The sequence below is a fragment of the Brachionichthys hirsutus genome, chromosome 3, assembly GCF_040956055.1.
Source record: "Brachionichthys hirsutus isolate HB-005 chromosome 3, CSIRO-AGI_Bhir_v1, whole genome shotgun sequence".
In the NCBI taxonomy this organism is placed as follows: domain Eukaryota; kingdom Metazoa; phylum Chordata; class Actinopteri; order Lophiiformes; family Brachionichthyidae; genus Brachionichthys; species Brachionichthys hirsutus.
This window is the reverse complement of record NC_090899.1, coordinates 3,694,077-3,766,165: the sequence shown is the minus strand read 5'-3', so window position 1 is coordinate 3,766,165 and position 72,089 is coordinate 3,694,077. Positions and strand designations below refer to the sequence as shown.

At 44.6% G+C, this 72,089-nt stretch overlaps 3 protein-coding genes across 3 annotated transcripts; 1 reads left to right on the top strand and 2 right to left on the bottom strand.

Annotated features, from left to right (window-relative positions):
• Positions 1–11,990: 11,990 nt before the first annotated feature.
• Positions 11,991–15,734, bottom strand: rps19 (ribosomal protein S19). The gene is made up of 6 exons (XM_068759347.1): positions 15,689–15,734; positions 14,923–14,993; positions 14,569–14,669; positions 13,898–14,081; positions 13,067–13,121; positions 11,991–12,043 (listed from the first exon to the last, which is right to left on the bottom strand). The coding sequence occupies exons 2-6, from the start codon at positions 14,991–14,993 to the stop codon at positions 12,014–12,016; spliced, it is 441 nt and encodes a 146-aa protein (XP_068615448.1). The 5' UTR covers positions 15,689–15,734; the 3' UTR covers positions 11,991–12,013.
• A 2,044-nt stretch (positions 15,735–17,778) lies between these two features.
• On the top strand, positions 17,779–19,943 carry LOC137914076 (adenosine receptor A1-like). The gene is made up of 2 exons (XM_068757700.1): positions 17,779–18,146; positions 19,109–19,943. Exons 1-2 carry the CDS (start codon positions 17,779–17,781, stop codon positions 19,941–19,943), a joined length of 1,203 nt encoding a protein of 400 aa, XP_068613801.1.
• A 4,052-nt stretch (positions 19,944–23,995) lies between these two features.
• On the bottom strand, positions 23,996–52,187 carry cadm4 (cell adhesion molecule 4). The gene is made up of 9 exons (XM_068759294.1): positions 52,094–52,187; positions 45,364–45,510; positions 39,994–40,281; positions 37,613–37,774; positions 36,248–36,338; positions 32,548–32,720; positions 27,345–27,455; positions 25,282–25,410; positions 23,996–24,122 (listed from the first exon to the last, which is right to left on the bottom strand). The coding sequence occupies exons 1-9, from the start codon at positions 52,185–52,187 to the stop codon at positions 24,013–24,015; spliced, it is 1,305 nt and encodes a 434-aa protein (XP_068615395.1). The 3' UTR covers positions 23,996–24,012.
• Positions 52,188–72,089: the final 19,902 nt, after the last annotated feature.

Sequence of the window (72,089 nt, the reverse complement as noted above, 5' to 3'; positions counted from 1 at the left end):
GATTTTTCAAACTTATATAATGACTTCCTCTGCAGCCAGCAGCAGCTTTTAGCCTGGAAACCGACTGATGTGTGGGTCCCACTGTGAGCGATCACCAAAATTAGCACAATTCATCCATAGGGAGATGTTACTGTTCAAAAACGTGGGACCTCTGAAGCAGTTCTGGAAACTTCTGGGCATCGCAAAAGTTATTATGAAACCTTATCTGGGAATAACCATATTAAACAAATAAATAAATATGGCGATACTTTCAGTAGATGTTGAGATTTCTCTGGCTACGAGAAAGGTTTGATTTGTTAGTGCTGCTATAGAGCAATTACAAATTTACTCTCTATGAACCGCAAATGTCATCTCAGGCCATCCAAGACTTGTTTCATTCAGAAGAATCGACCACGGACAAGAAGCGTCGACCCTGAAGCCATGATTCTACTGGCTTATCATCAAACAACTCCACGGCTGCTAGAAGACTGTGAGGATAATAATGCATCAAAAACCACTACCCTGGAAATGTTTTTACATTATTAAGGTTCAGAAATGTAATTGAGCAGCTATGCGACACTTGTTCCTTACAGGCACGATGTCACACCTTGCAAAATATAAATCAAACACTCCCTTTGAGACACACACACACACACACACAAACACACCCAACAACCTAAGCTACCTAACAGGGAGAATAGTTGACACGTCAGCCTAAAGCAAAGGGATAAAGAGAAACGGAGCCATGGAGGCACTACAAAGGGAACAGAGATGTGCAATGAAAGAATAATGAAGAGAACAGATTAGAAGTGAAGGAGGAGGCGGCTATTTTAATTCCAGAGTCAGGGGATGGGTAACATATAGCCCCCGGGAATGACTGCATAGCATCGGCCCAGAAGAGAGGAGAAAAGTGGGTGAGACAGAAAGCGAAGGGAGTTGTGATCTTGTGCGACTTCTCACATCTGTCCCGGCGTCGTAAAGAATGAAATGATATGCCGAAGATCCATCCATCCTCCTCCCAGGGATCCTTTGATCTATTCCTTTGCCTCCTCTCCTTCTCGGTCTGTCTTCCATCTTTGTCCATTCTAATCACTTCATGCATCTTTATTGCCCTCTTCCACACCCGCTCCAGCTCCCATTCCTTCTTTTTTCCCCTTGGCCTCTCTTCCTGTTGGCCGAGTTGCAGAAGATCCCAGCTGTTTTCCAGGCATTGACAAAGCGCAGGGGGGGGGGGGGGGGTGAGTCACGTCGCAGAATTTGGGCAGTGATGAAGTGATCCGATGGGAATTTGACACCACTGTATGATATGATGATAACTCATATTTACTGCCAACTGACTGCGATGATGAGCCCCAGTAATGATTACTCATCTGACATCGTGTTCTGATCCGTATTCCCATTGGTTCGATGCAACATTGGCTCACTCAGCGGGGGCTCACTGTTTCCTCGGTGCCTATTTGTAGTGAGCTACTGTTTGTTTACATCCCCCCGAAGAGTTTCTGTGTCTTTTAACGTGTGTTTTTTTTTTTTTGATGATCACAGGATCCTGCCAGGCAAAACATCACCCGCTCTGACAGTAACTCCGTGGGAGGGGAAAGCCGCCATTCTGAGCCAAGATGCGGAAAGCAATGCCGAACAATGAGAGAGTCACACATCCGGCGCCGTGCCCACCGCTTCCTGAGAGGTCAAATCTGCGGGCATCCGCTGGCAGCTCAGTCTTCATCCCCAGCCCAGTTCAAATTAGAAAAGCACTCAGAGATCGCAGACCTCCGCCAACGCCTTTGAAATCTTAATATGAAACCGTTAAGCGCTCTTTCTGTGACGGCCATCAGAGCTCAAGCCTCTGGGAATCGGGCGCGCTTCTGAGCGTTCACGCTGCACAGAGTCATTCCATTTCATACCACAATAAGGAGATCATTAGCCGCGTCACTGCATCCGGGGCAAAGCTCGAATTTGCGGATTTGAGCCGACCGTCAGCGAAAGGAGAGGTGGAATGTGGGTATGATGTAATCTGTTATAAAATTCAACGATCGCTCCATGGAGAGTGAATTACGAAACTACTGAGACAAAAGATACGGTGAATATGGATGGAGACATTTTCCAACTTCAAGGCTCTAAACAAAATTCATGTACCCTAACAAACAAACAAAAATGCCTGATTCCCTCGATCCGCTCACTAATTCAGTGTCAGAGACGTTTCCAGAGCCTCGCAGAATAAGCACAGCACAAATCATTTGCTTTGTAATTCTGTTTGTCCAATTCCAATTTGTCCAGTGTTATTTGTACTGAGCCTCATGAGGACAAAAAAAAATAATCCACTGAAATGGATTTTGCATCTCTCCGAAGACAAACCAGCCGTCGTGCATATTTTATTTTTACATGTCAGTCTGAAACATTTCCCAAATCCTATTTATGACACTGGAATTATATTTGAACCTTATGTGATCAACAATCACAAGATCAACACAGCGGAAACTCAATTTTAGATAAAGTATTTTACCTATGATATTAAAACGCACGAGCGGCCATTTTTAATTACCTAAATCCCGTATTATTATCACCTAATTTCATGTCATATCAGAGGGGGGACTTTTTTTTCTTTACTTGATCTTTTAATTACAACATCCTTAACAATAAATGTTCTCTAATTCATGCAGACAGAAAACTACAAATGGAAGCTTATCTACTTAAAAAAATTAACCAATATCATTCATTAATAAGGAGCAGGATGAACAACTTAATACATTTTAAGAGAAGCCCACGTAAATGATTATATTTTTAGAGTCTTGAACCACAGTTGGCTTTTTCCTGTATCGGATGTAAAAGTAGCTTTCAGAGGAAAATTAATCAGGATTCAGCTCTTTGCCTTCAAAGCCTCCAGTGTCTCTGCCCCACACACACACACACACACACACACACACACACACACACCCCCGCTGGGCAGTGTGGACTTATCGTGCCTCCACCAACTCATCGTTGGCGTCATCTCTGCACTGAAACCCACAGGCCTTTGCGAATACATAAACAATGTTATAGAATATTTATCATACTTCAACACTGAATGGAATTGCGAGCAATTGCATTTCCCGTGTCTGCCCCAGGACTACTGATAGAGATATGAAAGCGTTTGCACCTCTTAAATGGTTAAATGTGTGGGCACATTCTTATTAGCATTTATGCTGCCATGTCCTTGGTTTCGTGATTTGACCCCCCCCCCCCCCCCCGAGCAATGTTATCCTTTAATTTGTGCTTCAGTGTGCAAGTCGTCAATTTGTCAGTTTAAAACCTCATAAAAATGCAGCGGGGAGCATCGTAGAAAACGGAGAGGTTATATTTGCTCCGACAGAAGGGTTGCATCACATGACCCAGACGGAGAACAGAAATGAAACGTACGTGCTTTTGACGGATCGAGATGATTGACGTCAGCTTAAATTGTACAAACGAGAAACTTATGGCAAAGTTGTTTCATAGTTTTATGATGCCGTAAATTTCAGGCCATATGAAGGCAGAATACGTAACCTGGCGTTGGCGATCAAGACGTCTCGTAGTCTGAGCTCAGATTACGTTGTGCCTCCGTGCCGGTGCCTGTTCTGTTTTTCCACCTGTGTTTTTGTGTGAGTGACTGCTGTAAGTGATGGACCCATCTGTGTGTGTCCAATGAAGCATGAACCGTTACATCTCTTCTGATGCCCCCCCCCCCCCCCCCCATGACAGGCGCCAGGGGCAAGGCGGTCCCTGGAGGCACACGGTCCCAGACTGTCTCTTCTTCACACAATCCGATTGATCCACTGACTGGCAAACTAATCCTAAAAAGAACCTCCAGCATCTTCTTCCTCATTCATCTCTCCATTCAAATGGTCTTCCTCCCCTCCCTTTAACATAACTCCTCTCTCGCCCATTCTCTTGCCCATAAAGGGGGCAAGTTATGACATTACAGTCACAAAGACTGTGCGGTGGGCGCCATGACACGCATTCAGACACTACGGCGGCGTGCCACCGTCATTATGCACTTTCTCTGGCTCCGCATGGGGGCATTAGGAGGGAGAGTACGGCTGTCAGAGGTGTGGGTAGTCGATGGGTCTGAAAGGACATGGAAGAACGGGAAGGGAGTCGTGGATTTCTCAGATGCTTTTGGAAAAAACAAAAGCGACCGCGTGGGTGCAAATCGGGATCAAAAGGAAGTGATTGAGGGATGGGAAAAAGAGGGAGAGGCTAATGTGTTTCACACTGCGGTGGATCGACCCGGGGGGGGGGGGGTGGAGATGGCGGGAGGAAAGGAAGGCCAGAAAGAGAACATGCCTATCAATACAAGTGAGCGCTTGGCACGACAAAAACGTATCTCAGTATCCGGCAGCCAACGGGAGGAGAGGGCTGCTCCTTCAAAGCAAGAGGAGCAAGTCGTTCGCTGAAGGATGCAAAGTACTCAAAGGCCATTAATATTAAACAGATTCACCTACCGCTGGCTGGGAACTTCTCCGTCGCGTGATTTTGAGCCGGAGATGTCCGGAAACACTCCCTAACTCAATGAGTGGATAACGACATTAAAGATTAAAGAGTCGTATGAAGTTGTCAGCGCATTTTCTCACACTTCACTGCCTCCTTGTGAGCGAGTTGCTCCTGCTGCTGAGCTCACTGGTTCAAATCAATAACTGCTACGTAGCAATGGGCAGCAGATGGGGTTTTTTGGGGTCGGGTCGGGGGGGGTGCAGAAATGGGAAACTCGAGCGACCAGGTTGCATTAGAGACCCCTGGCCCACAACAATAGAATCCGTTACTGCCCACGTTTGTGAGTGGGCTCATTTCTGCACTCGTCCTCCAGACTCATCAGCCCAATATGACTCAGCCTCCGGTGCCCTTCGCTCGGCTTTGGCTGTTGTTTCGACACTGATCTCGTGGCCATTAGTCCCCGGCATCAGGATCTGAGGGATAATTGACCGGGGCAGAGCGGACAGAGATCTCTCAGACCCTCGCACGTCATACGGCATGTGAGCAGGAAGTGAATGGAATCCAAGCTTTGTTTTTTGGTTCCCCGGCTTAGTCCAGAGAGTGAATCAGCATTTGGTCATTCTGATTAGTCAGATTTAAGGCATTCTGGGGGATTCGCAGCTTCTCAACTCTGCAGGACAGTGATTCTCCATGCGGTTTTTAGCATGGAGCCCATCATAGCTCATCTATTTGGATAACGATTTGCAATCCACATGTGGTCTCAGTGAAGGACGGATGGAACCCAATTCCCCCGTCTTTCTGGGTTATTTTATCTACATACACTTTTCAGATTGCGTTCATAGACACGCCGTTTGCTTGTATTCTTTGTGGAATCATTTGTGCCAAGTCTTGCTGTTCAGTTGACGGCCTGAGATTGTTTTTTTTCTGTCATAACTCTTGCTTGTAAGAATTCTTGCCCATCTCTTCTGCATATACTCTCTAGTAAAAGTCAACTTCTGCTCGTCTGCATGCAGAGCGCCTTGGCTCCGGCTGTGAACGAGGGATTTAAATGGAAATGGGAAGGGGAGAAACAGCAGATTAAGCTCCTGGAACGCATGTACCGCTTCCTGTCTGGCCTACCAGCTGAGTAGAACGTAACGTGGGTTGGTGGGTGGCGGGACGATGGGAGTTAACAGTGAAAATGTAGGAAGCAGGGTTACACATCATCAAATTGAGAGAAAATGTTGAAAACACAACAACTTTTGAGCAAAAGTAAAAGGGAGGAAAGAGCTGGTGGAAGATCCTGGAGGAAGTGAAACGGATGTTTCAAGTGTTCTCGCTCAGACGTGCACACACAGACGTCCATCCATCATCCAACAGCCAATCAGGTACACCCCGGATGAGACGCCAGCTCATTGCAGAAAAGACAAACAGCTATTCATTCTCACCCTCACACCGACGGAAAATTTGGTGCGACTAATTCACCGAAGCTGCATGTTTTTGGAGGCGGGAGGAAGCCGGAGAAAATGGAGGGAACCCGCCGCAGACGTGGGGAGAACGAACAAACTCTGCACAGGAAGGAATGGAACCCACAATCATTCGCTCCGAGGCAACAGCGCTACCCACTGTTCCACCTTTGCTGCGCCTTCACACACAGACACAAAAATTCAAACGGATAGGATCCTTGAGAATCATCGTAGGCGTTTCAGCTCATCAGACCTTGGTGAGCAAATGAAACATTAGACGCTGTGGCGAAGGAAGGAGTCAACATCATGTCAGGCTTCCGATAAGCATGCGAGGTTTAAACAATTACTGCTTTGTGCCGTTAAGAAAAGTGGAGAGAAACAACCACAATGGAACGGACTGGGAAATGAGCTACATTAAAGTTCTCGAGTTCAAACTACCGGTAATAGATTGAAACGGCGAACGGCGGAATTACAATCAAAATATTGAAATTAACTTCAATTTTGCACACAGTATGAAATGTCAGAGGGACCCCTGCCATCTGGGTGAATTGCTATTCATGAGATTCCTCTGTCCTGGTGCTTTAGCAGAGTTCTGTTTATTGGCCTCAGCTGGAACAGGCAGATTGGAGAGACGGACGACGGAGAATCTGTGTAATGGAAAATAGAAAAAAAAAAAATAGCACAAAAATGAAATAATGAGACTGAATAACACCTTGAGAACAATTTCTTTATCGAGACCCACAGAGGCGTGAAGGCGTGCTTTGCAGCTTGCCTATATTCTACAGGCCCAGAGGCTAGTTCACAATGTTAAACCAAACCCCGGCCTCAGCATAGCAAATTAAACGGCCCCAACAGACGATGGGTTCCTGTGATGCGCCTGGATTTCCAAGTTCTTTTGATTACAGTTTCTCTCTCACGCTCTGAATCCAACCGGTTCCAAAAATGGCTCATAAAACCAACACATTTACAAAAATAACATATGCAATACGGAAGAAAATAATGTTGCATTTTCCTAAATATTTTACTTGTAGTAGTTCCAGAAAGAAAAACACTTTATTTCCGGCAGCGACTCAGCATGGCAGAGGAGGAAGCTTTGAAAGCAGCTCAGCAGTTAATTAGATTTCTGCTAACACAACCTCGCATCTCTGTCGCACTGTTTTTGTGCGCACACATTTTGCTCGGGTGGTGGCTGCGATTTTCCATCTCGCGCACACACACACACACAATGAAGACAGTATCCCATTGACAAAAATGAAGAATAGGCAAGTCTATCTCCATCTTTTCAAGGTGCCAAGATACGCAAACAGAAGCCCAATGACAAGAGGGGCGGTTTCCCAGAGTCCAAGGACACATCTGTTTAAAAACAATTACATGCTTGGAGAGAGAGGCAACGGACCAAAATTGAAAATATAGAAATAGAAACCTGAAGATATTAAATCATCTGATTTTAATTCTCAAACAATAAATTATGTAGCAGGCATTGAAAATAAATAGTAATATGATGCGGTCAAATAAGGTCATCCTGGAATTCATCCAAGTGTAGGAGGGGAAAGAATTTGATTGAGCCAAGAAGGAAACTTCCATAACCTCTGTGACCCTGCATCACTAACACACCAACAAAAACAATGGTTTGGCTTCAGTCAAGAAAATATCAGCAAACAGCATCCGTGCTGTAGAAGCAGCCCGATCCGGCCGCCGCCACCGCATCCGGGAAGATCCACAGCTTCATTTAGTTACGGCAGAAAACTCAATTTAAGATGTCAGAAAGTCACAAGATCCTCACACTGAACCTATAAGGACGCACACGCAGGCTGTGTGTGTGTGTCGTATAGATCAATGTGGAAATTACATGAATTATCAAAGAGTAAGAAGAGTACGACAAGCCCGTTTCAATTAAACGAACACCAAATTGTATTAATAACCAGAGAAAACTTAAGTGATGCAAAATTGTGAAAGAAAAAAAACTATCTTGCAATATTAAAAAATAAATTGCATGATATCATTTAGATGAGTTGGATATAATTTATCTTGGTCATGGTAGTATTGGGTTCATTTAAGCAGGAAATTATGGCCAGCTGCAAAACCTAAGACCTAATTAAAGCAAATGACCCTCTGAAACATTTGCAGCAATTGTGTCAGCCGCAACAATCAATAAAAGAGCAATTCAATGTTCGTCTGTTGCAGAGAGACGTCCCGTTAAAGACGCGCTGACCCACCAAGACACTTCATGTTACCTACGGGCGAATCGACAGCTATAAAATATCTCCTCGTCAACAGAAACTCTGAAAATATCTTCAAGGGTTTAAAGTTATACTTAGAATATGATTCAAGAAGATTCAGGGGATTGCCTGAAAGCATCTGACATTCGAAGCAGAAGCAAAGCCCGATGCAACGGCAACGCAAGCAGACGAGGGCTTTAAGTCCCTATGAGGGATGGTAAGGGGGGGGGGGGGGGGGTAATGGGGCAGTAATGGTTCTGAGGGATAAAAGATAAAGGGTGTAGGGGGGAAAGGAATAGCAAAAGAAATGTTGAAAGAGGAAGGTCATTAGAGCGATGAACGGGGAGTCTGAGGGATTGTTTCGATTGGAGGGAGGAGGAGGAGGAGGAGGAAGGGGCACGGATTGAGTGAAGAAGGTGAAATGAATGAGGGTGAGGAGGAGGAGAAACTTCTCTAGTTTAACAGAAGCTTCTTCTAAGCTGTGATTGGGAGCCGAAGCATCCTCACACACACACACACACACACACACACACACACACACACACACACACACACACACACACACACACACGAGCCTAAAGCACCAAAGGCACAAATAAAGGGATGCATACACTTAGATTGATTTTCTGATTGTGCCGCGTCAATATGGAGAAACTCCATCTCAGGAAAGTCTCTCCAGCCAAGCGTTTACGCAAAATCCAATCCAAGGCTAAAGAGCACGAGGTTAGCGCAACAAATGTTTACAAACGGGGTAAACGTGCATGTCCTGAATCTTTAGCGTATGTCTGCTGTGCAGCACAGGAGCGAGACCCGCTGGGGCGGGAGAGCTGATCGGGAATGGATGTCTCAGAAACCGGGCCCGGAGAGAGGGGACTTCTGCTCCTCCTCTGGGAGAGGAGTCCACACACTGGCCGGTCCGTTTCTTGACACCTCGGACTTGGTGTCTCTTTGAAGCCTCTCCCCAAACACACGGGCCGGAGGAGTGTGAGGAGGAACCACAGAGCTGCAGACTCACACCTCCTCCTATCTCAGTCCGTCGCCGTGTCAACGATCACGCTGCTCGTCTGGCTGCCTCCCCTCTGTGGCCCTTTTGTTCAGCGCCGAAGAAAGCGAGGGCCGCAGCATCAAAGCGCCACCGACTTGAAAGTGGGCACGCGCAAGGATGGGCTCAACACACACACACACACACACACACTGTCAGTCAGATCAGTTGGCTTTGTAGACAGCATCTGTTCTGCCACCTGTCACCCCGCCATGACAGGTGGAAGGGTCTCAGACTCAGAGACCCACACACACTCACAAACACACACACCCACACACCTGCTGTGGGGCAGTGCTGCAGTGCTCCATGGTGCCAGGCAGGCTGATGGGTGCGTTGCCTGTTCACACCACCTGCTCCCTGGCCAAACACCAGATGAGTGAACGCACAGACAGTAGACAAATGTAAAGAGAAAAAAAAAAAAACCTACTTCAACTATACAAGAAGGTCAAACTTCATTCATTCGGAAACCCAACCCATCAATCAATCAGCCTTCGCCCCAGCGGGACGGAAAACTTTGTAAACAGTTTCTTATCGGCGAGACTCGCTGGTAAAACGCCGACCCTTTGGCCTCGACTCATTTCTATGAAAACATTCTTGCAGATGAGGGCTGAGCCTGCATCTTTTAATGACGCATGTTGTGTTTGAATTCAGACCAGGTTTATTTTCATTAACAGGGACAGAGTCTCTGTGGACGATACACCGACAAGGACGGCGACGGAAACCCGACCGCACTGCCATCGGGGCAAAAACAACGTTTTTAAATGCACATGAAAGAGATTGAGGTTGGAGTGAAAAAATTGGAAGAGAAGAAAAGAATCGCCATCCCTTTGATAAGAAAGCAATGTCATTTATGAGAATGGCTTTGTTATGCTGCAGGAAGGGTTGATATAATCGCGGCTAAGCCGGTAGTGGATTCTGTAGCAGCTCTCAGCGTTCCCAGGAAAACTCAATATGCCTAGAATTGCGACTGGGAATGCTGGGAAACTTTCTGAGGTATGTATTATCTTAGGGAAAAAAACATGCCAGAGGGCATGAAGCTGTGGGTTGACGTGTGCGTACGTGTGTGTGTGTGTTTGTGTGTGTGCGCGCGCTCTCTGGATAGCGGTTCTATTTTAAAACCTTGCGCAGCAGTCATTTCTTGGTTATCTGCTGATTCCAGCCCGAAGGTGCCGAGAGGCAGCTCTGCATCCATTCAATTCTCAATGTGATCAAGCTGATCTGCCAAGACCGAGGAGGGAGGAGCCACCGCTGCACACGCACACACACACACACACACACACACAGTACACGTGTGTTTATGTGGCAATTGTTGCACAGCAGCAATTTCTATGTTAAAGTTATCAAGCACAAAAACTGCGCAAATTTACAGAGCAAGTAAAATAGTAAACACTGGCATCAAATAAGAATGTACTGTAGGAGGAATACTTCCACCAACATGTACCTGCCTGCAGCTGAACAGGAGCTGGTGTAGCAACATGACAGACCCCCCCCCCCCCCCCCCCCCGATTGGATTCCACACATTTCTTTCTACCACTCAAGGACTTCTCTTTCTTACAAATTACAGGGTAGGAGAGAGATATCGTGAAGGTGGGGGGGGCGGGAGATGGTGTGTTCAGGAACAGCTGGTCTTAAAGAGAAAACAGGACAGGGTGTGGACAGAGATGAAGATTGACAAATGACCGCTATTTCCTGGGATATGGCGAAAGCAATCGATGAACTGTTTATGATGACTGACATGTGAAAGATCAGGCAGCCATGCGGACGGGACACAGTGCACCGCGTTGTGTTGTATACACAGATTCAGTGGGGGGGTAACACACACACACACACACAGTCCAGGGATCTGACAGGCAGTATCTGGTAAACACAGGACCCAGCAGCAGGTTTGTACATCAGCTGAGCTGTCAGCAAACAACGCGTTTTGTTTTGCATTTGAATCTAGAATTAACAGCGTTTAAAAAAAATGGCCGATGCAAAGAAACCGCACCGGTTCTCATCTGATCGGTTTGCTGCCTGAAGGCCAGTTGATAAACTGGATACAAAACAAACTGCACACAAAACCCAACTGGCCTAAACTGAAAAACTGAAACGTGGGCCGGTAGTTCATCAGCCGTGCTTTACGTTTCTGTGCTCCTGAAGCAGACACAATATGGAGGATTGCTGCATTTGATGGATTTTGCACTTCAAATTCATAAGGCAGCTTTTATTGTTCTTTGGCAGCGGGCTGATGCTATTCTGTTTTATAACCCGTTAAGGACAACAGGATTAATCATCGTCTCCCCCCCCAAAGCAATGGGTGATATTGTACAGGCTTTGGCACCCTCTACAGGATGTGAGGAGCACAGCCAAATGTAATCAGTCAGAATGGCGTCACGGCGACGGAGCTCCTCATTCGATTAGAAACGTCGACCAATCATGAAAGAAGTATTTGGTGCTATAAATACTTAAGACACTCTGCTTTGAATAACCCTTAACCCACACACACACGTGTTTTGTTTTTTTGTCCCTTGACATAATCAAGTCTCTAGGTGGCGCTGTGGCCCTGAATGCAGCAGCTGAATAACGACATCATTTGTCGCCGGAGGGTTAAACATGTGCTTGTGGAGTCCGCTGCCCTCTGAGAACAGGCTTCCTGCAGGGAGCTCCTGCTGCTCTTTAGGGTGAATCACATTCAAACCAAGCATGAATCATTCTGTGCCATAACTTTATTACCTTACCGTTTACTGTCCTGACACGGGTGGGGGATGGGCCCATTCACGCAACGCTGCTTAACAAGATGGGACAGTCTCAGCACATCACCGATGTGCTTCGGGTCATCTGGTGTGTTTACGCAAATCAAAGACAAGCACACAGTGTTCCGACTTTCTCCAAAAAAATATTTATTAAACAGTTTTCTTGTTGGCAGCGGCAACCTGTGGACAGAGGAGACAAAAAGAACTCGTGCTTATTATGTTGAACAGAAGAGCAGGTGGTTTTCTGCTTTTCAGAAGTCGTCTCGTCTTGAAATTAAAAGCACAATTACTTGGTATGGGAGGGGAGTCATTTTAATGGTTTCATTAAATGGCTGCAAATAACCAACTATTCAAACTCGTAACTCAAATAAAATTCCCCCATCTCCATAAACCATGGGTTTATTCCTCACCATATTAAGGCCCACTGCAATAATGCCTTTAAGCTGCAAATGCAGCTTAAGGGAGTAAGATGCCATCAACTGCAATCTCATCAAGGCTTGTAAACAGTTCGGAAGAGAAATTTGCAGTTGCTGCCAAAAACAATACGACTTCGATATATAGATGAAATCTGAAAAAGCTCATTCTCTTGAAAAGGCATAAGAACAAAACACAGGAGGGACCAGAGAGGAGGTCGTGGACCTGCACCAACATGATTCCTGTCAGCGTGGAGCAGCAGATAGGCGGGGCGGGGCTGGTCTGCTCATCTGCATACTGCTCATTAGCATGCGTCAACATGGAGAAAACTGCTGCCATATGGCAGAGTTGCCGAGCATGAAATTCCCTCCTCTTGTTTACCCCCTTTACCCTTGGATTATTACAGCGCTGCTGCCTCTCTACTGATTTTTGACAAGGCCCAACTGTGATTTGCTTTAGTGAAAGCAAACAACTCTGCTGGTAGCATGCAATACGAGACACCCGTCGCCAGCGGGCAAAAGTTGGCCAAGGACAAATGCTAAAGAAAGCCTTGAATGTTGAAGTGATGCGGAGGCTGTCAAGCCATCAAATCGAAGCAAGGAGCTATTTCACAACAATACAGCTGAATGTCAAATGAAAAGCTACAACATCATAGAAAAAGATACCGGACGAGATCGCAACAGATAGCAGATGTGTTTGTGGTGTTACTTCAACTTGGTCTAAAACTAGGTCTAGTTATTAGTTCAGGAGTGCGTCAGAAAGATTACTGAAAGTGGACTTCGGTCCTACCTGGCCAGCAATTCTGTCCAGGTCTCTGGTTCCCTGGGGGGTCAGTCTGCGACCACTGAGGAAGAGGAGACAGAATTAGGAGAGAGAAAGGAGGAAGACAAAACATAAACTCATAATTTCATCTGATAGTTATTATAAGGAGGGACTCAGCGATCTAGTGCCTCTGGTTGCCCAAAACTACCCCCCCCCCATGCAAACTAATATATATATAAACAAGAAAAAAGTACAAATCCTAAGAGAACTGTCTCGGGTCATTATGATTCCTTAATAGAGTCAACCTTTGGAAATATTTTGAGCACCTGCTTTTCATGAGTCACGTTACTTCTTTCCTTCCTCCAATAGAAATCATCATATGATTAATGACTCATTGCTAGGATAATCATGAAGCCATGTTTAACAATCTTGCACAGCAGCAATGTTTGTTATTATAAATGTTACTCCGCCAACTGAGATGCCCGAAGAACAGTTCCGCAGCTACTTGACATCACTTTACGACTAATAGTTTAAGGTCATTACGACAGATAGAAGCAGCAGAAGCTAACTGGACAGCCTTTACTGGAATTCTGCCTTTTATTGCTCATGATGCAGCCTGTACTCCCACAGTCCTGTTTCTCTCACCGTGGACTGCTGCTGCTTCAAGTCAGCGTAAGTGATGCAGTTAATCAAGATAAAGATCAACATATGAGAGTAACAGACCAGGACATCTTGTCTGCACGAGACAATTGATTACTTAATCCCGCTGAACAGGTTTCTTCACACAAACCGACGAACATTTCTTCCACCACAATGTAAAATCATGACCGGTTGGCTGAAATCAATAGAGGTACACACCCGTTGCTATCCTTCTCAATCATCTTGAGAAGCTCGAGGGCCTGGAGAACCTTCCGAGCTACGTTCTTGGATCCTACGCTGTAGTGGGCAGGGCACACACCATTCCTCTGGCGACTGCCGTAGATCTTTGTCATCGAGCCGACGCCGGCACGCCCACGGAGGTACAGGTGGCGAACTGTGGACGCTGTGGAAGCACAAGAGATGTGGCTGCAATCATGCAAAATCAGTGCTTTCAGGACTCCATCTGCACGGTAAAGCAGAGATGGTGGCCAGACTTTGAAATCAGAACAGGGAGCCATTAAACCGAGCTGGCGCATAACTTTAATACAACGGATTGAAATTCTTTGAGTCTAAACACTTTCTATTCACAAAGCATTCATGTGGCAGCGGTCGCAGAAGCAACCGTGCAAAATGCCATCTGCTCTTTAGCACAAATAACAACCCACAACATTAACGGATGCTGATGGAACAGACCGGGAGTTTAGTTTCCAGCCCAAAAGCACCTCGATCTGTAGGCGCTGTACAGCAGCCATGTGAAATCTACGATCTCTTCCGTGACATAAAATGCAGCCAAGAAGTCTTTGCTTCAAGCATCGCTGCTGCTCTGGACTGGGACATTACTGGTAATGCAGACACATCACAACCATTTCTAACTGAAAACAGATACTTACCAGCTCTGATGTAGAACCAGTTCTCATCACTGGGGGCCAGCTCCTTGTGCTTGCCAAGCTTCACAAGGTCCACCCAGTCAGGCACCTTCAGCTTTCCTGACCTAGGGACAGGTGTGAAGAGTGACAAGACAACAGGTTTGTGTAATTTAAGCTTAAAACCAAGAAATATTAACAATTTGAATAAAAAACAACAACTTTTAACTTGACGAAATTACAATCATGCAAGTGCATCCACTTCAAGATTAATTTTATGATCAGCAATCACCTTCAGTGAATACTGCATCTATTATACTAGCACTTATAAACGATTTATGAAAGCGGAAAGGATGATGTGCCTTTGAATATGTAGCTTACTTCTTCAGGAATGCGGCCAGGGCACGGACGAACTCCTGCTGATTGACGTCTTTCACCGTGACACCCGGCATCTAGCGGTCGAGATGACAACGTAAACAAGTTCATAGCGTTATATTCACACAAATACAAAACATTGTGCGCCCCACTTACACAGACAACCCTTAACGTTCTGTAAACAATGCTGCGCACTGTATGCCAGGTCAAGTATAGGACTGATTAAAACACGCGAGTAGCACGGTGATCTTTGCGAATGATACCGAAAACAATGACACTTTAAGCAACCCAAGCAGCGACACGCGAATCCATGGCTGCTACATGCGTGGGTTTCTAAGTTACAAGCTTTCTGGGTTTAGCTTTTTTTTAATAAGCGTTCAAATAGCATCTCTGGCTAACATGGTGACTCAGAATAAGCTCCATTCACGACCTTATCTCTTTATAATCTACCAAGCTATCATTGACGGCAGCCTTCTAGCGGCATCACTTCAGCAAGATACTACCTTTACATTTCGGCAAGAAATACACTTGAATTAGCCTAATGTGCGGCTAACATAGCTAGTAGGCCACAACGAGGTAGCATGGGGGCAGCCATTAGTAGCACAAGCGAAAGCCTTATTTATCAAATTAAAGCGTCTTATAACAAGTCGCTAAGCCAAACTAACATAATCAATAGGCCTTCATATTTCACTTGACCGCATTTTCGGCGAAAACAGTGAATAATCTCATCAATTTCATAGCATACAAGCACAGACATAAAACACCGCTTTACCTTGCTTATGCAGAGCAGAGGGAAGAGGGCTGGACGGGGTTTCCGACACACGTTTAAACGGGCAAATCCCGTAACATCACGCGAGATTGGAGCAGGTTTTTTTCCTCATCGATTCTTGTTTCGACCACATTTTAAGTATCTATCTATCTATCACACACAATCTGTGTTTGAAAATTTGTTTGACAATTTGGGGAATTGAGTAAATGTAACCGAGATGAACTTTGTAATTAGAACAAATAATAATAAATAGACCTTGTGTTTCTGTGTGTGATGTACTCATTTGGGCATATTTGTGTACTTTATTTCCATATTTCCTTGGGCAGCAGCAGTTCTTTTGCCCTTTGCTGATTTCAAATGGAAAGGGCAGCCATGATGTAACATTGACGCAGTTGATGTGTTTGCAGACACCAGAGAGAGAGAGGGTGGGGGAGAGAGAGAGATACAGAAGAAGGCAAGTGGATACGCAGATGTTTATGCATCAGGTTTATATGCTTTCAGTTGCGCCGACAGATCGGAGTGTGAGCCGAGAAGCAGAGATAAAGATCCTGGAGTGAAATATAGACAGACAAGTCATAGCGACTCGATTTTTAGTGCTTTGCATAAACGAGTCATCGCGAGGCTCCACGACAGGTAACCGCACTTTTTAGTCCTCATTTACCTCAGCGCGTCAATATCCATGTACTTCTGACTTCTCGACTCTCAGCTTTCTATCCCTGATTGTCCTAAAAGATTTGACCTCACAGTTTGGAATGTTGTTTCAAAGGGCCTAATTGATTAAATGGGATAATTAATTACACCGGCAGAGAGCAGCAACCATTTGGATTGAGAATTCACACAAGGTGGACTAAACCTCATTAATTACTCCAGTAAATCAATTTAGCCAAGGCCCTTGAAGTTTTGAGACAGGAGACAACTGTGTAAAGTATTTATTAAATGTGACAAGGAGGTTATTTCAGACAGGGACGTTTTTTTATTTTATTTTATGGGAAACTGACACACCAAATGCTCTGAAAAAGGTCAAACTAATTTGGCAGTGGCTCAGTAGGTTGGGCCTTGGGTTGAGAACCGGACAGTCACAGACGAAATCTAGTATGGGTTCTACCCTCAGATCACTGCCCAGCTGCCCTTTAGCAAGGCAGGGGCCCCTTGTACTAGGCTCCGGTGTAAATGGAATTTCGTTGTGGTGTTTGTAGTGGAATATTTCGATGACAAATAAAGCTTTCTTCTTCTAATTATGTGGCATGGACAGGTGTTATACCTCTGTGGTAAATCTGCTGCTTCAGTGAACACCCACTTCATGGTATTAGAGGACTTTTGTTGGATGAATCCCTGAAATTAGCTGCCAATCCATTCTGAATGCATTTGCTACAAAATGATTGCACTGCGGGAGTGCGCGCCCGTACGATCGACTCTCAGTGCATAAATATCGAGACCAATTTGTGTTTCTGCGAGGATGAATGTGCAAATGATACGTAGTTGGCTCCAGAGAACAGAGACACTAAACAAAGAGCAGCAAAAAGGCGATCATAGGCACTGTTAAGTGTTAACAGTGTGTTGCCACCCAGCCTGGTGCCTGCTGCTCTATGTTGGCATGATGCTCACATCCTCGGTGGAGAACTGATGTCAAGTTTGGTCTGGCTTGACCTTTTCATTCTCCACGCACGTTTACAGCACTCCAATAACTATCAAAACATGTTCTTTCTTCCTACCAATCTATTCGACCCGCATCACGTTCAAACCTACCACAATCGGCCGCGGTCCTTTCTTGTCGACTGTTTTTTTTTTTTTTGATACTGACCTACAAGCCTTTGCTTTCGCTGAACACTTTATGTGCTTCCGTTTGTCTCGTTGTTGGGACATTTCTTGGACAAAGCAAGTTAACGCTGCGGGTGCAGCTCATACCGACAGAGAGATGTGGCAACAAAAGGCAGGGGTGGCAATTACAGTCAGAATGGACAAGGCTGCATTTGCATCAGCATCAGTACTTCCTTCTTCAGTCTCTGCCCTTTCCATCCTTATCCCTCGTGACTTTCATTGCATTCAAATATTTCCACTATGTTCTTTTTTGTGTGTGTGTGTCTCTCTCAGACATGGAATTGATGTGGCTATACTCTCTGTGCCAGTGCATGGTATCTGTATCTGTATTTGTGGCGAGTGTGAGGTTATGCATGACAGCCGGCGGTGGAGCCACAGAAGCCAACGTCCAGGACAGAAGCCAACGTGGGTTGATGCATCCGAGGAACGTCTCACGGTGTCTGCGCCTGTGTCTGGGCTGGGTGGGAGCTGTGGGAGGCGCCGCCGGGGTCCCTGTAACCGTGCTGCTCAACCTACGAACCTCCCAGTGCCTGTACACCTGCATAACTTTAGTGTGTTGCCCCATGCTGGTCAGGCACTTTACCATGCTATTGATGCTGCTGCTCACGCTGGACGGCCATCTGCAGCGTCACCTGGAGAGCAGGTGAGTTGACAAGAAGGCTGAAGAAGTATAATTAGAATGCAAATATCCGACATGAGCTAATGTGTAAAAATGTGTCTCAGAAAATAGCGTGAGACAAATACATACATACAGTTTATCTTATGTAAACAAGGTCCATCTTACGGTTGCACAATGCTCTGAAATATTGTGTGCAGGTGAGAAATAATAGGTAGGTGGTAAGCGTCACCTGACACAAAACGTGCTGCCTGCAGGAAAGCATGAAAATAATAGAAGCAGCAAACATGTTAAAAAAAACAGGGATGATTTTTGATGAAAACTGGAGATTAAGGGGGGGTTAATACTAATATGCTCTGGAGCGTTCACGTGTTCGATGGATAGCGGCCTAAAACTCCGTCATTTCAATGAAAGAAAGATGAATAATGTCTTTATTTAATGGTCTTCATTCGCTTTGCACCCACTGGAGAAAGGAGGATTTTGTTCACCTCATTCAGAACTATTTTCAAAAGCAACTATTCACTTGAAATTGTCAATAGTTGATGTCAAGGTAAGATTATTTTGTGCAACACGCTTCAGCATTCAAAGTCTTTTAGGTGAAATATGAAAGGCATTGAGACGAAAAAAGAAATACAAAAATGGACGCTACATGAGAAGCATTTTGATTGAGATAAATAAAATACAAAAATTTACATAGAGAATAAAATAAATAAAAGAATGAGTGAATAAAAGCGTAAGAACTGGGTGATTAATTGATTTCATCAAAGGCAGAGGTGAACAGAAATGTCTTCAGCCTTGGTTTCAAAGGTATGTGAAGTGCGGCATCTGAGTAAAAACGGTTACTCGTGTTGCGTTTAGTGTCAGTGAGTTTTCATGCAGTTCTGCAGAAACTTTATGACTTAACTGCTTGTGTTGATTTCTCTCCAAGTCCGTTTACTGCCGTTTCAGTATAGACGGCACTGAAATATGCCCACATCTCTGACTGCCAGGTACTCCTCGCTGATAACCCATCAGCGAGCTCTGTGTGCGGTTCTGCTATGCTGGGTGGCCTCCCTTCTGTCCTCCTTCGCCCAGTTCATTGGATCGGACGTCCTCGATGCCTGGAGAAGAGGCGTGGCAGATTCGGACACAGTTGAGCTGCAAGGCAACTGGACAACCTCTTTACCCCATGCCACTCCTTCCCCACCCCCAAAATACAAGGTGATAGGGCAGTACCTTCCATACGGAGGATTCCTGTCAAAGTTTTACGTGGAAGACATGCGCAACGTCAGCTATGCCGAGAGGCACAAAAGCCACTGGGGGGTGTGCGCCCCCGACACCGTTCTCAGCCCCCACTTCCTGGTCTATGTCCATGGAACAATGGTGTTCATGCTCCCTTTGCTTTGCCTGCTGCTCATTTACCTTCACATGCTATGCATTAAGCCAAGGAAGACTCCTTCTAGTCACCCCCCTAAACCCAAGTCCAACTGGCTACGTTCCCTGACTCTATCTCTCTCTCTTTTGGTTCTGCTGTGCTTGCCGCTCCACATTATCCACGCCCTGTCGCTCTTCACCCCCAGCACCAACGTCCCCGCCTGGGCTCACGCGGCCGCCACGCTCCTCTTCCAGACGTACGGCCTCGTGCCGCAGATCCTTTTCACTCGTCGGAAGAAACGGGCCAGGGAAGAACAGCCATCTTTTCCACTTTCCGTGCAACAACTTCCGCCGGCATTAGCCCCACCCAGGGGGAAATCTGTCCGCAAAGTCCTCTGTGACGCCGTGCAAGCAGCTCCGTGGTCGTCGGCGAAGCACTCCCTGAAAGCCAGAGTGTGTCCGGAAGTCTGAGTGGCTCAGAAACTTTTAGATGACATTTACATCAGAGTAATAAATGTGGCATTATTCATATTTGGCTAATCAGAAACTTTGCGGACAGATGCTATGAATTACCAGCAAAATGAAAAAGGCCGGTTAATCATCGCTAAATGTCAGTCAGAAAATGAAGCCTCCTGATGATGATTAAGAGACGTGCGTTTCCGGGGACTGCTCTTTCTATGGGTCTCATTCTAAGCCAGTTCTAAGTCTTTGCTAAGCCACCCGTAATATAAATGTCTCGGCGACAACATTTAATTACACGTGTGATAATAATAATATCGTGGTCCAGAGACGATGAAGTGTTGTGCTCAAAACATCATTAACCTGGTTATGACAGTCTTCATGGCTGTTTTGATTGCAGCTGTAAATACGGTGTAATGTTGTGTTGCAATAAAAAAAAATGGCTCTCGCTCACTCTAATTGGATTGTTCATCTTGAACCGTGTCTCGTATGAAATCACTGATGGAGAAATCCATCTATAGCTGCGTGAAACACGGCCAATGCAGTCAAACACGCTTCTTTTCTGTTTCTTAACAGCTCTTTTTTAATATTGTTATCCCTTCTCCAGCTTTAGATTACTTCTTTGCTCTTTCCCCTCTCGTTTTCAAGCTCTTACTCTAGATTTAGTGCTTATTTTGCATGTTTCTCCTCACATCATGCATTTTCCCTACTTTCCATTTCCTCTATATGTACAACAACAACAAAAAAACAGAATACACAGTATGTCTTTCATCAGTAAAAAAAAGAAATTAATCCCTCACTGAACATTATTCATAGAGAAATCTGGTCAAGGGGAAAAAAGGATTTCCCCCCAGCTTCCCCATTCAATTGTTCTGTCTGCCTCTCTGCTTCCTGATTATGGTCGGTCTCAACACACCTCAATCAATGCCTCACACACTGTGCTGCCACTATATATACTGCTCGCATCACTATGGCCCCCAATGAAAGAACAGTGAAGGTAAGCTGTGCTCCCCCATCCCTGGGTCATTACAGTTCGCTTTACATACGGAAATAACTGTGTCTAATACACCGTGAAGCCTCCAGAAATGATACTTGTGTTCGGATGGGCTGTATTATCTACTGTAACTCCTAGGAATGAAATATGGCTGCCATAAATGGGTCATAAACTGGGCCGGGGGGGGGGGGGGGGTTCTCTGATGTTACAGGACGTTAATCGGTGAAATATTGGGGAGCAGCACTGAATAATTCATCGATAACCGACCACAGTACGCTGCGTGTCATAAACTCAGGAAGGGATACAATTGACTATTGTCTGGCTTGCCTCAGTCTCATTTCTGCTTATGTCTATTGATTTGATAATCACTCTCTATGATCACAGCGGTCATCTGATTGTCATCAGATCCAGCAGCGGCAGCGTTGTGATCGGATAACGGCCGGTTTCCCGGGGAGCGGCACAGAACGGCATTGGCAATAACCCAACAATAATTACTTTGAATATGCCTGTGCGAGACATGACGCAAAACAGAGGAAAGCTTTCCCGTGAGGAGAAGTGGAAGTAACGAGGTCACACCACCGGAACACGCAGCCAGGCTTTGCGCTCCGTATTCCAGACACACGGCCGGTGAAACGTTCGCTCGAGGGACACGCACGTCTGTTCTTCAGATATTTAAAAGGGACAATATCCTCAGATTTATGACTCATCGACCACCACTGAGAGCAGGAGCTACCTGCGCTACCTTGGCGCCGTCATAAACTAAACATATACATGCTGTCCACTTGTGTGTGTGTGTGTGTTGTTTGTCGACCGGGGTGTAAATTCATGCTAGTAGAGCTTTGCGAGTCCATTACTTTGATTGCCGTTTGACAATCTGTCTTTATGACAGGCGACCATGAAGCCTTGGCATCGATGGAAGAGAAACACATCGATCTGTCACCCGGCGACCTCCGGCGGCTTTCAAATCTCGCCCTGCGCATAGACGGACACGTTGAGTGCTTCTCGACAGAATCGGGTATTGATTGCACGGAAGTTAATGGTGGAGTCATATTTTCCTACGTGCATCTGACTCACCCCTCCTGTCACCCTTTCTTCCCCGCTATCTGTATGTGATTCATTAGCAGCACCGCTGATCCGCGTCTATTGTTTATTCTATTTACTGTGAATGAGCTGCCAGTTAGAAGCAAGCAGCTCCATCGTCTTCCATCTTTATCTGTACCCACCAATAAACACCACCATATGCTCCTTCTTGCTTCTTGCTTTCTTTTTCAAAAACAGCACCTGCTAACAGCACAGCAAACGTATATATATATAAAACAACAGTCTGACCCCAAAAGGCTGTTTTTGGATTATTTTTATTTTATCGTGCTTTGTATCTTTCCCCTATAAAGAAATAGTTAGCTATATATATCAACAATGACACATGGAGTCTAAAATTAACAAGAGTGAAAGACAGGAGAAGAGACGGCTCGGCACATGAGACAAAGAGAGAGAGAGAGAGAGAGAGACTGAGAAAGGGAGAAAAGGTAAGAGTTCAAAAAGACAACAATTGTTTTTTTACAGTAGAACCAAAAACAAACCATGGGAAGTGTACATTTCTTCAACATTTACAATTATAATAACAACAACGGCAATAATAATAATAACATTAACATCATAATTGTTCAAATAATTATAATTTTAATAAAAAAAGAGCTCTGGTTTCTCATAAAGACAGGTTTTTTTTGTATTTTTTTGTATACTTTTTAAAACATTTTCTTTAAAGATCACTGGACAGTACTTTGTTCGGCTTTACGCCTCTATAGGCTAATAATATTCTGTGTTAGTATAGTTGCTTCATAATGCGTTTCAATAATAAAGTGTTTTCTTATTTCTTAAAAGTTTCCTTTAATTTATGTTGCTGTTCATTTTTATACAAACATGAAGTTTGGAGATATGTATATTTGTTCGCTCGCCGCGTTCACTGTACGTATGGATGTGTGTGTGCATGTATCTGCATATGTGTGGGAGCATTCAGAGCAACCCGCCTTCTCCTATCGTTCCCTTTGACTTTCCTATTAAGACTTTTTAACCTTTTCATCCTCTTAATGACATTCTAAAATAATTACGCTTTCCCTTTAAGGCCTTTAGCAAGCCGGATTCATTCCTTCTTTGTTCCGAACAGAGCCCGACGCTAATCCTTTCATTACGAGGAGCCAACAAAGAAGGAGCGACAGAGAGGGGAGAGAAAGAGAGACACTATGAGGGAGGGGGGGGGCAGCTAAACAGAGAGGAAGAGAGGAGCTTGAGCATAAATGAAACGAAAGGGAAGCTCCTTCGCTCCATTTGCAGGGCAGTTTGCTTGTTAAGGAAGTCTGGCTACTTCCCCTGAACTCTGGACTTGGACACCTCGACGATGCAAAGACATCATATGCGAGTTCCACTCGGACGTGAGACGCTCTGGCGATACTAAACATGTGAAATCTTCTCGCACCGAATGCTCAATACGTCTCGGTCAGGTACCTTCCTCCTCATGTACGCTCCCAGTCCTCCCTGCACGCCGCTCGCTCTGCCATTCAAAGACTGAACTTTGTGAGACGAGCGATTTTCTTCAGACAGAGAATTATTGCAATCATCCGCCTCTAATTCCTCTTCCACTTTGCCGGTCGCATGGGCAGAATGCCTGCTTTTCTTTATGCTCCCCAATTCCTCCTCGATCAAAATAATTATGGCATCATTTTTGTTCTCGTCTACATTCACCGTACCCACACCTTCACTCCCACGCCTTTGCTTTCTCCACTTTTCCCCAGTTTCTTCGACTTCTAAGTATATGGCACAGTCGTTAATGGCTGGTGAGTCTATAGGCTCCCTCTTTCTTAGTCTGTCTCAGGGTATTGGTGTGTGTGTGTGTGTGTGTGTGTGTGTGTGTGTGTGTGTGTGATATGGTGTGAAATGAAGTAAATGGTCTGTCTGTATACAGTCGTTTTTAGAAGGCTGCCCATTATGGCACATTGTATTATGTAAGGGTGTGTGTGCGTGTGATTGTGTGTACTGTATATGGGGGTTGGGGGGGGGGGGGGGATTAGGAGTGAGGTCATCAGAAAAGGGCTACAGTAGGTACTCCTTCTTGCCCTGGCTGGCGTCGTTCCCGTTGAGGAAGGCCTCCTGCACTTCACCGTGTTCATCCAACCCACTGGCCTCATGGGTATGGTAGGACCCTGAGTGAGCGAGAGGGAGAGCGAGAGAGAGAGAGAGAGAGAGGCGAAGAGGGAAGGGGAAGGTTAGGTGGCAAAGCGTCATGATCGTTGCGGCGCCATGCAGCATGACCAAACCTATATATATTATTGAGCATCATACCTGTGACTGATTAATCCATTAGTTTACTGATTGTTAGGTCAATACCAAGCAAGAATAGGCTCTCTGGTGCGGTACGAGCCTACGGTCAGAAATGAAACGCAGAGGATGGATGTGCGAAACACAAGGTGCAGCGGGCGGATCAGGGGGCGGAGGAGATAATAGAGAATAGGGAAGGAGGAGAGAGTGGCAGAAAAGGGAGGAGGGAAGGTTAAGTGCGAGAGAACAATGGCACCTTTTGCGCCACTCAGAATACCCATTATGCACATTTTGCCCTGCCAAATGTGTGTGTGATTAATGAGACGGTGCGTTGTAGGTTACGGAGGGCAAACTGTCGGTCTCATCTCGTCGGTTTGACTGTCCCCTCGCTCCAGTGGTGAGCGACACTCCTTTCCGACTTACAGCAGAGGTCGACGGGCAACGCTGACAGTCTCGGCTGAAGACAAAGCCTTAAAGGCCTCGTCTCAACATAGTCTGGCTGTAATGGCCCGGCCGCAGTGCTGATTGGCGCTCAAGCCATACTGAGGGTTGGACTGACAGTTAGCCTAGCCAAAGGGAGCGCTCTGGCTGTTTGCTGCCTGCTAATTCCTAAGATCTCTTCTTGGCAACTGCGGTGCACAGTCGAAGGCTGCCAACACGGAGGCACTTAAAAAAGATGGGGACGTCAGGGAGGCGGCTTTGAATAGATGAGCCTTGATTGACTAAGGAACAGTCATAAAGCATGTGGACCACACCTACATGTCCAAATCCATCCCATTCCTCTCACTATCCTGGCAAAGGACCGCACTTCATAGACAGGATACGGCTGTAAAGGAGCCTGCTATCCTGTTTGCTTTGTACGAACAAGTTTACACCTCCGATTAAAAAGGACTATTTTCAAAGAATCTGATTCTTATCTGGCTAGAATTGATATTTCTCCACAGGATATTATGCCAACAGTGGAGAAATGAGAAAATGTGAAAAAAACACACACTCCGATTGCCAATATGTTACTGTGCGAGTGCGTGTTTGTGAGTGTGTTACCTTTCTGTCGGACGGAGCACCAGATGGTGACAATGAGGACACAGATGACGGTGAAAACCAGCAGAGCCAGAACGCCGCCTATCACTGCATATGGCACCGCGCTGTGAGTCTCCACCACTGCACCAGGGTCTGAAAGAACACGAGCGAAAGGGCGAGGTAAAGAGAGGAAATATGAGGATTAAATAATGGGGAACGAGGACGGGAAGAGGAGAGACAAAAGCAAGAGAGGTGTAGGTTAAATTAGAGGAAAGTGATGGAGAGAGAGCGCATTAGAATCCCAGCATCAGGGAGAGCGAGACAGAAGGACAGAGAAGTCGATTGCTGTTCATGAAACTTCCATTATCACCTTTCATCACCCTTCGCTGCACAGAAACCCAGAATGATGGAGCAAAAAGGTTGAAAAACGAAGGGAGTGGATAAAGAAATACGTATGGTAGTCTCTGAACACCCACTGCAGCCGAGCACCTGTCGAGACAGAACATTCAGAGCAAGGGAAGCTTCAAGTGTGTCCCATCCTGGGACATAAAGACGCTTCACAAAAGCATGAGCCAAGACGGACAGGGGGGAACAAAGTAAGTTACATTCTGTGAGTTTCTGTCGTCGATAATTGCATTATTAATTCTTTGTAATTGTTTGCGTCAACTTCAACTTTACACTGCTTTCAAGTAAAAGAGAAATTGTGAAAGAAAAGCAGGTGAATAATGAAATAAATTTCAGTGTGGGAAAAAACAAATCTAATCTTCAGCTTCTAATATGACTTTTCCTTCTTTTTATTAGTCAGATGAATTTGAAAGATTTGTATTTGTGGGTTAGACTAACTAAGAAATGTTCAGACATCACATGTGAGTGAACTGCTAACTCATACAGATCCAAAAAGAGAAAGGAGAATCAAGGCAAGCTGGAATTGATAGAGGAAGGATGGTAGTGTGTTTCTTCTTATGTACTCGGGCATTAGCATGATAAAAAGTATAGTTGTGCATCTGTGGGCAAAAAAGAATGCGTGATTCCTTCAGAGCGAGGAAGAAACATTTCCCAGGGGATGAAAAAGCAGGAACTCCTTCCTGATCGAATGCCGCCCTGCTATTAATCCACCGCAGCCCAAAGCTCAGGACAGGAAATGGCCAACAGCGCTAAAATGTGCATTGTTGCTCCAGGAGGCCCATCCGATGATAGATTTATCAACTGCAGCTTTTCTTAAGACATTTCTAACACAGGTCCAGCAGGTGGAAACAGACGACGAAGAGGGAAGCTCCCGCTCCAATCAAATCATCGTTCCTTTCACGCAGAAGACAAGAGAGAGGAAGTAGTCAAAGGTGTAGAGAGAGAGAGAGAAGGGATAGGAAGACAGAGTATGTGTTTGTGTGAGAGTCCTTATGAGGTAAATAGATCCTGCACCTAAGTGTGTAGCTACAGTGCTAAGTGATTGTGTAGCTCGACACACACACACACACCAGTGATCTCGCAGCGTTTCTTTTTGCTGCTGTGCAACATTCATGTGGGAGAATATGATTAGACAACCACCTGGATCCCCGATCCTTCTTTCTTTCTCCCACTCTCCATATCTCTCTCGCTGTACAACTGTGTGTGTGTGTGTGTGTGTTTGTACGTGCAGCTAAATCTGCCTGTTTGGCAGCTCCACATCCCTACAGAGGCCAGCATCAGTGAGCTAAAGGATAGATGTGTTGCCAGTTCCTTAAACCTTTAACGCAGATTCATCAACAGCACCCACTAAGCACACCCACCCCAGACGTGCACACACGCACGCACACACACACACACAAAACTGCTGACTGGGCAAAGTGTTTTCACAGAGGAGCATCAAACCACCACTGATAAGAAAGAGGGTGGTTGCGCATAGTACACAGCGAAACGTCTGTAGAGTTGTGTAGATGCCTGGCAGAGGAAACTGCAGCAGACAGTGTGTGTGTGTGTGTGTGTGTGGGCCACCTGAGAGTAATCAAACGAGCAGAGGCACAAACAAACACCAAAGAAGAGCAGCAAAGGACAAGGAAAGAGATGGAGGGTAGCCGAGGGGGTAGGATAAGTGTGTGTGTGTGTGTTACCTTCTGCGTCCGGAGCAAAGCTGAGCGTTAGGAGGGTTGGGGTGGCAGGATGGGAGGTGATTGGTTGGGTGGTAGGAGTGGGAGGGACCGTGGTAGTGAATGACACATTATCTACACACAGACAGACACAACATGGGATAACACACACACACACGTACACAAATGCAATTATCTACAACATGCAGTGACATTTCAAACAAGGCGTCGCAGGGGCTTTTCATTGCAGGGACACACATGCTGTCTTTGTTGAGTCCTAACAGGCCTTCTCGATTGTTCTGCCTCAGCATCTTGCCAGACAGCCATTGGATGCTATGATTAGTTATGAGGAGGAGGAGGAGGCGGAGGAGGAGGAAAGGATGTAGAATGCAAGAAGAGCTGTAGAAAAGACTAATTCCAAACGCACTTCTCATCAGCTGAGGTCGATGCCACTTCGAAAGCGGAGACAAATGCTGCTAATCATTTTCCAAAAATGGACCATGTGTGAGAAATGGAATCGATCCCGAGCCGTGACGAGATATTAGGACAAGGACGAATGACGATCTTCCTCGGCAGGCCTCTAGCCGGCTGAAGAAGACATCTGGCTGGCAGGCTACTGGAATATGCAGCCACACATTCTCTATCACTGACACATTTGCTACGGCACAATGGACGGGGTGACGGAGACATTGTCTGTGACGGATGCAGCCCCTGTGGAACCGTGCCACGCAGGGACCGTCTCGGTCAGTGGCAAACAATAAGCTTGGATCTTGATGCATTCTCCGATTCAACGGCTGAGACACAGCGGAGAGCATGTCGTTAAAGACACACACTCACACACACACACACACACACACACACACACACACACACAGGTCTGACAAGAGCCAGAGGAGGAGATGGAGCAGCTGATCCATGAAGACTGAACAACATGCCGCTTCATCACACAGTCCGTGAAACTGCAACGTATGACATTGTCTATGTACAAACACGCCATTACACACACGATGCACTTTCGTCTCAGGAGTAATTTATTGGTAAGAATTCCTCTTCCATTCTCCCAGCGACCCCAAGATCATCAATCTGTATTCCCTCTCTTCTTACATCAGCACAATGCCCCCCGTTCTGATTTTTTTATTTTATTTTCTTATGCTCAGGTCTGGGACAGTTTTCTCTGCAAAGAAGCATAAGTCACTTCTCATTGTCATGGGAAAAACAAAGAGAGAGAGAGAGAGAGAGAGAGATCCACCTACTGTTATCTAAGTGTGCGTGTCTGTTGCTGCTGTATGAATACATTTGTGTGTTTTACTTGAGCCTGAGGATAAATGAATGAATTTTCCAGATGCTGATGAATTTTGAGAAAGATGCCGTTTTTCTTATCTTCCAATAGAAATCTCTCCTTCCTTATTCCTCGTTGGGCTTCGGCCAAACCCTCCCCTTATTTGCGGAACGCCTCCCTCCTTCGCGTCCCATAATTCAGCAGCAGCATCGCTGGGTTCTATTCTTCAGCGACTACGTTCCCTCACCGCCTCTCCTCAGCTTAATTAAAGAGAATGCCGCACGGTTGTCATCCTTTCTTCACCCCCCGCATCATGCTGTTATTCATCAACGCCGTGTGGCCCCGAACCAGCGATGGATGCGGTGGCACTTGCAATAAAGGAGTTTCTCTTCTTCTCTCTTAAGTGTGCCTACAGACACGGTGCTGCCATTATTTATGAGCCCTGTTATTACTTCATGCAAAGACGTCCTGATTAAAAGGGGCTCCAGCTGCCAGTCAATGCACCCTATATAGGTTGTTGGCCAGAGGCCCACTGGCTATGCACTCATTCTTTACTCTAATTGCTTCTTAGAAAACCAACATGATTTCTTCCCAAGCTAAATCCACTGTCTATAATCTCCATCCGTCGTCCCAAAATATTTTCAACATTTCCGTTCTCATTCTACAATTTTCAAAATTCCCCACTTACATAGTTCTGTGTTTTTCATGCCAATTATCCTGGCAGCTCATTACAAGAGGAAGGAAGATGCAGACAAATCCCTGGTCACCTCATATCCCCCACCATGCATCTGTCTTTTCATCTTTCTACCACTTTCCGTTGCTTTCCTTTAATCTTTCTGCAAAATCAGTCGTCCATCGATCCTTGTCATCTGGCTTCCATGTGCTTTACATATATGCAAACTATGCTTCTCTTCCCATCTGAGCCTCACCCTCTTCACATCTTTCTTTCTCCATCTCCGACACTCTCTCAAAGCAATTCGGTTCTAATGGGTTTTATTGGCTTTGCGATTCATCCGAGTGCTGCAGCTCTCTTCAATTACACAAGGGAGCCCTCTGGGGCTTTCACGGCACGATCTGCGGCGTTCTCCACCCTGACGCATGCATACATTTTGCAAGCACATTTAAAAAAAAAAATGGAATTTGAATTTACTTTCAAATTTTGTAAAAAATAAAAATACTTCAAAAATGAAATGCAGTTACTCACACACGGAGCAACTACACCAGTCTAATAAAGCTCAGCCTCGATGCATCATGTCTTTGCTGCAACCCCCGGCCCTCTGGAGGGTTCCCTCTCCCTCTCGGTTTTCCTTCGCCAGCATTAAGCTCGTCTTCCTCCAGACTGTGACAGCACCTGAGACAAACTGGCAGCCGCTTTGCCTGGGTCTGTATCCGGCGTGCAGATGGCAGATATGTGTCACGGAGGTAAGGTTGACATGAAAGGAGGAGTGGGAGCGAGCACCTACAATAAAACGGTTCCTTTCTTGCTGACTCATCCTGTAAAATATGACATCCTCCAGAACTCCCTACCTGCTTCCCCCCATCCCCTTCTGCAGCCATTAATTCCCTCTGGAAAGCCTGGAAGTCGGGCATAATGACATTCCGCTTATCTGACAGGCCGTGGGCCTGAATGTTAACCTTCATTCGACCTCCATCTACCTCCTCCTCTCCCTTTTCGTACTTCCTCTGACCCTCTCGTCCGTCCTTTCTCCCTTCCCATCATCACTCAATTTTACTCACTTCTAGCTGTGCCATATTCTCAGGCCATTACTTGAGTGAAGAGGCTGAACTTCAACTGAACCAAGAACGAGGGTGGCAAAGAAATGGTGCAAGGTGAAGAACGGTTGAAGCTGTGTGGGAGGAGTGGGGGGGGGGGGTGGACAGTTGAGAACAGCAGGAGGACACGATGAAAGGAAAGCACCAATAGAGGGTATAGAAAGTTAGACGAGAAGGAGAAGTGGACGCCTTGGACTAAATGAACTGAATAAAACAAAACTAAATAAGAGATAAAGAGTATTTTCTGTCACCGTGTGTTCACTGTCGAGAGAGACGTACGGCAAACTCCATATTTATAGCACTGGAAACAATATTAAATAAATGGAGTCTGTTTTGAAATTTATTAAGAAAGAATTAATCAGCAAAATCATTAAGAAATATCAAGTCGCCTTGGCTTGTGTATAGATGGCCAGAACGCTGAGCTCATTGAGAGAAGGTTCCAAACAACCTGCCCGGCAGGTGAGCGCACAAGCAAACCGCCACTGATGTCGAGCTACGGCGAGAGGATTTATGAGGCGGATTGCTGGAAATCTATTGTGCGGAGCAGAGCAAGTGAAGCGCAGATTACGCCGGCCGTGAGGATTTCTTTTATGGATTTTCCATGAGGCAGGAACCCTTGCTTTGAAATTGACCATTTTTACAGACTAAGAGTGGATTTGATACAGATAGCCGCATAAAACTAAAGACCAGGAGCGAGAAGAACGCTGCGAATAAAGAGGATGAAAGATGAATTACAGGACAGAAACAGAAAAGATAAACACATGAAGAAGATAGCAAAAAAAAAAAAATGGTTGAGGGAGGATGCTGAGGAGAAGAGAGGTGGCGACGCACATTATAAAAGCTCGACGGGGAGAGAGGACTTATAGAGGCAAAGAGAGAGAGAGGGAGGGCGTTGGGACGGATGTCACCTTTCATGTTGCCCCTGTTGCCACCCTTGATGTCTGTGGAAAGCTGCCATTATGTGTGCTAGACAAGAGGACCTGAGTGTTGATTGTGAGCGCGAGAAAGACGAGGGGGCACGAACTAAAGCAGCCGGAAAATGTTACATATCTCTACACCCCCACCCCCCCACCTCCCATCCTTCTGCTTCGGTTCTCAGCTCGCATGTTGAGGGGAGCAGCAACAGGAGGCGGGGCAGGAGGAGGGCAGGTGGCGGTAGCTCGAGTGAGCAGAGTGGGCCGCAGAGGTCTCTCATGATTTTCCTTGCGGTCTCGTTAAAATCTCACAAAATAAATGCTTTTTTCGACACACAATCAAACCGACGTTTCAAATGCACCGCAAACTCAAAGAGAAAGTTTCTGCAATTCGCCACGTCGTTGGAAAAAGAACACCGAAACCTTCTTTTAATGTGACGCTGCGAGGTCCCGACGTCATCTCCTCTGATCCAGTCTATCTGGGTCAATCGTCATTAAGCAGCCGCCGGTGAATCTGTGTGCAGGAAACCTTCTTGTCATCCCATCAACGAAAGACCCTCGCCCTGCACGTTTCACCGCTGCTCAGATGCATCTGCTCGAGCAACAAGGGAAGCGGATTTGCCAGCATTTTAAATGCAAACAGATGTTCCTCTGTTCCATTTTTTTTTTTGGTAAATGTTACCTCGTAAAATTCAGATTTGCAGCATTGCGTGAATCCTCTGCTTTGTGTGATAACTTCTGTTGTCCTTGGGCGCCTACCAGCTTGCATTGTGAAATTCATGAAGTTGTCAGGGCATTACGAAAAATCTATTTATTGCACTCGAAGATGCAAGTTACGCCGAATGCCTGAAGGAATCCATTTGGGTCAGCCGGGATGCGATAAATTGGTTCTTTACAAGATATGACTTGAATAATTATGTCGGTGACTCGTATCTGAGCGAGGAAGCCTCTGTCTACTTGTGAAATCAATAGAGGCTCAGTGGAGGTTTCCCACCTTTGAATCGGGAAAACAAATAAAGCAGACAAGCGTTAAAAGTAATGGGGCTGTTGTCCACTTCAAGAGTAGCCAGATGCCATATAAACTGTGAAGATAAAAGGATCAATTAAATGTTAAAGAATTGTTCAAAAAGAATAATAATCCCAACACAGGAATGATAAATGTAACAAATAAAATAAAAATCAGAATGAATCACAATTGCACCAAAAATGAAATGAATGAATGAAAATAACCAATAACCAATAATCAGCCTGGATTACTCACCATACACCAATAGGGTGTAGTGATCGGCGGCACGTCCGTAGTTGTTTTGGGCCTGGCACAAGTATGTCCCGTTGTGTGATTGGCTGAGACGGGAAATCTGAAGGGTGGGGCCAGAGATCTCCGCCCTGTCAGGTAAAGTGTCGTTAATCTTGGACCACTGAATGTTCCTGGGCCTGAGGGAAAAGAGACAAGAGAGAGATGTATCGTCTGATACCTCTGATATGACGCACATTTATTTAGTATAGCTTCACTTTTTTTGATTGGCTGAAAGATGAATAGTTTGTCATTTATGAAAGAATGATGACAGATATTTGTTCATCCCAGCAGATCAAATGTGAGGATTTCCTGATTTTCTCTTTTACGCCAAGGTGAAAACATATTTAGGTTTTTTGGGGGATGTGACCTTGGACTGGAGGAAGTAGAACAACATGTAAGATACGTTTGGAAAGTTTCCAAAGATAACACCACAACAAATCCTTCAACAGCATAAGGTGCAACCGCTGTGCTGCATATTAAAACAGAAAGATTCTCAATTCTCCTTACTGTTTTTTTTTAATCCAACAAATCACGAAAATAGTAATTTACAAATTAATTAGTTAGCATCGGTTTTGATCAGTATATATAATTAGGTCTCTAACTGTTGAACTATAACGTCTCATAATGCTCTGTTTGTTCCCCTGATACATGCAGGACCATTGACTAAAGATGGACGACACGACAGCGCCAACGACGTCTTGATCGCCACCTGGTGGCTGACTTCAATACGTCATGAGTTCTGCCCACCTCCTGGTCACCGAGGCCAAGGAGGTCACGTGATTGGCTTGGTTCTGTTTGTCTGGTTTTGACCACCTGCTAGAACACTAACAAGTTAAGTACATAAAAAGTGGATAAAAAAGCACGTGTGCTTATGACAGTTATCAGCTGATCTGTTGGTGCAGGGGGATTTTGTAAGTTTACACTTCATCCTACTCCTTTTGAGCATCCTACACATGAGTTTCACCTGTATATATGTTTCTGAAAATGTGTTTGTTTGTTTATTTGTTTATTTGTTCATTTTTTCGTTATACTAACTAGCCCATCATTGAAGCCAAACAGTAACAACCTCTCCAAGTAATCCTAGCAGTGGACTACTTTTTGTCAACACATTTGGCAAATTAGAAACTGATGTGCTAAAGGGTATTAAAATGAGAGAAAATGAAAAGCGACAAGGGATCAAAGTGCAGGAATTGAGAGAAGCTATAAAAAGGGAGGTTAAGAAAAAAGGTAAAAGAAACCCATGGGGGGGGGGGGTGACATGATAAGAAAGTAGAAAAGGGGAATGGTGAAATGAGCCATTGGCGGCAACGGGCACTATCCTGACAAATAATGAGATGTAGATGGTCAGGCGGTGTGAAAAGGTTGAGAGAAATAGGGTGTCAGATGTGCACACTGGGGGGAAAAAAAGTAACAGGGAAGACAGGGATAGAAAAAGTGTTTCTCTATGAGGGGGGGGGGGGGGGTGATGCGGCGGGAGATGAAAGGCCGGAGCGGGTTGGAAAGATGAATTGGTCGTGAAAGATGGGCAGGCAGAGCGGACAGGAGGCGCAAGGATTACAGACATCTTGGTGAAAATAAAATGTGTGTGTGTTTCTGGCAGAGAGTCGCGGCTCATGTCACCCTGGCCAGATTACAATCATGACTCATCTGGGTACTAATCCCTCAGGATGTCTAATTAAACCTCTTTTTTTGCTGAGTCACACACACACTCTACACTTATCCTACACACTAAATATAATCTCCTGCTGTTCCTCTCTGGAACAGACGTGTTCCTAGTTGCGCTCCCACACAAGCAATTCCTCCAAACAGTAACACGAAGTTCAGTCAAATGACATGAAGTCAATGCTGTCGCTCTGTCTAACAACAAAGGAGTGGAACCCGCCGGCAGGAGGTGGCGTATGATTGGTGCTCACCAGGGATGTGACGTGTGTAACTTCATCTCGGGGTCTCACACACACACACACCATCCTTGACCAGCCGTTACAAAGCTTTACCAGGGCTCCAGCCAACATGCTTCTGAGCCACTCCTCTTTTACTTAAGATATCTCTCTCACACACACACACACACACACACACACACACACACACACACACGCACACCTACACACGCATGCACACGCACATGCACACACGTACACACACACACACACACACGCACACACAGCTTTAGCAGGGAGCTTTCGTGGACTTGATACCCAAAGACAGACAAACCAGCTCGGGGAGGGTTTTATGAGAGCTTAGGATCCAATACCCATCTGGTGAGTGCGGAGGAGATGAACACGAGAAAAAGGCTTTGTTTGTGAGCTAAACTGTGTCGATTGATTTGATTTGATCTGATTGGGTTTAGGAGGTGCACATGCAACCTCAAGAGTATATTATGTATGAGCTTAAATTTCATTTCTACTCTGCTTTTCGGACCTTCGCTTTTTGCCTGTGGATATTAAACAACAGCGGTTTAACTTACATTTTTGGGACGATGCATTTTGCAGTCGCATTCAGTCCAAATGTTCATTTATTTCGTCATAATTTCGTAGAAAAGGGCTGAAACCAAAATGCCATGATTAATGCTGAGGATGGTTCCAGGAGAGAAGCCGGAGACCTTACAGTAATTATAGAGAATGTATTGATCGGATTGCAATTAATAATTTGTATATATTTGATATTACTACAGAAAGAAGTCAACCTGAAGGGTTAAGATTTCTACCATCTAAGATGCTTCACCTATTTTTGATGTGATTTATTTTGTATTGACGACTCATAAAACACACACGCTCCACTTTCAGTGGGCTGCGATTCATCCGTTTAGTAGACTTCCATGAAAAGTACTTCTCTTTATTGTTATTATTATTATTTTTTTGCTGCAGCCGGTGAAAAGCTCCACTGCCAGAGAAACTTTTTGCTCAGGGACATTTTAATAGGAGAGATTATAAAGGAGGATATTTGTTTTTGTGAAGGCCGACAGCAATGACTGCTATCCATCTCGCAACAGCAGACATAGCAAAGCTATCTGTGCCACAGATCGTCAATGTGATTAATTTCTATAGCTCATAAATCAAACTTTAAAACCCGCTTACTTGTTGAATTAATCCGTGCAGTCGTCCATGTGTCGCGACTCTAAAATAAAAATGGTTTAAAAGTGATCGGAGCGCTTCAGTATTTACATCTTCTCTTATATCTCTAGGAAAATCCATAGAAATATTACAAATAGATTTCATGCTCATCAGTTTGACTCTCACACTACTATAATACTGATAAGACCTTTGGTTCTGACCGTTGCAGCCATTAGACCGTTAGAGCTATTACTCTGCTGGATTCAAGCTTACTCGATACAACAAAGCAAAATGCATCATCATAAAGAAAGCAGAGCCCTGTCGGCTTGCAGCTGTTGCCTGCAGCTACCAGCAACCCGTCGCAAAAAGAGTTTGGCTTCTAAGGAGTTGCTGTTGAACTTTGGACAACCTCCTGCACATTGTTGTCAATCAAATCCTTTCTCCAGATACTCGAGCTGATTTGCCGAGACTTCTCTCAGCTTTTTCTTTGTTGCGATAAACCATTTTAAAACATGTGATTATTGTCAGGAAGTCGTGAATGAGAAAGTAAGAAAACAACAAAAACACCACAACGCCCCCCCCCCCCCAAAAGAGCATCATAGACACAGACTTACTGAGGGTTTCCAGCGACGGAGCAGGTGAGGCTGAGCGAATCGCCCTCTCGCAAAATGCCAGCAGGGGGAACAATTCTCACCGTGGGTGCAACTGCGGGGAGAAAGAAGAAGATGATGAAGAAGAAGAGAGCGGAGTAGCGGCATATGAGAGAGAAAACCAGAAAGGCACAATGGAAAACAAAGTCATCAAACCGGAGCATTGACCGAGGAAGGAAATCGTGAATGAAAGACAGCAGGAATGGGAACGGAAAAAGGGCAACAAAGAAATAAACAAGAAAGTGGAAGGAAGAGCAGGTCTTTAACATCTGTTTCCTAGGCAACCAGCAGACAGTCCTACGGTTGAGGCACCTGCTATCATAAGCAGCCCACCGCTTCGGCAGCCGCTTGCGCTATACTCGCTCCAGTAACGGAGCGATGGCTAGTCAAATCCTCACCGACAGTTCGGTCATTACTCGCAGACGTCAGCACAAAGGCTGGTAAAAGCGTACGATATTCATCACTTTGACCTGCCAGCACAAGTTAGAATACAAGTGGGAAATTAACTGCACCTAAAGTTTATTGTCAAAGTACTGGAATTTAAAAATGATGAACTCGTGCCCATGGAACGTCCAGACTTAATGATATTCTGGGAAACAAACAAATAGATAACAATTCCACCAAGAGGTTGCTTTTAAAACATCTGGTTCTGCCCTTCTGGTGATCTCGTTTCAGGTAAACGTGATCTGCACTGCATCTGTACACACTTATTTTCCAATGATGGTAATTTATTACAGACCTTGAGAAGTTCTTTTGTTTAATTGAAACATTTACCATCCTACCTTTCAGCAAGAATAGAAGAGACAATAATTCCCCCACCCCCCTCAAGTGGATTCGGATTACTAGATTTTCCCCTTCAAAAGTTTCAGAAGCTCCACAATACGGAAGAGGGGGGGAGAAAAATACTTTTTCAAAAACAAATACGGGGCTGTCTGGCATTTTTATATTAATCCCTCTAAACCATCTACAGATTTCTGCAAGAAAAAAAACAGAGAATTAAGCTTGTAATAAAAACATGCTTCTATCTCAGCGTGTTGCCTGGAGTGATTATTATATTTAAGCCAATTATTAATTAAAATCTCTTGCAGTATTTTTCTAGTCTCTTTTGCCCGCTTGAAAAGATGATAATATCCAGAGGTTTCGGAGAACATTAATTTCAGCAAAGAGACGAGAGCTACGTCAATCCTGGAACGGGATCATTGCCCGACTGCGAGTCAGGATTTCTGAACTGATGCCAGTGGGCTCTGGTTGGCAGGACTGCTTTTGAAATATTTGGTGATGAACAGGATGTTGGGAGAGAATTACCACTTCCTCGAAGGACGGACTTACAGTACACATCCAGGCGGTAGTGCCGGATCCTCTTCTGCCCACCCAATGCCGGGTGTAAAGCCTCACAGCTTAGCGCGGCACCATTGTCTTTCCTTTCTACTGGGATCCGGATGGTGCTGGACCCGCTGAACGTCTTCCCATTGTCTTGCTGGGACACCACCCCTGGGGAGAGAAGCAGGGGTTGAAACGATGAAAAGAAAATGGACAGGTGGGGTTGCAGAGGACACAAGTTAACAAAAGCAAAACATGCCCCACTTGTTCCTCTTTACCTGTTGAGACGTATGGCGGGAGAAGGGAAAGAGACAGGCGAGGAAACGATGAGCAGAAGACACAGGAGGATAGAAAGAGTCAAAGCAAGCCGGCGGGTGATGAGAGAGCTTTTACTGTATGTGCCTGTGGATGGGAGGATGACTTGATGGTGTGGGGCAGAATAAGAGAGAGAGCAACATGGATTTTATGGCAATTATGAGCAGATTCTGTGCGCAGGGTGAGAGCAGGAGGGAAAGAGAGAGAGAGAGAGTGATGAGAGAAAAGGGGAGGATGAAAGAGAGTATATGAATAATCGAATTGAGATCTTTAACTGACACGGAGGGCAGAGTGAGAGAGGAAGAGCAGAGGAGAGAGGGAAAGGGCAGCAAAACGTACATGACAGAGGGATGGGGGGGGGGGGGTGCTAGGTCCAGACATAAAAGTGAATGATACGGCAGATACAAGATGGGGGGAGAAAGAGGGACGACAGAAGGATGGAGGACAACCAGCGGGGTGACACAAACACATAGACAACAAAATGACTTCTACTGGGCCAAGCTCTCCGTTATTGTCAGTAGTCGACCAATCAAAGCGTGAGAGTGAACGGAGAAGACGAATAGGAATAAGGAAGCTGCAGGAAGCTAATGCATCCATTACAGAGTGCTTTGACATATCTGTTGGGATCTGCCTCTAACCTTTAGTGACACAGTTCATTTAAATCAGTGCCGATAGTGAAGGGGAGAGAAGAGAAGGGCAAAGGAGGCATGAAGAAAAGACATCAAACAGGAGGAAAAGAGGAAAGGGCAAGAAAGAGAGTGTCAGAAGAGTTGAGAGGAGATGAAATAGGAGAGGACTAAAGCGTGGCCTTCATAAGTCCATTTGCAACCAGCGTCCAAGGCGAGAGGTTTTATGTCTGTTTCACCAGTGAAATCGAAAGAAAAAAAAAATAATGCAGATAAGATGAAAAGAGGAAGTGAAGGACAGGAAGGCTATAAGGGAGCAATGACCAGAGCGTCCTGACAGAGAAAACACGAGACACTCGATGAAAGAGTCGGACAAAAATAGAGTAAAAGAGACGAAGGCTGACAGGAAGCTTGAAAGAGCAAAGCGTCGCTCAATATGCAACCAAAAAAAAACTGTTGACACCACATGATCACATTATTTCATCTGGTATCTGTGGCTTACTTAAAAGCATCAAGTTGTCTGAACGCTGTCTGCATCTGAATGAACTGAAGGGAAATAATAGCCAAGGTCCCGTGCAACATATTACATAACCTCGTCTCAAAGAAGGTATTTGGTTCGCGCCAAGTCACCTGATCAAATTCTTGAGACATGAATACACTGATTTAACATTGGAAAGCAAATCAATTTTTACTAGAGGAATAAGCATCTGAAAGGAAGGAACAATATAGGTCTGAGATACAATACTGAGTGAAGAGTCCCTAAACCAGGAGAGAGATTGTAAAATAATGGTACGAACTGATGGATGAGTCACCGATTCACCGGAGGGGAAGATGATTTATATGATAGTAAATTAAAAATGTGTCTTGTGAGAGTTTGGAAAGACAGGTAGAGTGAAATAAAGCAGAAAATCTGCGGTGTGTGCAGCATCTGTGCCTTCATGTAACTACATGGGAAATCATGTGTAAGAGACAGACGGGGGGGGGGGGGGGGAGCGTTGCTTTGATGGGGAAAGAAAATAATAAAGAACATGTTAGATAGAAAATCACTCAAATCTTTCTGATGCTCGCTGTTCCTGTCTGTCTCCTCGTCACAGATCTGTCTCTCCCTCTCCGTCCAAAAAAGCATTAAAAAAAAAGAAATCGTACCGTTTCCATTTCAAAAGAATGTTTGATCATTTGAAACTATCTTGTTGAATATAAATACTGCAAAGAACACAAGAAGCGGGAGAAGAAAGGCAAGATCTTGGCAGACCTGCTGACAAGACCTTCATTTTCTCCATCCATCCGTCCATCCATCCATCCATCCATCCGTCCATCATGCTCCCATCAACTGAACCCTTCTATCCTCATCCTTTTTATTTCAGCACCAAGTGTTTCGTGTTTAGTAATTTTTCTCTGGTAGTCATCTGAACATCAGTCCACAGACTATCGTAGCCACGCCCAGGTTACCTGGCATCTCCCGGCCGTTACGAATCCAGCGCAAGGTGGCGGCCGGCTTGCTGCGCGCCGACACGCAAGTGAGCTCCGCCTCGCCTCCCTCCACCGCCTCCTGCTTCACCTCGACCGCGGGTGTCTCCGGGGGAACCAGCACAGACAGCGTGGCCACCTGGTGGTGCGTGGAATCCGTGTAGAGCTGGCAGAAGTAGCCGCCTTCATCCCAAACGCTGACATTGGTCAAAGTGATGCGCACCAGCCGCGGCGTGAAGAGAACCATCTGGAAGCGGTCGTCCTTCAGGGCTGGAGTTTGACAGAAATGATGGAGAGAGCAGGAAAGCGGTGGAGGTGGTGTAGAAGTGAGAAAGAATGGGAAGTGGAGGAGAGTGGAGAGAGGAAGATGAGGTTGGGGGGATAAAAGATGGGGCGCGCATGAAAGGACAAGGAGAGGGTGAGTGCCTCAGTCAATAGAGAAATCACCTTTTTATCGCTTCATCCGCCTGTGAAGTGAAAATCAATTTGAATAAACACTTATTACTGTTTTCAGGGAAACAAAAACATGTAATAATAAATAATAATAATAATAATAATAATACCGTATCAGTGAAGCAAGCAGTTTTTTCTACAAGGCTGCATAGATAGACACTGAGCTTTAAGAATGATTTCTGTCATGGTGATTTGCATGAAATCCACACACACACACACACACACACACACACGCACATGTGCGCTCTTCAAGAGAGGAAACGATTTGGCCACTGACAGATGTTTTCTCTCCGTACTAATCCAGCCAGACAATTAGAATGAGCTTCATTATTTCGTCTGACATTATTTTCGTTTTATTTCATTTCGTTTTGATAAGTTTATTTTGACAATTCTCCGTTCGACCCAGAGAGCAAGGCGACGTCAGGGGCGATGATCATGAGCATTTTTTACAGACCGAGGAAGCAACTTCATATGCAGCGTTTAATTTGGCATTTCGAAAGTGCGTTTGATCAACATTCTGTCATCTTAGCACCATAAAGTCCCACCACTGTGCTGTCAGTGAACGCATCAGCCCTGGTATCTGCCTGCCATGATAATGTCACAGCGCCGGAAATGATTGAATGAGATCACACAAATAACTTGGTGTCCTGCATACATAAAATTCAGATATGTAATGAAATATATATTTATTCAATTGCAGATGTTCTTTGGCATCTGGCTGTTTAGGTTCCAACAAGTTAGGTTGAACGTTTCCTCGATGACAGATTAGATTGAACGAATTGTCCCACGTTTGAAGGGGAAATGATTGTGCTGTGCTTCTGGAGATCATTAAAAAACAACAACAACAACACTATATATGTTTGTTAATTAATGTCAATAACATCATAAAAAAATCATTTTCATCACAACGCTTTTAGCAGTACTGTAATTGACAAATACCCCAAACAGCACAAGAGAATCAAGGGCTGTTTGAATTTAGCATTTTGACACCAAGAGCCACGAGAGAGTCTCCCATCATAACGCGGGCGGCGACGTCGCCCATCGTTTGGAGGTAGATAGTGTTTTCGACACCTTGTAATTTGTGACGTCGCTCCCTTGGACAGCTCTGCAGAGGAAAAAGTGTCAGACCATGTTAAAAACAGCGGCTGTGACAACACTCCTGACGATTTGCTGCTCTGGAATTGATAACGGTGCCGAATGTGAAAGTCTATTTGAGATCAAAAGCTCGGAGAGAGTTCATCTTGACGGCGAGGCTCCAGGCTGAGCATTGACATAACATAACAGATGTCTCAGTTCTATCACTTTATGCAGCTTTAAAGCAAAGCGAATATCCTAAACTACAAATCTATTAATTCATTCTCTTTGTAAGTGGTTGCTTTATTCCTCTGTATTCTAATCAGCGTCTGGCATTTTTTTGTTGTTCAATTTATTAGGCTTTAATCATTATTGTTCGCTTTGCCGCGAGGCCCTCTGCATCTCTTTGAAAGCGCTGCGCAAATAAAGCCGATTGCACAACAGGAAATTAATTCTGAAACACTATTAAAATTGAGTCTTTCTGCCCTTTTGATTTCAGGGAGAGATAAAAGTATGTCCACATAAACAGACAATGGTAAAATGAGCTAAGAAGACATAAGCATAGTTTTTTTTTTAAAGGCTTAATTCAGCAGAAAATCCTTCACCTTGGATGACGCTTTGCAGCGGAGGATTTGAAAAGGTAGGATAAAAGAAAGTGGGCTACTCGGGAGGAGAAGAAGGAGGGAACGTGCAACAATTTTCCTCTCGTTTCTGAAGTGATTGTAAGATCGATGGTAAGAAAAGTGCAATAATAACACACAGCACTAATAACAGTCGGTGCGACAGTGGCTCGATGACCATTGAATCTCATTTGGGAGTCATTTTGTATCGACTTCACAGTAAAACCCCTCCTTCACCCTCCATCTCTATTTTATTCGGCCATTTTAAACACTCCTTTGTGTTGGCTTTGCTTCACTTCACTCTTCACGCGATCGAATAGCCATAATCATTTTGCAGCATTATTTATAATAACGTGGACACGTGCACTATTGACACTGGCTTTGAGCGTGCATGTGGATATGTGTGTGTGTGTGTGTGTGTGTGAGAGAGAGAGAGAGAGAGAGAGAGAGAGGGAGGAAGACAGAATGATAGAAGTAGTCTAATACCACTAAATAATGTGGCAGGCGAGGAAAAAAGAAAAGAAAACATGAATGCTCACGGATCTGAGCGAGAGTGGCGATGGAGTTAGTCCAACTACACCAGACTAACTCTTAACCCCCCCCCCCCCCCCCAAAAAAATGACCCTTTCAACAGATGACAGCAAGAGCATATTTAGAGAGCTATTCCTCCACAAATCTTTTTACGCCCTCTTTGCACTAAATGGCAACTAAATGTCAGACTTCTCTTCAAGTCCAAGTTCACCTTTTATTGTCCTTTCTCATTTGCATGCCAAAGGAGAGTTGGCAGCAGCAGACAAAAAGAGATATGGACTGATGAGGAGAAAGGGCCTTTTTTTTTTGTTAGCTTCGCCACTCTATTAAGACTATCAGTCCCCGCAAAGTCATAAAACACACCCCTGACTGGTGGCCAAAACAGGCGGCTTAATTCGGCACAGACGGGCCTCCGTTTGTTGCTCTGATATCGGAGGGGCAGATGGGCAGATGGGCAGAAGTGGACAAGCCCTCCAGCAAGTGATACTTTATATCCTGCGTAACCTTTTGCATCCCGGCATCACTCACTCTCTTTCTACTGCTGAGTCCTATTGTCTTCATTGTCTCTCATCCGTTGCCATTTTCTCTTCCACGTCTTCCTCTTTCCCGCTCCGATCTGGCTCCATCACGCTTTCCGAAGGCCGCTAGTTCACGTCTCACAGGGTGGCTGGCGGACGGCTCCGCTTTAATACTTAATGGAACTCATTGCTGCTAACGCTGATGTGCTCGAACGGAGGTGGGGAAGAGTCGAAAGCAAAGCTTCCAGACGCAGCGACCTCAACTACCTAATTACAGTCGCTCCGTGATGGAGGTGACAAATTGAGACGGAAGCGTATCGAACAAGAGCGTTTCAATTCTGCACCGGAGAACAATGAAAGAGGTTGTTTTTGTCCTCAGAATCTAATCTCGGAATCCTTTTCTGAAAATCCTCGGTGCCAATGGCGGCGGCTGTTCCCCAGAGGAATGTGGGAGTCTTCATTGTTGATTTAGGATTATTATCTGCTGGAGGTTGTAATGATTAGGGAAAATTAGGGAACATGCTCAAGTGCAAGCTTTCACAGGCAGAAATAGCAAAGCGTGTATTTGCAAACACAAAATGTGCCTTTGACTGCTAAAGCAGTTCTTAAGTAGTTTTAGGACAGTTTATAGGCTAATGGCATGAAGGTAATATGATTTGAAATGCCATTTTAATTCATCTTTATCACCTGGAGGATTAGTTAAACGAGAGAAAATCAGTTTTGGATACGGCAAGCAGTCATTTTCCTGAAACTTTCATAAGCCAGTTCTTTAACAACAGACAGAACAGATAAATAGTCTTTCTGTATAGTTTCACCCCGGAAGCATTCAAGTTCTTAAGTACAAGCTCAAAGTCATGATTTTAATATTACATAAAAAAAAAAATGTCATCCAAAATCTTGATGCTCAGTTTAAATCAATTGAATTGAGATTTTACTTTTTAATTCGGGGCTAAATGGCTGCGGCAGAGACCGAGATGAAAGGATAGAATCGGTAAGAGTGTCCTACAAGCGGCCCCTCGGCGCCATGCAGCGTGAGTGAAGTAAGACACTGTGAGAGTCTTATTTAAGATAGAAAAATGAGCACCTGCCACCCCGTCACAACAGCAGAGCCGTCCTTATCGGAATCATAACTGACACCACCATTGTTGGAGCGGCGTGTCAGAGACTATAAAAGGGTGACCAATCGGAGGATCAGATCTCGAGATGCAGAGGAGTTCGAGTTCAGTTGAGCGGCGAGTGAGAGCTGTTTCAAGGAAGATTTAAGGTTTACGATTGGGTATATACACGCAGCTTTTTCCTTTTCTTTTCTTTTTGCCAGTGAACAAAGCTGTATTCATTTCTTGCAATGAGGAATTATAGTTCAAAATGTGATCAACTGTACGAGCAAATCTTTGACCATGTTGCTAAACCTGTTAATGTAGTCAACATTATCAATGCTGCCCTTAATTCAGCACATTTTACACCAGTCCTTCAGGCTGAGCTGAACTCTTACCAAGGTTATTCTATAGATTACTTAAGGTATAAATTACTACTTAATTTTTTTTACACAACAAGTTTTTGGTTCAATTAAGCTCCTGTGCTCACATTTCAAAGGCAAAGTTTAACATCATTGATCATTGTTCCTTTGCCTGGAGCTTTTCTAGCAGCACTAGCAGAAAATGTGGCTAAGGTGGCAGCTTTTGCCCTTAATTAGGTAAGAAAATCTCTGTTGCGTTTTCCTCCCCTGAAGCTCTCGATGAACTCCGCCTTTGTTATAATATTGGTTGCAATGAGAATTTGTCGTATAACTGCAGAAAACAGCAGAATGCCACGGCTGTACGCTAATGAGGAGCTGGAACTTAGCTCTGTTCTCATCATAAGGGTTAATAGCGGATTATGCAGGGAGTTATGAACTGTGCTTTTAAAACAGTGAACGCAGCTGTACTGCTCGGGCAGAGGAAAAACACCAGCTCCTAAATTAACTGGTGGGTTTATCTGACTTTCTAATGTGGAACAGCTTCAAAGGCATATTCGGGACATTTGCAAAATGAAAAATGTAAAGTGCAAGGGTTGGTGAGACATTGCTAATGCATTTAAAAACCTGGCTTCGGATGTCACTGGCGGGCAAATGCATCGATCAAGTGTTTCTGCAGAGATGCGTGCGTGCACATACAAACCTCGTGTGCCATTGAAGAAGAGGGTTTGCCGGCGGGGATTTTGGATGACTACGATTGATCCATCGTAGTTCTGCAGGCGGCAGGAGATCTGGGCCGTACCTCCCTCCAAAACCGTCACATTCTCCGCCTGCACAGCCTGACAACGGGCTGAAGGAGAGAAAGGCCAAGGTTAATATTCTGAAATGGAAGGTGTCAGGACAAAAAGAGAGGATAGAAGAGGAGACAGTGAAAATAAGTAGCTACGGGAAGACAAAGGGGTTTTAAATTTGCACCTGACTTGAGATAAACTTTCTACTTAAAGGTACTAATTGCACATCCTTCATTTACTGACTGTTCATTACATTGAAAAAAACAAAGGGGGAAATGGATGAAAGGCAAAGAGACTGAAAGATGGAGGTGGGAATGACGAGAAGAAAAAAACAAGATGTTCATTATAAACGACAGGGATGCTAATAATTAGCTTATTCATCGCTTTTTGTGCACAAGGACATGCGCCCGTATGAAAAAGGCCGGTTCCTTCTGGCTGGTCCACCAGAATGCATCAGCTCACGCATTTGAATCACTAATGCCTCATTTAATCTCTAAGTGGCTGTTGCTCTGGAACGTAGTCACAAACAAGCACAAGCGCATGAAGTGAGGGAGCCACCTGTGCGTAATAGTCTAAAGTGCAGCCTTGTGCTCGGAGTCTGCGATCAACTGGGAGCCAAAGAGCTGGCTGAAGCAGCGAGACGATGCCGACAGCCTCGAATGCACTTTCCTGTAACTCATTCCGAAAGCCACTTCTCATCCAGGTGCAAGCTAAAGCAGAAAGATCCCCCACCCCCCCATTATCCTGATATTACGGCTCCGATTGTGGGCATTTGCAAGCACCCTGCGTACGCTCACTCACAAGCGAAGATGCTTACGTACAAACAGGAATGAGAAACCTTTGCATTATTTCACAAACCGACTCGTCTCTTCCGTCTGACATATTTCCAGTGAAGGGGCCGCTTTGATGTCGCTGCCAGCCCAAGAGTCAGTATAATGGCGAGGTTGATCACGTTCTGATTGGTGCCCTTCGGCGTTTTTGGGACGACCCGAGCCGAGTCATACCTCGCAGTGAACAGAACGGACAATGAACTCCGCCGTTTGGATTCAAATGATTTATGCACAATTAGCCACGAAGCTCCAGCCAGGAGTAGACTGCGGTTGCCTCGAGGAGAAGACCAGCTTGCTGGCCAAGCCAATAGAATTGATCAGCGCTCTCTCTGGTAAACGATGGCTGTGGGGCGGATTCGGAGAGCGAATCGACATCAATGTCGAAGCGTAATGATGGATCCGGCAGTAAAGTGGGCCGATCAAGATGGTAGCTCCACAGGCCTATATAACTTCACTGCAGGATCCTCTGGCAGAGCTTCTGTGAAACACCTTTAGAGGGAAGAAACTGATGTTAGACAAACAGATGGCGACCGCCACACCAGGAGGCGCTGACTCGGCTGATCTGAGTGAAAACATCTATGCAGGCCAAGCCTGCCATAACTTTCAGCGTCCAAGTGTGCGTGTTGGAGCACACGTGCACAGGAGGAGAACACGTCCACCGTAGCGGGCGCTGCCAGGGGTTAACACATTCCAATTAAGTGTCTTTGACATCATCCTGCTACTGACAACTTCATCCAAATGTAATTCTCTGCTGGATTTTAATCTATTTTAATGAAACACTCACCACCTTCATATTCTTCACATTGGAGGGGAAGAGAGAGACACAATGGATTTTGAACCGAGGATAAAAAAAAAAGAAAAAAATAAACCCAAGAGGGAATAAAGGCTGAGAGAACTCGAAGACTCGTTGAAACAAAGAGTTTTTCTTTTCTTTTTTGGACAATTACCACTAATTGTAGTCATTATTGTTCCAATCCGCTGCATCAATATTGTGATTCATGTCGGGGCCATCGGGGTCTGCTGCCATCATCTTGATTATTTTTCTAATGGCTGTTATTACTCATCACTATGGCAACCAGCCTAGACTGCCATTGTTTTAAACAGTGGTAATTGTAATAGTGCTCCTGTGCATACTGACAAAGGCCGTGTGCGATTAGTGACCCCTCAGAAACGACAGAGCAAAAAGGGCTTCCAGAAAGACAGCGACAAAGAAAACGGTCAAACGTTTTTGCTCCCGGGGGGGTGGGGGGAGGCCGTGGAAACTAATTAGCTGTCCGTTTGAACACCCACTTCTCCTGACAGCTGTCACCTCTTGAAAGGAAATTAGATACGGCGCTATGGCAGCAAAGCAGAAGCAAAACTGGCAAAATAAAATAAATAAGCGTCAACTCCAAATGCGAGCAGAGCGGCTTGCATCCGCTGCCGCCTGCTGGGCGACACCACCCGGGAACACCTGCTGGATTCTGGTGGGTGATCAATCCGGGCGGGGAGAACAGAGGATGAGACGGCGGGGGGGAGTGAGGGAACCAACCAAATGACAGCGGGGAGTTCGGAAGTGATGGTTTGGGTATAATAATACAGCTGGCAGGGGCTGGACAAAATATACGACATGACGCATAGTCTGCCACCCACGCTCATAACACAGCTGGGCCCTGCACTTCAGGTTGACTGTGGGCTTGTACAGGCTTTGCATCAGGACCAGAGTCAGAGGGAGGCAACTGTGACAGTGGTACTAATCTGACCCCATTACAGGCCCATAATAATAATAATAAAAAAAAGAAAAACGCACAGGGACATCATATTAAGGCAAAAATGCTGAAGAGCAATCGATGCCGTGGCAAGAATCCACGGATAAAATACATTAAGTGGGGAAGAGGAACAAAAACAAAAATCAATTCCTTCCCCAACCAAGCGGGGGCAGTATTTCACAGCAGTGAATTGATGCTTCCCATCACTTGAAATACAGGGGGGGTAGAGATAGAGATCCGGGAAGGGCCATCATTTCAAAATACATAAACAAATAAATAAATAATAGGCGTGCAAATTCATAAGACAAGGCTGTTCGGGGGCCCCCTCTTAATGGCCCCGCAATGGGGCTGAGTTATAAGCTGCAGGCGGCAGGGGATAAAGGGACAGAGGGAAGGGAATGAAGGGAGGTGTGGCGAAAGAAAAAGAGGGGGATTTGGGAGGCAGCCAGGTGGACTACTGGCTCACCCTTGGTCACAATAAATTCTAGAAACTGCCTCACTGGCGCGGGGTTAGCCGGCTGAATTACCGCCTTGCTGTGCCTCTCTCTCTCTCTCTCTCTCTCTCTCTCTCTCTCTCCATTTCACTCTCAACTTATTTCTCTCTCTTCATGTCCAAGTGAGTGAAGAAAGGTAAAGACAGGAGGGGTAAAAAAAAAAAAAAAAAAAAAGCAGTGGAAGAGATGAGCTGTCTCCATTTGCCCCCCCCCCCCCCCCCCCCACGCATCTCCTGAAGCAGCGCCAGTCACCATCTCCCCATCTTCCCATTGGATGGGGGCCAAGTGCTTGTGTTTTCCTGTTTTCCTTACATGCTGGCCACGCATTTACAAGGGTGTCGACGCGGCGGACTACAATGCATCGCCCCTCATGTTATTACTGCTTTATTTAAAACAATAACCGGAGCTCATAGTTTCCACTCTTCTGGGGTCGACCGTTGGCAGCTTCTCCATCTCTTCCCATCTGGATGTATATCCCCCCCCCCCCCCATCATCCCACGAGTCTGCGAGGCGAGCCGGTTTCCATGGTATTTATGCAAACTAAGTTTGCAATGTTTGTGCGACCGTGTGTATGTATGTATGCGTACGCGTATGTGGTCCAGGTTAATCACAGAGTTTTGCGGGGTGCCAAATCCATGAAATAGCTGACTTTGAGGTTCTCCTCCATACATCCCTCTGCAGACTCACAAGTCCTCCCCCATTCCCGCTCACTCCTTTCTCTTTCCAGTGTAAAATTATCACTCCATCTCTCCCAGGAAGCCAAAACACTGCCAACCACATCCAGCGCAAATAAAAAGAAAGATGCTCCCTCTATTAATAATACATAATCCATTATGTTTCTCCTGTTGTCCATTTCTTCTACCTTCTTCACCACTAAATATTCCACAACTCATAATTGTCTCGTCCTGCTGCCTGATCCAATTCTCACTTTCTTTCTACTCCACTTTTAACCTGCAGTCTCTCCATCCTTTTCCTCCCCACATTCTCCATTCAACAGTTCATTCTCATTTCTTCTCATCTTCCTCCTCCTCTCCCTTATCTTTCATCACTCTAAAGATCTCTCCTCTCCTCTCTCCTCTTAGCTGCCGACTCTTAACTTCTGTCCTCCTTGTCCTTTCTTCATGCTGCTCCCTCCCCTCTCTCCTTTCTTCATGCACCCCCCCCCTTGCAATAGCTTCCGTCCAAGCTGCATGAGGCTTTCCCTTTGCAATCTCTCTCTCTCTCATTCTTTTCCTTTTTGTGACTCAGTGGGAATCTTTTCCTGCCTCCCTGCTGGTTCCATCTCCACACGCTCTTTTGCTGAACGTGATTTGTTCTGCAGCTCAAGTCTGCTGCATAATCACGTTGTTTTTATAGTGTGCCGGTAGAGTGGGAGAAAAGGAAAGACAGAGAGAAAACAGAGGTGGGAATGGGACAAGAGGATAAGACAAATAAGAAGGAAAGTGAATAGATCCGTTTTTCCTCCCTCTTTCATCTTCTTCACTACACGTTTGCCGGTCATATAGTTCAGCCTTCATTCCACTTCCACATTTTTTTCTGTCTGTTCTAAATTGTTCTCTCTCTCTCCTTGGCAAGAACTTGAGACCATTGCTTTTCCAACTTCTCCACCGTCTGCTGGAGTTCTGCGAGCCCTGCGTTAGTGATCAACATGATATTTTCTTTCATTAGACACTTTGACTATTCATATATTTCACACCCTGACACAACGCCTCAATCCTTGATCTTCAAATCCTCTATCATCACCTCCGCTCCTTTCAAATTTACCTCCTGCCATTCTTTTTTCTGTTCCTGCCGCTCCACTTTCGACCTTCATGCCTCATGTCTCTCCAGGCCTCCGGTGAATACCCCTCGCCTCTCATCCCTCTCCAACCCCTCTTCGTTCCTCTTCCACCACATTGCATCCCTCTCTTCTTGTCCACCCATCCCATTACTCTCAGTTCTTTACCCTTCACAAACCTCCATTTAAAGCTGGTTAGCTCTATCAGCTGTGCAGCGTTTTATAGCTGGCGTCTGTCACAGTCCCAACAACCCAGCCACAATGGTTGCCAAACACAGGCCAACGGCTTAGAGGAAATTTACAGGGGGGTTTACGCGACAGCTACCACACCAGAGATTCACCACAGCCAAAAGCACTCGTCTTAACACCCCTTCAAAAGCCGCCTTTTTCTTTGGCGTGTATCCGTGAGGGCGACGCCGTTCAATGGCCGCGTGGGACAAAGGGAATGTATGGGAGTGTGCATGCAATTAAACCGCTGCCAGTGTGACATAGCGTACAAGAGAGTATAAGTCTGCGCGGAGTCATGGCCCGACACAAAACCACCCTACTGGCACGTAACCATAGCGACTGCCAAGACACAAACTCATTCTTTCTCTGTTGCATCGCTGCCCCCATTGCCACTCTCACTATACCACAAAAAATATCATATAGAAGAAAAAAAAACCCCCGTCATCACAACACTTGTTTGCCAAATCAGCAGCGAGACAAGAATAGTTGCCATAATAATAATAATGACAGTAATAATGAAAGGAGGTATTCCTTGTCTGTGTGCCCTCATTGACTATGGCAATAAACTGATTCTGCTTCATAGCACCTCCCGCTGATCCTGTTTGACTTAATAGATTACTTCTCTGTCTTGTTTTCAGTCAAGCTCATGACTCTTGGCTTCAAATCCCGACCTCATGCAGCTCTTTTCTGAGGCCTTGTCTCTTGTTTTTATCGTTATACCACTTCTTGCGCAAGCACACACACACACAGTGGCAGTGTTGTTCTCCATCTCTGTCTCACTGCGTTTCCCTCCCTCCCTCCCTCCCTCGCATACAGTATAGTTTCTCTCTGCCAATGTTCTTCTTTCCTTCTGTCTGTCTGTCGGTTGCTCCACAAAATAAGGTCTTTCTCTCTCACAGCACGCCCTCTCATTCTTTTTCTATTCGACAACCTCTCTATTTGGCCAGCCATATCTCTCCGACTCTGGGGTCCAACTTTCTTTTATTAGGCTCTTCAGAGGAAAGCCAAGACACTCTCTTCCATCTCTCCGTTTTAATTTGTGACCATTTCCCTTAAAACATTTCCATCTGTCTGGCCACTCTCTTCCTCCATCGAGTCGCTCACTCTCCATACTTCTCACCTCTTGGGCATACACTCCTGCCTCCATATTCTCTGTAGCCCTTATCCTTAATTACCAACTCTAACTGAATTACCAGCATTTTGAACAATTAATCTGAAGCTCTCATTTCACCATCCTTTAGCAGACTATTCCTCCCTTGGCCATGTGCTTGGCGCTGCACTGAATATATAGCAATTTACACCAATTAGTATCACACTCAGAATTATGTGGTCATTTAATATAACACAGGAATCAAAATGCATCCATTAGGGGTAGACCAGAAATACACTCAAATCAAAAGAACAAGGGCCTTTTGAATCGCCGCTAGATTGTCACATCTGGACTATAACATTGATGATTTACTTGACTACTTGACTCACTCGCTTTTTTGGATCACCCTGTAGAACCGATGTAGTGTGTGCTTCTGTTTGGTTCTGCATGTGAGTGCCGATGCATAGAGACTTACGGGTGATGCAGACCAGGACCAGGACCAGGACCAGGACCAGAGAGAAGGGGGCAGGGCGGAGGCGGTAGAGGACAGAGCTGTGGACAGGCCTCATTGCGTATTTGGAAGCTCTCTGGGTGTATATGTGCGAACGGGCGAGTGACTTTGAGTGTGTAGACGTGCACGCTTGATCAATGGCGTCTCTGTGACCCTGCTTGTACCGCTACAAACAAACTAGTCTATACACGCACAAACACACACCGATTTGTTCTCTACTGCAATGCCGCAGGCACGTGTGCACAATAACCGCCAAGCTTTACTTCACTGCAGTTGTTGTTCGAGGAGAATGCTTAAAAAAAGGACTCTTATGTGTAATACTGCATTTACAAAACAAGCAAAGAAACTACTTCAGCTGCCTAGTCAGGCAGAGCAAGATAGCAGCCAGGCCGGGCTAGCGCGGACAGACGTTTTGCGAGACCTCAGACGAGCAACTTTCGACACTATGAGCAACACTATTCCACGATGTCAACAGAGGTGCCCAAATGGCAACAGAAAAGTTTTACTTTAGCAAAGTTTTAATTTAGCACCCTGGGCTGCTTAGAAAGAAACTTGTGTTGTTTTAAATCTATTCAGGGTTGAAATGCTGCCGCTACAACGACGTACAAGCAGCTCAGTGCCATCTATGAAAAGCAACAGAACACAGCCAGGCCAGCTCCTTTCTGTCAGTTCAATAAACCAGGAAAACCAATACAAAAAAAGGGACCAAACTGACCTACTTTACTGCGTTATTTACCAGGAAGTGCATTTAGACATGGCAGCTACGCAATTAACCAAACAAGGGACAACTTAATTAGCACCTCTGCAAGTCAGTGTCAAAGTCACTGTGAGCGCCAATCAGCTACGCCATTAACCACAACAGCAGACCGCTTGTCTTCTGTAGGTCAAACCACCCTGCTCCAACGAATGGAGCACATCAATAATACGATACTCCAATCAAACACAGGCTGGGGAAACTCTCCTCCGGAGCAAGTCAAGTTAATTCCACCTCGCTGACATTGACTGAATGCTAACTTTTGAAAAAGATCCACCTACATGGTCGCCTCTGAGCTGTCCCGCTTTTCTCAACCAACAAATCAACAGGTCGCAGTCAACTCTTCTCTGAGCTGCAGCCAATCCTGGCCAGGCCTCTGGAGGGGTTGGAGACACGATCTTACAACTCATCTGGAGATAGCGAAGGTTAAATAAAATCCATTGAGCTTGAGTGCTGCTCTCTAAAAGGTGGAATGAAAGCACTTGCCCTGTTCAGAACAACAAATGAGGGATTGCGCAAACTGCAGTCAGACACTTTTGTTTCAGATATTACACTTTTTGATGTGGGATATTTTACCCCGGAGACTTAAGGCATACTTCTTGCAAGGCATCTAGCTGCTATTATTATCGCTTGAGTGCAAGAGCTCTTAAGATGCACGTATATCACGTCTACCCTGATGTCTAAATGATGGGTAAATGGCATTTTACATGGTAATGTCTTCCTCCGCAGAATAATCACAGGCTATCAGATGCTGTAATCGCACAGTGCCGCTCATCCAGCATGCTCCACTGGGTGCAGTCGGTGTTACGTGCTAATCTGAATACCTATTGTGAGCAAGGCCCGGTCAGACTTCTACTGATCGGCAGGACCGTGCATCATTTGGTCTGTGTAATCGCGCGAGTTTAATGCGTGTGTCTCTGGGTAAGTGTGTGTGTGTCTCTGCAGAACAGAGACAAAGCCTGACGAGCTGTAACGCGCACTTCGCTAAGCCCTATCTGATGGACTAAAATGTGGGAATCATCCTTAGATCCTTAGCTGGAAGCGGATCATCGTCAATGTTCCCTACTGCGTCGACCTCACCGGTCTGCTGGCTGTTGAAACCTTCTCTGTCTTGGTGTGTACAAATAATTCAGGCCTGGAGCCTGGCGGCCGCCTAACAGAAGCAAAATCTATTCACAATTGATCTCCTCAAATTGTGTGTCGTTCCTCCGTCCTTTCTCCCTGCATTTCCTGCCGCCGGTCTGTAGAAGCTGGTTAGTTCCCACCAAGCGGTCCTGCTTTCGCTTCACTTCCTTCCTCTTGATCTCTCAAAGCTGATAAAAATCCCAATGCCGAGTCGTTGTCGATTTCTCCCATCTGTCTATCCGTTTTCCGTCCGCCGCTTGTTTATATAACCCCGGTTACCCTCCTCTTCCTCAGAATGTGTGTGTGTGTGTCAGTGTGGGATCAGCATCTGCATATTTTACATACTATTTTGTGAAGGTTAGAGCTGAGTGTGTGTGGATGGAAGCAGTGACAATGGTGGCTTTTCAGGTCAACAAACAGTGGCGGGGTGTGTGTGTGTGTGTGTGAATGTGCTTTTCTGTCCAGTGTGGACTGAAGCAGAGTGTACATTTGGCCCTTTCACCATCCAATACCCATTAATTTGCCCCATGCAGACACACACAGTGGATCACAGTGTCTCTTTATGCTAAATGGCCAGTTTTATAGCTGCAGCGCTGCAACTGTGTGTGTTTCTGTGCAGTATTTGTAGAATTTGAAGCAGATGTGTATAAAAGAAAGAAATAAACACCACTATGACTGACTCGTGAATTATGCTGATGCGAACTCTATAAAAAGATGCGGGAGAAATCATTGCTAACAGCTAGTCCAACCTGACATCATATTTTGCATGAACACATCATGCATAATGCAGCTTCTTTGTTCATCCTCATTGCCAATTTGGTGCTATCGGCAATAAAATTGGCGATACAAAGCCAACGGTGGATGTTAGTTCACAGCATATTTGGCGTTCATTGTCCCATAAGATGCAAGAGGAAACACAGCTTTGCTTTTAGAACGGCACCTCTACTCGTTCTTAATCATCTTATTTAGTATTTTGCAATAGACCGGATAGGATTCCTAAATCATTGAACATGTTAACTGGCATGTCTGACCATAACTTCATTATTGTTGTCAGGAAACTAACAAATAAAAGATTTAATCCATCAATAAAAAAACATGAATCATTCGGTATTCCTAAAAATAAAATGGAGACATTAACAAATGCTATTCTACATACTGAATGGGATGACATGTTGCAGGGGATAGACCTGGAAGAAGACAGCAATGCTTTCTCAAAAAGCTTAGAGAACACTATTATAAACCATACTTGTAAATTGAGGCATAGAAATAGGAAAAATAACGTCCCTTGGATAAATGCAGATATCTTAAAAATTATGAAAGAAAGGGACAGGGCCTTAAAAAAGTCAATCAGAACTAAACTTAGCCATGACAGACATCTTTTTGTAATGATGAGGAACAAAGTGATCAATAATATTAGACAAGCAAAGGCAGATTATTTCATAACTATAATCAAAAAAGCAAGAGGTAATAGTAAAATTGTCTGGAAACATTTGAAATATTTAACAGGAAATCACAATAAAGTAAAGGAATTGGTTGAACTTGAAATAAATGGAAAAATCATAAATAGTCCGTCTGAAATTACAGAGGTTCTCAACCATTACTTTGTTGACTCTGTGTCCACAATTGCTCAATGTTTTCCTGTTGGCAAAACAAATATCAGTACACTAAGCACAAATGAACCAGCATTCAGTATAAGAAATGTTAGTGAAATGGAGGTTAGGAGAATTATTCAATCGTTAAATACGTCAAGAGCAAAAGATGTCCTTGGTTTGGACACAGTTATGCTCAAAGAGCTCAGTTCATCAATGCTTTATCCATTAACCAAAATTATTAACCTTTCAATCTCCCAGGGAAAATTCCCAAGTGTTTGGAAAAAGGCAGTTGTGACTCCTATATTTAAAGGTGGAAATCCTCTGCTGCCTAGCAACTATAGGCCTATTAGTATAATCCCGACACTGTCAAAGGTGGTAGAGAAATTGGTAGCAGAACAAATAACTTGCTATCTGAATACTGGCCCGTTTTCTCTGCATCCAATGCAATTTGGCTTTAGGGCCAAACACTCGACTGAAACGGCAAACTGTTTTTTCATTGAAAGGATCAAATCTTTAATGGATAAAAGTGGTGTTGTCGGAGCAATATTTCTTGACCTGAAAAAGGCGTTTGATACTGTCAATCACAGAATCCTCCTGTCTAAACTGTCTACCTTTAATTTTTCACTGCGCACACTTGGATGGTTAGAATCATATCTATTACACCGTTCTCAGTGTGTTCAACTACAAAACCATCAATCAGCTGTTCTAGGTCAGTCTACTGGTGTTCCGCAAGGTTCTGTCCTGGGACCATTGCTGTTCTCTTTATATGTTAATGATTTACCTTCTGTTTGTCCTGACATCGACTTACAAATGTATGCTGACGATACTGTTATCTATGTTTTTGGTAGCAGTACTACACAAGTTGCTGAAGAACTCACTGACATCATGGTTCATGTAACAACTTGGCTGAAGCAGTGCTGTTTGCAATTAAATCTGTCAAAAACGGTCTGCATGTTTTTCTCAAAGACAAAGTGCTCTGGTGCTGACCCAGATGTCTTTGTTTTGGGGGAAAGGCTGCAGATTGTTTCCGAATACAAGTACCTTGGAGTCCTTATAGATTCACAACTTAATTTCAAAAAACAGGTTAAAAAGGTCTGTAATAGAGTTAAATTCAGTCTCTCAAACTTTAGATTCACTCGGGATTACATGTCGACAGGGGCGTCGTTGATGTATATGCATTCAATGATTCTTTCGCATATCACTTACTGCTTAACAACCTGGTCGCAGGCCAGTACCACTACTCTAATACCTCTGCAGTCTCTGTACAAACAAACGCTTAAAATACTGGACAAAAAACCAGCACATTTTCATCACTGCCCAATATTAAATAAATACAAATTGTTAAACTGGGAAAATTTGATTAAATATATAAATTCATGTCTGATGTACAAAATTATTAATGGTTTAACATCTCCTCCGCTCGGACAGTTTGTGGATGTAAGAACTGCCACACATCGAGTTTCTAGAGGTGCTGCAAGAGGGGACTGCGTTATCCCACTCAGGAAAAGCAAATTTGGTCAATCTGCCTTTTCCTTTAAAGCTGCACATGAGTGGAATTCTATCCCAGTTATCGTCAGAAATCTTGAGAGCTGTAATGCATTTAAATTTCACCTTAAGGAATGGCTCATTAGCACACAGTTGTGTCGTCACTGAGAGAAACTGCTGTTTAATTTGTTGTTTTTTACTGTCACCTGTTTTTATGATTTTAGTTGCTTTATAAAATTTTAGTTAATAGACATTAAGTTTTACTGTTACTTGAAATTGTTTTAGTTGATATAGTTTTTATTTATGTGGTTATTTTATATCTGTATTTTTATTAATTTTATTTCATATGTATATATATTTTGGGGCCATGGAATTTCTGTCCAGGGACAACAGATGAAAAATAGCCTTTTGGCTAATTCTGGCACATTGACAGAAGTGTTTATTAATGTGCGCTGTCCCTGTTAAATAAACGAATCATTCATTCATTCAAACTGCGAGATCTCATTTGCCAAAAGCGGTATTTATCTCTATGCATTAAATTTGAATAATTCCACTCCCCATTATCAAGTCAAATGAAGTCACATTTATTTAGCAAGTGCTTTTACCATAATAGGGTCACCACAGAATGTTTTATGGCTCAACAAAGGACGTAATTAAAGACAAAAAGAAAAACAGATTGCAAACATTGCACTGCTGGCAAGTGAGCAATGTGTTTGCATTTCTGTGCACTTCTGCCTTTACAAAGTCCCTGTGTGGGCAGCCCCCTGATGGGTGTGTTTGTTTTTGTCACAGAGTGCGGAAGGAAGGGAAGTAATGGTAAATCGCGTCCCCTATCCTCCCATTTCCCCCCTCCCTCTCTTGTCTCTCTTATCCAACTCAAACTTTTAATGGGCTTCATTGGTGCCACCATGGAATAAGTGTTGCCAAAGCACTTAAGGGGCTTAAGTCAGCGGCGTGCTGAAAATATTAAGCGCTCAAACAGCCTTACAAGGATCCCTGTCGGCTTCAGTATGCTATGGAGGTCGTGCCAGCATTTAATACCAATAGTTAAGAGCTCTGACAAGGAGGAGGAAAAAAATGTATGTACCACAACTAGGTATAGATGGAGAGATGGAGGCAGGTGGGAAGGATGGAAAGAGGCTGTAGAAGCATAAAGGAGGAGACGAGGGAGAGCCAAAGGGGTGGCGTGAATGAAAAGGGGGCAAAAATAACTGTCTGTCTGGCCTTCCATAGGAGAGGAGGAGGAGGTATAGAGGAGGAGAGAAGGAATCAGGCCAAGGTGTGGGAGGTAGGGGTTGATGGGGAAGCTGTGAAGTAGCAGCAGAGGGCTAATACAGCGATTCTATCAGGAGGCTTATCCAAGATTAAATTTCTCTTTGTCCTTAAGGCGCTTCTTGGTAAGCGAAAGTGTCGAATTTATTTCTTACGTCTCGCTTAAGGTGGTGCAATCGAGTGGGTTCGGAGAATATATCGGTACGTAAGCGTGAGTGTGATGTTGGAGGAACATGTATATGCGTCTGCGCAGGCGTGGGCGTGACCCTCGAGGGCAAAGTGTGAAGGAGGGCATGCGTTCCTAAAAGGAAAAGATAAATCAAGCAAACATCTACCCCAGTGAGCCTCAAAGTATTCCTGAGGCAGCATTGATCTGAATTGTGAGAAATGGCTGGAATGGCCAAATTCCATATGAGCCTTGATTCAAACACCGAATGATGCTGCGTTTACAGAGGAGAAAGGCAAAATCGTGAAGTCACCTCAGGACATCTTTTTCAATGACGGCGATGTCTGAATCACAATGCCACATTTTAAAAGCAAATTCTATTCTAATTTAGAGCTATATTTTCCTCTGTCTGTCTACTGTTATTATTATAACCACCTTTACACAGATTGAACAGTCACAGTCAATGGCGCTTCAAAATTTGTTCCTCAATATCTCGGTTGATTATTGAGCAATGTTTATGGAATTTAACACAGTCATATAAGGTGGGGACCTCTATCGTACCATCGAATTTCATCTCTGTGTTTCGTTTTTACCTCATATCCCATAAATACCATTGTTCGATTTCACATGAAGTCCAGGTGGTGTCGGCTGTGCAGTTTAACAAAATGACTAAAAATGCATGTTGCTGATATTCCGTTTTCAATGCAGAAAGACACTATTTTAATAGCTACTATTTCAGCTTCAATAAAAGCATTACCAAGTTATAGTACGGTACATGGTATTAAAGGGTGATGAATGTGGAAATAACATTTGCAGTAAGCAGAAAAAAATGCAAAGAAACAAACTAATGTAATATTATCCTAGCTGACATATGCAGAAATATAAGTTCATTCAGTCCAATGTAGACACAAGAACAGATATTCAAAGAAATATATTGTGTATTCTGATTTAAAAAACAAAACAGCAAATTTTTCTTTTTTTACGACATTTGTTTGATAGAACTTCCAAAGTCTCAGCCTCCTATAAAGTTGAATGGCTCTCAGGAGAGCCTCATCTGAGCCGTCCTGGTTGAGTAAACACGTAAAGGAAAGGAAAACACATAAATCCGTGAAATTATTGTTTAAGATGGTGAAAACGTGAGGAAAAAATCTTGCCCCATGCCTGAGTGTGTTCACCTTCACGGCCGTCTGCTCTCCTATGTTGTTCTGATGTCTTGTTTGTCTGGCTGAGGTGTTGTTAGCTAGCCTAGAGGCAAGCGCTCGCTAATACAAGTGGCTTTGCTTTAATCTGTAATTTAAAATAATGGCACAGAATCTATGTGGAGATGTGGCTCACGTTACTTCCTGCTCCTGGGCTGAACTAATCAATATGAGCCAATCATTTGGGTGCATTTCGATTGAAAACATCTGTATTTCTTCACGCAATTTAGGATTAGAAAGCTTTGATTCTCGTTATTCTACACCGTCTGTTGACAGTGGAGTCTGACAAATAAATAAAAGTCGATATGGCTCGGATCATGACAGACTTAAAAGAATACAAAACAGATGTCAGTCTTTACTGGCTGTGTGAAATTGCATGGTTTGGCTGTGAATGCATGAACAGGCAATGTTTCATATGCACCCCCCCCCCCCCCCCATACACACACACACTTTGTCTCACCTTTCTATGTGTGTCTGGAGATTCATCATCCATCCTGACAGACAACAGACCTGGCAAGGCCTTCCCACAGGGTGGAGGGAAAACATGGAGGCACTGTGGTGGCCATTGTGAAAAATCCTATTATTAGCCTCATCCCATTAGGATGCATCAACTGTGCAATTTAAGTTTATTCATCTCAAGGCTGGCAAAGTACTAAACATGCATTTTTTATAACAAACAATGCAAGTGGCAGAATGAACGATCTGAAGAAGGGGAATGCGACTGATTGTATTTTCACTGCAGCCTCTGTAGCAGCAAAAAAACTCTTTCTACGGTTAGTTCTTTGTGTTTAACCTACTCAAACAGACATTTAGCACCCTTCTCATATACATATGGTTTAATCCTAAAAAACTACGACTATGTCTCGGGGGGCCATTATCATACGGTGAGCCCGCTTTGCAATTTGTCTCCATCGCAAAACTGGGGAGTCCAGCAGTAAAACACTCTTTTAACCACACAGACACTAAAATGAAAAAGAGATGCTGGAAAATACACAGACCAATTTCTGATCGAGCAAACATTCTACTCTGTTGAAGGTTGTCCACACCCTATAACAGGGGTGGGCAAACTTTTTGACTCGCGGGCCACAATGGGTTCTAAAATTTGACAGAGGGGCCGGGCCAGGAACAGATGGATGGAGTATTTGTGTGAACTAATATAAATGACATGTAAAAGCCATTAAGTGAAAGGATTTGGTCTTTTACACGTAGCATTACAGGGAAAAGGTACAATGAATGAGGTTTATAATAAAATTGTATTTAATGATATTATTTGTATAAGTTCGGCGGGTCGTATTGTAAAGCCTATCGGGCCGTAGTTTGCCCATGTCTGCCCTATAACCTGGCCTGTGTTGCACATTTTGCAGCTAGAAGGCGACCCGTAGCGTCCGGGGAAAGGTAAGTGTAAGATTCTGGTCCGGATAAAAGTCAGATGAGGCCTTAACGGAAACTTCTTTTTTTTTTGTTAGAAAGTCCAATTTCCATGACTTTGAGAAACTTTGCAAGAAAAACGGCTGAAATGATTTTTCATACCGAGCCTGACAGATAAATCAAGTTAGTGTAGACAAGTAATAGCAGCGGACATTGTTCTAATGCGAATGATTGAGGAGACGCGGACGAGGCCACGAAATACGAATCAAGTCACATTTTCGAGCAACCGATTCCAAAATGTGAGATTTGTATTTATATGTATTCATGGCGTTCAAAGTGCTTCCAGGCCGTTCTCACACATGCATTAATAGAAACACACACAATTCGAGTGTGAGAAGTAATTACACGCACACTTTATGCTTAACCACACAGGGTTCCACCATCGGGACGCGGCGCGACGCTAAGCTCAGTCATCGTGCATTCAGCGCGATAAATGCAAACAGTGTTACCCGCCAAGTTAAGAGCATACCGTCGGTGCTCACAGTGTGCCTTCCGTGCGCGCTGAGCCACATGCTACACCGCTACCTGCTGGGAGTTACACTCATTACCGTCGCGGCATCCTACCTCCCGGTGACAGGCTGCGATTTTTCTCTGCTGCAATAAAATGTGCCAGTCTCTCTTCCCCGTGCATGTGCAAACATTTGTGTTGTGCACGTGTGGAATTCTGCTTTGCTCCCTGGTGTATGTACCCACTGAAGATAAGCTGTCACCGCGCGCTCACACGTGCTCGCACCAGTTCACCATCTTTTTCTTTACTCTGCGGGTTCATGCGAGGATTATATTGTCGGTGTGCCTATCAACCTGTCAACGCCGCAGCACGATGGTTCACCTTTCCCTGCAGACGGAACTATAGTTCCATCCGTACATGCAAAACCAGCCAGGATGCTGTGGGCATGCACTGTCTTGTAGGTGAATGTAATTGGGCAGTTATTTGCCACCTCTCTTAGGGGAAGGGGCGGGGGGGTGCTCCGCCAACCAGCTTGACCCCATTCCACCAATTCACAAATGGCTACCAAAGGGAAAATTTCTCCCCAGAGTGATATAATCTTTCCTTTCACCCAGCACCTCAATGGAACCCTTTATGGCTTTTTATTACATCTCTCTCCCTCCCTTCCTTTCTTTCTTTCTCACCGTGCCATTCCCGATCCCTCTGTTCTCCTTCGTCTCACCCTTACTTCCTTTCTGCCGATAACAATCCTTGCTCTGCTCTTCTCTCACCCTGACCTTACAGAAGGTCTTTGGACCCGAGTCACTCGTGTTACTCTTTCTCCCTTTCATTCCCTCTCTGGAGGAAAATCACACACTCATCAGTTTGCCGGCTCTGTTCCTGACGAGCAGGCTCGCAAGGAGAATATTAATGAAGCTCCTCAGCCAATTAACACCTAAAGCACATAACCTTTTATGCCAGCGGACAACCTCGCATACATGTTCACACGCACACAGACACACACACACACCGCACGTACACAGATGCACAACTGAAACAAACATTTGCAGGAAATGTTTGTTACATGCTACCACACACAGATCTTGCTCTCTCTATCTCACACACACACACGAATAGACTGTGCTGATGAGTGTGGGTGTCGAGGGAGGAGGACATTTATAGTGGCAAGTGGCGGTAATGTTAAGAGGAAGAGATGCAAACAAAAGGATGAGCAGGAGAGGAGAGGAGAGGAGAGGAGAGGAGAGGAGAGGAGAGGAGCAACAGATTCATGAAGTGTGAAGAAAGGCATAAAGAAAAGGGGAAAATCAGTGATAGAAGGTTAACTTGGCTGCTCCTGTCATGGTTCATGTTAATTTGAAGGGTTTAATAGAGGGTTACACACACACACACACACACACACACACACACACACACACAGACACTGGACAGTGGCACACACAAAACTGTCTTCGCCAAGACAACACGATGCATAAAACATGGTGCTCGAAAGGGTATTAACAGTGGACTTTAGTGCGCGCAGACACACACACACACACACACTTCAGAACACATGTGGGGTGTTATCTGTGTATGCATATAAAACATGGCTAGAGACAGCAGGAGCAGGGGGCGTTAGGGAGATAGGGAGAACAAGCGCGAGTGGACAAAAAGTGTATGGTAATGACCCTGCGAGCGAAAGGCAGCTGCGAGGGGGGAGAGAGTCAGAGAGGGACAAGTGTGGATGTGATAAAAGTCATGGCGAGGCAGGAGGAAGAGAAACTTTCCTCACGGCCTGCTGCTTCAGGATTGAGCAGCCTGCAAATGAAAAATGGAGATGAAATAATTAGACGGGCTGACTAGAAGTGCTCATCTAAATATGTAAATGCACTTAATTTTAGTTTGATTTGCTCCACTGCTTCCCTATCGCACTTTCTTTCCCTCTCATCGGTTACCATTCCCCTCGCTTTATGTTTTTACATCTCCTTTTCCCCCATCGTTATTTCTTTCTCTCTCGTTCTCTGTACTCTGCTACTCTATCTTAATACATTATGGGCCCATTAGCGCCATTATTCAAGGTTATGGAGAGAAAGCGAGAGCGTTTCGTTGGTTCATTCGCACCTCCTCGTCTTTGCATCCTTGCACAGATGCAGGCATGCACAAATGTGTGCATGTTTACTGTAAAGGATACATTTGCATTTGTAAATCTTAATAAAATATAATCTTAATACATCGTTCCTCATCCAAGCCATTTTTTTTAGCATGATTAAAATTTGCACAACACAAACAGATGATTTCAGTTATATGGTGAGGAAATGTTAAATGTTTTTGTGCAACATGCGCAGATGTGATTTACGATCCCAAACTCAAACCTTGGATTGATCCAAAACGAGAAATAGACAAGGTGGGTTGGGACAGAAAACAAGGTATCTTGTGATGATGGTGTTTGCACATGCGACATTGATTGAGTTCACCAATTCCTGACATTAAGTAGAAAAAAAAAAAGGGTAATTGGACAAGTTTAACTTGTATCTTTCCAAAGAAATTCTCCATACTTTGCCCGAACTCAGTGGCGAAGGACGGATCACTCCACGGCCAGTCTGGAGAGGAGTCTTCAATATCTTTATGCACACATACATCCCAGTTCTAGCCCTGAGAGTTCAGGAAAGCACCAGCTGCTCTACGTTTACACGCCTGTGTCTGCACGCGCACGGCTGGAGGTCATTGAACACACAGGGCATGATTTGCATCGCAAATTATAATACAGTTAGAGGACAAAAGCAAATGCCATTGCATTAATCTGAGTTTGGATTTATGATGCTGCTTTTTTAATTCAGTAATTACAGACTACAGTTCACAGATCCTGCTCTAATTAAATACAGTGTGTGCATGGATTCTAAACCTGACTCACCTCTGAACAAAACGAGCTGCAAAGCAGTGTGGGAATTAAAATCTCCCACCCACTCCCGTTTTCCAAATCATTTTCACAAATACATTTTTTAAGTGTATGTTGATGGAAAACTTTATTAAATTATACTAAATGCCACTTTTTGCATGTACTAGTAAAGGTTTCTATTGGAACAGAGGTCTCAATTTTAATAAGACTAACAAACTGTGAAAATGTGAGCAAGTGTGCGTTATTGTGTGTGTGCGTGTGTGCGTGCGTGTGTGTGGTTAGATCAGACGAGCCACACAGAAATGCAGCTGTCCTTCTTAATGACAATCTGTCAAAGTTCCTCCCTAACTGCTCCTCCTCTTTCATCAGACTTCCTCCAGCTCCCTTCTCCTCCTTTCAGTCCGACCTTTACACAGCATCTCTCACTGGGACATTTGTCTCCCATCCGTACAAGGTGACTCAGACAGCGGTACTCCTCATTTAACTTTGTGTTTCCTTGTTTTGTGTCTCCTCCTCTCTGCATAAATTATAAGTTCTCTTTTTCTGTCATGTAAAGTCTCTGATAAGGACATTTGCAGATCAGAGTTTTGGTGCTATAGAATTAAAATAGGTGGCTATTGCTAATGTTATAGCAAAGTACAAGTTAATTAAGCAGCATAATGAGTGTAGGATTTAATATTTGCAGTACGTGTCGGATGCATAAGTTACCTTATTTACTTTCTAGAGGCTCTATTTGTTGCTTTTTACGACATTGTTCCACAAGCAGTTTTATCATTGGGGTACTTATTCACATTTTCACTTCCTAAGTCACAGTTAAATGATCAAAACAGGCAAAATGATGATCAATGCTGACAAACGACTATCTCACTCATTACGAGGCACAATGAAGCTACTAATCATGGTTTAAGAGGCAATGGTTGTTAAATGGATTAAAGTAATGGTTACCGATGATGATTTATTTGATCGTAACAAGTGCACGACTGTTCACGGTCCCCTTTCATTCTCTTTTTCCACCATCTGTCTTTCTGGATGGATGTCAGGTCCAGATACCGGTTTTTCTTCTTCTTTTAACAAGCTTTGATTCAGTGTCATTTCTTTCAATCCTTTGTTTTTCTTGTTGTTTTTGAGGCTTTGTTATTTCTCTATCTCTTATTTTCCTCTGCGGAAAAAAGGTTGACGTATTCTTTGGGTTCAAATATGTTTTTTCCAGACATCAGAGAGCCAACGGTATCAAACGGGTCTTATGTTTCTCTCTGTCCTTTCCTCATCAAACTGCCCACATGCAACAGAACATGTTTGAGGTACCTTTAACTGCCTACACATGAATGACCCTGACACAGAACTGTTTTTATCCACAGACCCTTTCCTCCTCCTCCTCTCTTCATCACATTGTCCTGCACCAACGACCCTCAGGGGCTGTTTACACATTTATAATGCTCCACATCTGTTCATACCTACGTAATAAGTCCTGGTGCCCGCCCACATTGGACGGAACAATGACCATACAGCAGTGAAAGGTGACTAGAGGATCGCAGGCCACCCAACTCAGAGTATTAATACATTTAGACAATGTTTGCATCAAATGTAACCAGCAATAAAGACCCAGTTTGTTCTGAAAGTGATACTCATTTGCTCTTCCAAGAGCCAAATGTTCAAAATAGTTCCTTATTCCAAAAAATGTGATTATTTTCTAACTCCATCCTCTCTTTTCAGATAAACACGAAGCACGGCACCAGGCTCGTTTGCATGTAATGTAATTGTAATTGTAATGTCAGATTTTGTTAATAAAGTTTATTACATAAAAAGACGTTACGAAACCTAAAACTCTGTTTACTGGCGTCCAGACACAGAAGCATAACCGGAGTTTTCAAAAATCGTCACTTTTGCCGGAGTTTTCAAAAGCTTTTTAGTGACAGAAGTTAATTTCCTGTGAAGCCGAGGATGGAATGTAGAGATTTTTTTTTTTTTAATGAGGTTGTGTGGATGCAAATTTGTTTTTGAAGTGCTGGGGAAAGGATATTCATTTTTGAATCACCCGGCCATCACCTGGAGCTGACAACAGTGAACTCTGGAGTTTGTCTGTTCGCTGCAAGAAGCAAACCTCGGGTTCATTCCAGGCGTCCAACTGCTGGAGGTCTGAGAACATTTTATAGAATTTTTATTATAGATCTCGCCCATTCATTCTGTTCACAGCAATGCTGCCCGGTAAATATGACATTAATTATATGAGAAATAGAAAACAAACAGTCAGAGGCTAATTAGGCCTAAATGAATGAAATATCTTTCATTTCATAGTCCGGTCCCAACACTCTCTGCCGACTCTGGTCATTAGACGACTGTTGCTGCTAAGCTCCTGACATATGGTCACCGAAACGCAAACACTAATGAGTCACTGATGTGCTGTTGACGTGTTAACCATGCAACAACAGAGGCTGAAATGCGCACACACACACACACACACACACAACACGCTGGAAGACCTTATAGCAAAGACTCTAGCTTTCACCTGGACTTGCAATTCATCACGGTGAGTTAGAGTTAAAGAAAAGAAACGTGAGCAGCTGCCAACTTCCAAGTGCACCTCACCTTGCCTTTCTATACGAGCGGCCGATCAGCCAGCGCTCGGCGGATAACAGCCGAGGCTCAGAGTCCAGACTCCGTCCACCAATTGAAGAGATTTTCTGCCCATCGTTTATTGTGCAGAAACTACTGTACTACTGGGCGTAGTTTGCACCTAACAAGGAAATACTTGTTCAAACTGCTTTAACGAGCCTATGGCACACCGTGGCTCTCACACACGCACACGCACACGCACACACACACACAGATTCCTCTATTTGCTCCTTGACATCTCGGAAAAGGACGGGCCATCTGTCGAAACACATCAGAGTGAGCCACCAAATGAGCTTGCAGTAATTAAGCAGTCAAAAATGTATACACCTCTCGCCTCTTAAAAAAAACCTTCCACATTTAATACTTTTCATTTGGCTCGACGGCGGGGAATGGTCAGCTAACTAGCTGAGGGACAACTTGTGGGATTTGAGGCTGACCATAAGAGCATGACTACCGCTGTGGAATGCAATCAGGTGCCGCTTTATCTGCGAGGCCCCAGAGCACCTGTCGAAAATTCTAATGAAGCAAATAACACCAGAGGATGCTAAATTAAGCTGCAGCGGTCCTAAACAGAACCGATATGATACTCCATAGGACCGGCATTCCAAGTTGTGCATGTGGCTTCATTTACTGACAAACACTTCTGCAGAAGTCTTTAATATTTATTTATCTACCAGCGCACAACTACCCACAGTATCACACACACACACACAACTACCCACAGTATCACATACACACACACAACTACCCACAGTATCACATACACACACACACAACTACCCACAGTATCACATACACCCACACACAACATGCATGCATGCATACACAGGCATAGCTACACACAATCATCCATCGCTGCAGGTCCAAACTCCTCAACCATCTCCTCATGCTAACATCCATCGCCTAGCAACCGCCAATCAGGAAACAAGCTCATCCCCTGGACCTGCATCGCTTGCCCGTGGAAAGCAGCCAATCAGGTGGGCTGCTCCCCTGGGACAAGTTACTGCGATCAAGAGGACAGGGGAGGTGCAGAGGGTTAGTCAAAATGGCTTCGGCGTAACCAGCACAAACCTCCCGTTCCTTTTCCCCCGTCAAGTCTTTCACTTCGCGTTTGTGCCCTTTTGACAGAGTTATCGATGTCAAAGCACTGAAACGCCGTGCTCGTCTCCTCCTCTGTCCCGCTGTCTCTCTGAGTGTAAGAGGCACTCCGTGACTTTAAAGCCCATTCTGTGTGAGCACATTAGATGCAGGCAGTAACAGTGGAAAATCACTGTTCTCAGACAGATTTGGATAAAAGAGGAGTTATCCCGCATTACAATCTCCAACTTGGCATTTCACCGATATTGCATTGCCAAATGTTTAAAAAATATATATTTTATACTCATTGTTTTGCAGACTTCCTCTTGTCAAATCTGCCTTGGAACTCGCTGTTATCTCAGCTAACAAAGACGAATCAAAGACCAAGACGTGGCCGTGACAATAATTCAGATGGTGTCAGTTTGTAATGTAACATACTTTCAGACGGATTATTGCCCGCTAAAGAAATTCATTTCTCCTCGTAGCTGTCAGGTGATTGACAGTAAGAGGAGCACAATGCAAGAGCAGTGATATGAAAGCACTCAACCTGAGGACTCTCTGGTACAATGAGAATGATAAAACAGGGCTCTAACAATACAAAAATCAAGCCTACCGTTTTTTTCTTTTTTTTTTTACTACTGTGTTTTTTCTGTGCTTGCCAATTTTGGAGGCTGCTCGAGTTGTTTTTCCAGAAAAAGAAAAAGAAAAATTCTTCTGAAGGTGGAAAAAAAAAGGGAACAATTTTGTTTCCAGCTCTGTTGAATCATCACAGGGAGTGGACATAAAGGCCAAAGACGCAACTTAAACAAACAGCAATATTATCAGCTAATAACAGATGGTTCCTCACGCGAGGACCTTTAATCCCAAGAGGACTCCCTCCATCCAGTGAAAATCCCAATCCAAACAGCAATAGAAGCAGAGGACCAGACTCGTCATGCTCACCTAACGCAGTTATAAACTCCACTCCCTCACTGCTTCCCAATCTGACTGTGAGTCTGAGCAATATGGGATTTGTCAGGATCTGCAGACACTTAGTAGTAATTAGCAGACATGCTTGGCTTTATTGAGAAAGCACAAATCAATCTTGGAGATTTCAGGGTTGGCTGAAATTGAGACTTAAAACGCCTCCTCATACTGGAGGAGTTTAGGCTGACGTCTGGTCCTGATCAATCCTCCGATCCGACTGGCGAACGTGTTGTAAATCAGCACGACGGTCCCCTTGCACACCACCCACCCGACTGTTTCTCTCTGTGAGTCTCTTTTTTCTAATTCCATGCTACACCCGTTTCCTTATTCTGGTCCTGGTCTTATTGGGACGTCCAAGTTCAGCTTCGGCGTAGACTCACTCAGGTCAAAGGTTAAAGGCTCAAGTCCCAATTAGGCCCCTTATGCAAACAAGAATGTGAGGATAAGTGCTGGCCAGACATTATGTTGTTATGCTGCTGGGTAGCAGGTATGAGAAACTGAAAACTTCCTGAGTTTTGTGTCACCCCCCCTTTGCCCTGCATGTCCCTGTGCCTCAGCTGCGATCTTTCCATCATTTCTATCTCTCCCTGGTGTGCCGTGCTTTTTCGCCTCATCACTTGAGCAGCCCCCTTCCCCTCTGGCCCCAACATCTCTCTCTCTCTCATTCAATAAAGTATTTTTCTGTTCCCACCCCCTCCCTCGGGCCATCACATTACCTCTCCTTGACTCCATCCTCTTTCTAGCACTGCCACTCCCTCCTCCTGTCCTTTTCCATGCCATCATGCCATCTCTTATCAGATTATCTCATTCTGCCTCTTGCTAGATATTCATAACCTGTTCCACCGTCTCTCTCGCTCTCTCTGTCTTTCATTCTTTGCGTTCTGTGTTTCATCTCCTCGACAAGAAGCAATTGTTTGGCTTTCATCGCCGTCTCATTCATGTTCATGCACCGATGAGTATTTTCTGCTGTATGGACATGGCTTTCCATTGTTTATTTGTCAAAGCATAGTATTTTATGTTATTCTTAAAACATTTTTTTTTATATATATATATTTGTATTTTATTTTAAGCATTCTTGTACTGCAACCCCTGCATGCTACCATATCATGAAACCTTGCTGATCTCTTTTCTCATTCTCACTCTTTAGTCTTTATTCATCTTAAACTTTACAGGCCGGCATTTTTTCTGCACACATGAGCATAACATTTAAGTGAAAATCAAAACGATCAGGTGTATTCTTTCCAGTCTAACTCTGGTTTCGAGTTTTGCTTTTTGAGTGACAATTCTTAGGAATCGATAACGTCGAACCTTCCGTGAGTTTATGCTGCACGAGAGTCTGATCGGTATGATCCTTGTGTCCATTAGTGACCTGCAGTACACCACTGAGGATGAGTTCAAAGAGAGGACAGGGAAGGGGAGGAGTTACATGAGACATTCACGTGCATGCGCACACACACACACACACACACACATACATTATGGCTACACACAGATGTGTGAAGTAGGGGCTGATGGAATCTCCCATCGGACTGGAGCTTGAGGACGTGCACACTCACCAATGGATGGCATAAATGCAAATTAAAATAGCTAATGTCCCTGTGAGGAGCCATAGCATGCTGCACCTGCAAACACAAAATGCATTCAAGAGAACACTTTGAAAATGTTACAGCTATTATGCCAAAAATTGTCCCCAAAAGATCTGACCCCCCCCCGCCGCATCCCGTCAGCATCTTGAAATTGTGTGTGTGTCTCTGTTAAGTTTGTTTGTTTGTGTGCGGGTGTGGTCCTTTAAGGCCGATGGTGATGGAAGCTGCCTGCAGCGACAAGACAAGCTTCACCAAGACACCAACACACCCGGGAGGACTGTAGATACCCTGATGCTCTGGGACGAGAGAGAGAGAGCGAGGGGGGGGGGGGGGGGTGGAGGGATGCAGGAGAAGGAGAAGAAGAGAATGGAGATCGACGGGGGAGACGTGCAAATGGAGCGAGTGTTTTGCTGAGAAGGAGAGACTGAGAGGACAGGTAATTTGTGATGACAGAACGAGAGAGGGAAAACAAAGCGGCAGCAAGAGACGGGGGGGGGGCAAGCGGGAGAGATGAACAACGTGATAGATAAAAAGACAGAAACAGGAAAGATGAAAGGGCCTGCAGATAGACGGCTGGAAACGTCTGAGACAGGGGAACGGTAGAAAGAGTATTTATCTAAGCCCTGATGGGAGGGAGAGAAAAACAGAGGGAGTGGGAGATAAAGAAGAAAGGGATGAACGTGAACAACAAGAAGAGCTGAGGACGAGCTTCCTTTCAAAAAGCTATTTGGTCCTGAGTCGACATGAATACTGATCACATTTAGCCCTCTGTGTGAAGTTCGGTGGAAACAAGGGATTCATGAAGAAGGGAGAGAGGGATGGATGAATGTTGAGTCGTGAAAGAGGAAGGAGAAGAGAGACAAGCCAAGTGTGCGCAGCTCCTTCAATGTAATGAGTGCCATTCATTTTTGAATGGACACTCACGGGAGGGGTGGAGTGTCGTCTTCCATTGTCACAAAGATGACTTATTGTGTATTCACCAGGACGGACAGAGAAAAGCCTTTGTGTCAGTGTGTGTGTGTGTGTGTGTGTGTGTGTGTGTGTGTGTGTGCGTGCGCTACTGTGTCAGCTTGCAGAGGGATGTGAGAATGTGTGACAGAGAGAGATTCGAACAAGTGGAAGAAAAATACAGGAAGATTTCAGAAAATGATCATCTAAATAATGACATGTAATTTATTCCCTTGAGAATCAGAGTTAAATGTCAGCCCGGGCCGTTTCTCCACGGAGGCTGCCAGGCTGCATTTTCAGGAGGCCACACATTTTTGACATACTCCACTCCCGACATAATTGAGTTTCTACTCCCCCTCTTTCCTCCCCTCATTCCTGCATCCTTTCCATTACCCCCCCCTCCCCTCTCCCCCTCCTGTTCCTCACATC

Bases quoted from the DNA above. Each gene is read 5' to 3' on its own strand.
- rps19 (XM_068759347.1), bottom strand. From the start codon at position 14,993: ATGCCGGGTGTCACGGTGAAAGACGTCAATCAGCAGGAGTTCGTCCGT. The intron at 13,122-13,897 runs GTGTGTACCTCT...CCTCTTCCTCAG, and splicing joins ATTGAGAAGGATAGCAACGG to TGGTCGCAGACTGACCCCCC. The intron at 12,044-13,066 runs GTAGGACCGAAG...CTCTGTCCACAG, and splicing joins TGGACAGAATTGCTGGCCAG to GTTGCCGCTGCCAACAAGAA.
- LOC137914076 (XM_068757700.1), top strand. From the start codon at position 17,779: ATGGAATTGATGTGGCTATACTCTCTGTGCCAGTGCATGGTATCTGTA. The intron at 18,147-19,108 runs GTGAGTTGACAA...TCTGACTGCCAG, and splicing joins CAGCGTCACCTGGAGAGCAG to GTACTCCTCGCTGATAACCC.
- cadm4 (XM_068759294.1), bottom strand. From the start codon at position 52,187: ATGAGGCCTGTCCACAGCTCTGTCCTCTACCGCCTCCGCCCTGCCCCC. The intron at 37,775-39,993 runs GTAACCTGGGCG...TTCTCTCCCCAG, and splicing joins TAACGGCCGGGAGATGCCAG to GGGTGGTGTCCCAGCAAGAC. The intron at 36,339-37,612 runs GTAAGTCCGTCC...TTCTCCCCGCAG, and splicing joins CTACCGCCTGGATGTGTACT to TTGCACCCACGGTGAGAATT.